The sequence below is a fragment of the Hemicordylus capensis genome, chromosome 7 (assembly GCF_027244095.1).
Source record: "Hemicordylus capensis ecotype Gifberg chromosome 7, rHemCap1.1.pri, whole genome shotgun sequence".
Taxonomy (NCBI): domain Eukaryota; kingdom Metazoa; phylum Chordata; class Lepidosauria; order Squamata; family Cordylidae; genus Hemicordylus; species Hemicordylus capensis.
The window spans coordinates 26660508-26714687 of NC_069663.1; the positions used below are offsets into that span (position 1 = coordinate 26660508).

The window sequence follows — 54180 nt, forward strand, 5'->3', positions numbered from 1 at the left end:
TGAGCTTTTCTTGGTGCAGGACTCCAGGGGTGTGTGGGAAAGACTGTGAAGAGAGGACACACAAGCGTGAGGTGTAACGTCACTTCTGGGAGAGTGCACAGCTCTGAACTAGAGACCAGGCAAAAGGCCTCTCCCTGGTTAGGACCACTTTGACCATCCCTCACAACCCCTCAAGAGGCCCAGAGGAGAGCAAGCAGAACCACTATAAGCAATTGCGTGAGTGTCCTTTATTGGGTCAGCAATTCCTCGGCTTTGTCAAGGGCTCCGCTGCCCTTGGGCCAGGCAGTAAGCGCTCTCAGGGAATGAAGGACTCCTCCCTCTCCAACACTGCAGTCCAGTTGGGACGGAGGATTAGGGCCAAAGGACACCAGAATGGAGAGACGGCAGATTCCAGCTGACGGGTGTCACGAGATCTCCAGCGCTACGGGAGAGCGTCTTCTCCCACAGACACACCTCCCGTGCACAAGACCCTGGGGCACGGACTTCGGGAAAGGGTCTGGTCCAGATCACTGGGAGAAGGACGTCCCGACATTTCTAGCTGTCCTTCACCATGGGCACAGGAGCTTTTCACAACCGCAAGTTCCACAGAGGGTGTGTGTGTGTGTGTGTGTCCTCTCATCAGCATGTAAGCCCCACATCCAAAGCCTCCCCTTCCATTACCGGCAAGCCCCACAAGCCAGCAGCATGGCAGCCCTGCTGCTAGAAGACTCCTCCTTCCCCAGGCTGGGGATTGGGCAGACTCAGTCCTCTCTGCTTTCTCCAGGGGCCCCACGATCTGGGATCACGGGATCAGCGTTTCTTGGGCTGGTTGGGACCAATGTATTTCAAGGGAGTGTAGTTAGGCTTGACAATAACCTCGGTGCCCATCAGTGGCTGCAGGGCCTCTGGCACACGGACGCTGCCATCCTGGGGGAGGGACAAAGGCGGAGCTGGGGGAGGGGGCTGGGCAGGTCCGGGACCCCGAGCTGCTTTCCGTGCACAGCCGACACCAGATCAACATAGCCCTCCAGACTCCATCGGGGCCCAACAGGCCTTCAGACTCCTTTAGGACTTGGCTCCAGCAGCCGGTTCCTCCCTGGGACTCATGACTGAGTGGCATGAATGACCCAGAGAGGCTCACTGCCTGCCGCTGCTTGAGGCCGCTTACACGGTGCTACCTCCCGCCCCCCCCGGGGGGGCCTGGTTCTGAGCCCCTCCCCCAGATGCAACACCCTCCCCGCCTGGCGAGGGGCACTGTGCAAAATTAGCACAGATATGCCAGCTTCCCCAGTGGTTTCAAAGAGCAGAATGTGTGTGTGTGTGTGGGGGGGGGGGTGTTGTTTCTTAACCACATGTGTAAGGAGCCCTCTTTGAAAACCGTTTAAACAAACCTTGCGCTGGTTGGATTCTATAATGGCGATGAGCATCCGGGGAATGGCGCAGGCGGTGCCATTGACCTGTCCAGAAACAGAGCAGGCTGGGTGAGGCTGTAGGCCCCCAGCAAGCATCAGGTGAAGTGGCAAAGCGTTATGGAGCGGGGGGGCTTTCCTGCTCTCCCGCCCCAACCCCTATTTCCAGGCTGAAGACCCCGCACCTACCGTGTGTGCGTAAGAGAGCTGCCCTTCCTGGTTGTAGTACATGATGTTCAGCCTCCGGCTCTGGTAGTCTGTGCAGTTGGAAGCACTGGAGATCTGGAGGGAGGAAGGCAGACCGCTGTTAGGTGGAGAAGTCAACCTAGGGCCCTGGACCAAGTCTCAAGTACACTGGATATAAAAAGCCACCCCCTAGCTCAGGGATCCTCAGGTCCCAAGCAGCTTTACAGGTTAAAACCTTGAACGGTGCCTGGAAACAGACAGGCAGCCAATGTCAATCCAAGCAGGCATAATATGCAAGACTGACCCGCTCACCTCTCCGTACTTGTCCCGGCCAGGCATCCAGGCCTCGATGTCAAATTTCCTGTAGGCAGGCAGGCCCAGTTCCTGCGTCGGCATGTCCAGGACCCTGATCGGAAAGAGAGGCTAGGAAGAGGGCTGGCTTGCTCCTGCCGCCATCTTGGCCACTTGGGCCAAGACGGTCCATCTTCGAGGGCCTCTCTGCTTCAGGACTGACACTCCGAGGCAAAGCGGCAGCTTGCTTCTCTGGGGGCCAGCCAGCAGGCTGAACCCCACCACTTACTGAGATCACATGGGGGGGCTCCGGTTATGGCGGCCGCCTTTTAAGAGCCAGCTCCGAGATAGCACCAGAGCTCAAAAGGGAACCTGGAGGCCCCTGAAGGGAACCTAACTCCTGGGGGAAGCAGCAGACCCTCCCCACCCCAAGCACACACAGGCCAACCCTGCAGCCAGCCAGCAAGCAGCCAGCCCAGAGCCCACCACAAGGCCTGGTGGGCCTTCTCACTTGTAGTGCAGCCCCAGCTCAGAGAAGATCTCTTTCTGCAGAGCCACGAATTCCTCCAGCAGGGCTTTGCTCTCCGCCCCAGTCTCATTGGCAGCAACCCCAAACATTTCTACCTGGAAGGGAAAGAGAAAATCAGCTCATCCACCACTGAGGCAGGGGAGGGGACGGCAGCGGAGGAGTGGACCATCGGCTTGGCTGACATGCAGAAGGTCCCAGGTTCAATCCCTGACAGCATCTCCAGGTAGGGCTGGGAAAGACCCTGCATGAAACTCGGGAGAGCGGCTGCCAGTCAGTGTAGGCAATATTGAGCTCGATGGACCAAAGGTCTGACTCAGTAGGAGGCAGCTTCCTGTGAGCAGGTGTGGGTGGAAAGAGGAGAAAGATGGGATGGATCCATCCATCCAAAGCCCCAACTCACATGCTTATGTGCAGCAGGGCCACCTCACTTGCTTGCCCCATGTGCTAAAGAAAAAAACAAAACCCACTTCAAGTTCTGCAGCAAGAGAAACTCAAGTCCAACTCCCATATAAAGTCTGCACAGCTTATTCTGCAATCGCTAGTCATGCGAAAGTAGGGAGCGGAGAAAGGCCTGATAGAACACAAAGGTATGAATGTGATGACTGAAAGGCTACCCCAGTGGGACCTAGACAGACCTCCCAAGGGGGGAGTTGCTCTACATGCTGGGTGCAGCCACAGAGAGGACCCTCCTTCTCCTCCATCCCAAATAAACCAAAGTCAGCAATCATGGAGGAGAACCTCTCCAGCAGATCTGAACAGATTCGCCAAGAGACAGGCGGTTCCCCAAGTCCTCACCTTGGTGAACTGATGTACCCTGTACAGCCCCCACGGCTCCTTCCTGGTGTCTGTCTCTGCTCTGTAGCAAGTGCTGCAACAGACCGTCCTGGCCAAGGCAAAAGAAGATACCAAAGGGTCACTCAGCAGAAGGTCAGGAGGAAGGCCGGGGAGCAGCGGGGGGAGAACAGGAGCAGATGCATCTGGGCTACGTATATGCCACGACTCCACATCAGCACAGAAAGCCCGAGAAACGTGGCCACAGAACTCAGCTTCCTGAAGATCTGGGCTTGTGGGGGTGGGGCCGGAGAATGAAGCTTCTAGTCCTTGTGACTGCAAAGATATTCATGGAAGTGTGTGAGCAATGCCTGCCAAAGTAGCAAATCAAATTTTTATGCACATGTCTGGAACCATGAGGGCCAGCAGCTTGCTGAATGTGAGTTTCCAGCAGCCAGAGTCAGGGCTGCAAAGCCCTATGAATGCCAGCATGTTGGGCACAACAGCAAAACACGTTAAGCAACACTATGCAAATCTAGATCAATTTATAAAATGTATGTGCATGGCACAAAATCCAAATTTTTATGGTACAGAATTTCAATTGTCTGAGAGCAATTTTTGTTTAGTGCTTGAGTGTTTGTTAGTTATCTATGTAACTGGGGGTGGACTAAAAGACCCCTAAGATCATTTCCAACTTTAAAATTCTATGATCCTCTTATCGGGCAGCAGCGATCTAGGAAGATGCTGAAAGGCATCATCTCATACTGCGCAGGAGGCGGCAATGGTCAACCCCTCCTGTATTCTACCAAAAGAAAACCACAGGGCTCTGTGGTCGCCAGGAGTCGACACCGACTCGACGGCACACTTTACCTTTAGATCCCACCTTCCTTCTATTATAAAAATTAAGGTGGAGTCCATGGGCTCCCAGGTAGAGCTCTTAGAAATCTAGCATTCCGTGGCTGAGGTTATGTTATGCCTGTGATTTCAAGAGTGAGTGAGTGACTACATATTTTGCAGAATGGGTAGAAAATCTTTACCTGACTGGAGTGTCTTCTAAATTTACTGCATGATCCATGAAATACCCTGGAGAGCAGAGAAAGCATTTAAGTGAGAAAGGGGTACCAAGCCTCCCTAGTTCATCTCCCAAATTCCAATACAACAAAATCTACTGCAACCCAACTTCTGAAATCACGCAAAATCGGGAAAGCATTTCTAAAAGACAGAACTATGCAAACTTCTCATCCCGTTTACCTCAAGCTCCCAGTGCTCAGCTGAAACCAATGACTTCATAAGTTTTATCCATGCCTTTCCCATAACACTGATGGAGTTTGAACTTGTTTATCATTTTTGAAGCCTGGGGAGTTTCTCTCTCTCTCAGCACACAAATTTAAGAGGATGTTTTGATGCAGAGATCTAGACACCTCTCTAGAGGCTCTCTCCTGTGGACAGGTTAGGACTCTGTCGCTTTTACCTGCAATTCCAACTTCAGATGTGCCCGCCAGGCTCAAGTCTTCAAAGTGGGAAGGGTCTATGTTGTACACCTGAGAGGCACTAGCATCAGGAAGCATGCCACAGCCTTCCTGGGAAGTGAAAGGACACCAGCATGACATGTGCACATGCACACACAATCCAGGGCATTAAGCCGGGGCCCTCATTAGGAACTTCAGGGGTCCCCAACATAATCTGTGGCATCTCTGTCACATTCCACACAAGGGACCAGCCCGCCTCCTGGGGAATAGGAAGAGGGAGTTGTGCTGCCTGAAGGAACTGGATGGGTGGGGGGAAAGGAAGGGCACAAGACCAGTGGTTAATTCCTGAAGAGAGAGGTCCTGGGACTCGAATCCACCTGCTGTGCAAGCCAGGTGAGAGACGGCACTTCAGTTCTGCCTGGCTCAGACAGCTGCACAGGCGTGGCAGGGAACACGTGAGTGGATACGCCCTGCCCCACACTTGCTGGAAATGTCTGGTCACCACTGGCAGAAATGTTCCCGTCAGGAAGGATGTTTGGGAAGGTTTGGGGAACACACTAAGTAGGAACAAGAGAAGGCCATACTTACAAACACAGCTCCTCTAAGCAGGTCTGGAACACTCATTGGAATGAACCCCTAGGGAATGGAAAGGAGGTGGTGAGGAGCAAACCCCCGCTTCCACAACCACCCAGCGGCCCTCTCAAATCTAGAGAAACAGGACCAGAGCATCCGGCCCTATAGGTCCTAACCACTGCGCCCTAACCCCTCCCTGCTCCCCAAGGTGCCCCCAAATCCTCAGTACCTTTTTCATCAGCTTGTTGAGCGTGAACTGCACCAGGGCATGTTGGAGCATCGCTCCTGCCCCACGGAGGTAGTACGACCGATAGCCTGAGATGTGGGACAAACGCCTGGGAAAGGAAGGGGGGGGATGGGGGGGTGTCTGTATTTTAAGGAGTCTCTCAAGTGTCATTAGGCTTTATATTTAAAAACAAAAACACTGCTATCCACCCTGAGCTCTTGGGAAGGGGGAGAATATAAAACTGAAATGATGACCGTGGCCTATCTGGCAATGTATTTTCAAAAACAATAAAAATAGAGAAAGCCTTCAAGGCAGCTTGAAATGTACTAAAATGGTCACAAAAAGCATATCACTTTAAGCACACACAGGCTGAAAAGGTTCACCCCAGGTGAGAGACAGGCTGCCAAACCAACATGTTGCAGGTTGTGTTTGTGTGTTTTTTGAAAACCCCAGTGCTGCTGTTTGGTTTTGACAGATGGCACCTAGTAAAGCAGCACTTTAATTTGTTTGCATGGTATCTCTTTATTGCTGGTCTGCTGCCATGCTGGATTTTTGCTAGTTTTCGATTAGTTGTTGTTTGTTTTGTAACGAATTGGATTGTTCTCAGGTGGTCATTACAAGGTTGTTAAATACCAGCAAAATGAATTGTTCTAAACTGGCGAGGAGGATGGTGATGATGATGATAACAATATTATTCAAAGAGCTATTACGTTACGCGTTGACAGTAGAGGGTTTTCCAGTGATATTTTTGAGGTCTTGCTTTTATATCTCACATCTAATTGTGCTCTGCTTGTTTTGCACGAGACGAAAACTGGAATACAAGCAACAGATGAAGAAAAACACACGCATAGACCAAGATGCAGCACTGGGCGACATGCTTCCAAGATGCTAGATGCCCAGTTCAGACCTGATCTGAAGTTCCCCTGCCATTTGCTTCATCAAGTTCTCAGCTAGCAAAAACAGGGGTCCAAATTCAGCAGTTTTTCCAGGGGGGCTGCAAGTTCCTTAGCCCACTGTTTTTGCCCACAGCCCTCACCCAAGATACAGCCAGCATATCAAGCAGACTCCTAGCACTCCTTCTGCCACTGCCTGCAAAGGCACAGCATCAACCGAGAAGGAAAAGGAAACATCGCACCCGCTCTTGCTGCCACCACACAGCTGTAAGCCACCTCCTTGGAAACTTCACAAGAATGTCTCTAATTTTTCAACCACCCCAAAGTTGGTCCTGTTTTTAATCCTCCCTTGAACCTTCAAATTTTGTCAAAGTTGCTTCTAGAATTTGTTTTTATCAAAGTGATATGCTTTTTGTGACCATTTTAATACATGCAAGCTGCCTAGAGAGCTCTCTTTATTATGGCCAAGTGCTCTTACTCGGCCAGGAAGAACTGAACCACACCAACACCTTTCAGGAAACCTGAACCTGCAGCCATGTGGAGTGTCAGTTCCATGACACACACATTCAGACAGTGCTTAGGGCATCATCAACCTTCTTCCATGATAGGTGAGACCCCACCCACCCTTTGCCCAAGGCCTGGGGGAAACTTTGCAAAACAGAAGAAGAGCAGCCTTCTGTTGGAAAATGCCCTGGGCGAACAATCAAAGGCCAGCCATCAAATATTTATTCCTGCTCTGGAAAGGAGAGGGGCTCCCAATCAGCTAATGGGTAGTCACCATTTATTGGTGAATGAGCTCAGGAAGTATCTACTTCTTTGGCAACTCTGAAGGCAGTGCCCTTTGTCCTGCCTGAATGATGCTTAGAGCCCTGTCCCTTATCCAGATCATGTTCTGGAACCTACAGCTTTTCCACACTCACCCCTCCACTTGCCTTCACACAAGCACTCAGTGGAAGAAATTTCTTCCAGCGTTTTCTCAGGGGGCATAAGGAACTGCCATGATAAGACAGGATGTTTTAGAGGAGAGGAGAGCTGGTCTTGTGGTAGCCAGCATGACTTGTCCCCATAGCTAAGCAGGGTCTGCCCTGGTTGCATCTGAATGGGAGACTTGATGTGTGAGCACTGTGAGATATTTCCCTCAAGGGATGGAGCCGCACTAGGAAGAGCAGAAGGTTCCCAGTTCCCTCCCTGGCTTCTCCAAGATAGGGCTGAGAGAGATTCCTGCCTGCAACCTTGGAGAAGCTGCTGCCAGTCTGTGAAGACAATCCTGAGCTAGCTAGACCAATGGTATGACTCCGTATATGGCAGTTTCCTATGTTTCCTATGATGTTGGATGGGGTGGCTCTTACAAGGCCAGGAACCAGGCGCCATATACGCTTGCAAGTTATGTGGCAACTCTGAAACCCTTCGCCAAGGCAGCCCCTTTTATCTGCACCAGAACTATTTCATCATATTCTGTTAGTTGAAAAGTTTATTTCCTGCCTTTCTTGTCTTTGTGGAGATGCCCAAGGAAGTTTACAATCGCAGTTTTAAGACAGTAAAACCAAGCAAAAAACAGCTATATTATGCAAGGCTACAAAGCAGGAGAGGCTCTTTGGGGTCACTCAGCCACAATACACTTTGGCTGAAGATGATGAGAGTTGTCATTCAACAACATAAGGAGAGCCAAGGTTGCCTGCACAAGCAAGGGAAGAGGTATAACTCCCATTTTTTTCAGTATGCTGAAGTTATTCAATAACATTAAGTGCCTGTATTTCTTGACATCTTTCTGCCAAGAGATGGCGCTACTGCTTTACTTTATTTAGCAAAAAAGGAAATTTGACACTGCTTCCTGAAAGGGTTCCTTTTAAGCAGAATGTCTTGTACAGGGAGTGGGCGGAAGAGAAGGATTGCTTTGGCTTTGATCCCCTATCATGAAAACCCCAGCCTCTTGTACTTACCTTTGTCTAATAATATCCAGATTTTCCCCGATTTCCAGATGCCCTTTCACCTTGAAGTCAAAAGCTATTTGTGGGGAGGAAGAAAGCAGCTGAAACCACACCCAGCTATTATCAGTGGAGAATCCTTTGTCAAGGAAGGAGAGGGCAAGCCTATTCCCACCCCAAGGGAGTTTGGAGAACCCTCTTCCTATTTCTCACCTGGTTTTTCGCCAACCATCTCTACCAGCCGTGCTTGGCTCTCATCTCCGACTGGCTGGGGAGGAAACGGTTAGAGGTGAAGGCAAAGAACCACCTGAGAACCTCGTATTTCTTTCCATTCTTGCCACAGAACTAACCTCTGTCTATCCACTCTCCAAGACAAAGGAGTTGTGGTTGCCCAAGAAGTCAAAGAGGGTATTTGGAGGCTGAGGGGCCTTTGGGGTAGAGAAAGGGAGGAGGCTAAGAAGGAAGGGGCTGAATTTCCCACAAATGGTTCGAATCAACCAGCCAGAGCTTCAGCTGTAAGTTATGAATAACGCACCAGACCTCAAAACCGGCAACTTCTTACAAAAGACACTGAACACTCTCTAGTGCTCTCACCGAGTATTAAGATTTCTTTACTGGAAAGGGCTGCATCTCTCCAATGAGCAGGGAGGAAATTTATTTATACTTCAAACTCACCCCATCAGCTCAGAGAAAGAAACAAATCTCCCCCACCCCGCATTTGTATACTGCCCCAAGCTTCTGTCTCTGGGTGGTTTACAACAACATCAAACAGATTAAAAATAAAAATCTTAACACAATTTAAAACCACAGTCGTTAAAAAGCCTGGGTGAAAAAAAGTCTTCAAGGACTTTTAAAAAGTAGCCACCAGATGAGCCAGTGGCAACTACAGACAAACCCCTCCAGACGATCTCAATGGGTGGTGGGGTTTGTGGCGAAGATGACATTCTCTTAAATACCCTGAGCCTAAGCAGTTTAGGGCTTTATAGGTTATAACCAGCACCTTGTATTTTGCCCAGAAACTTATCAGCAGCCAGTGTAGCTCTTTCAATACAGGAGTAATATGGTCTCTCCGAGATGACTCAGAGACCAACTGCAGTTTCCAGACTACATACAAAGGCAGCCCCACATAGAGTGCATTGCAGTAGTCAAGTCTGGAGATTACCAGCATATGTGCCACTGTTCTAAGGTTGCTTATCTCAAGAAACTGAGGCAGCTGGCATCTCAGCTGAAGCTGATGGAAAGCACCTCTGGCCACCATCTCAACCTGGGACATCAGGGAGAGTTTGGATCCAGAAGCACCCCCAGACTGCAGAACTGTTCCTTCTGGGGAAGTGTGACCCCATCCAGAACTGACAGATCAAAATCCTCTCCCAAGTTCTGACCTGATATTGCACCAAAAATGTACAGGGGAAAAAATACAACCACCCTGGGGGCCTGCAGCCCAACAGGTTCAGCTGCTCCTTTCAAATCAATGTGTGAAGATCGGTTTAGAATTGTTTGTCTGTGCTGTGCTTTTTACCACGTCGGGATGAGTCCTGTTGGGAAGCTTGAGGGCACGTAAGTAGTATTTCTCATCTAACTCTAACTCCTTGTCACGCAAAAAGTTGAGCTGAAGGCGGAGCTCCCTCCCACGCTTCCGTAAAACGTTGTAAATGGGGAACTGGGAAGAAAGAAGACAGAGGAGACCATCAGAAAGCATGCATGAAAGAGCAACTGCGAGAAAGGCGAGGCAACACTGGGGAAGCAGAAAACAGGGCACTCTCTCAGAGAAACTGTCCTCCTGGTTCTTAAGAGACTTTGGTTTTAATTCTGGAGAATTTTGTACATGAATAGGGAAAGTATGCAATAAAAACATGCCTCATGCCTATTAGTTGAAAATAGGGTTGGGAAGGGTCCTGCCACAGCTACAGACAACTGTCAAAAATAATTCTTGTCTCTTCGCCATACTAGAAAATTCAAGTTTTAACAGATGTCAAATTGTTACTGTAACAAGAAAAGAACATTGTATTCTTACCGATTGTAAAGTATTATTATCTTGGCTTTTCTGGAAAGGAAAGAGGAAACAGTGGGTTAAGAGTCATTCCCCAAAAGAAACAGATGAATTTAGAGAGTATCCATGGTTAAATAAATGCCATGAAAGGTCTGGAAATATGCAGGGCTGCAACATAACTATGAACAAAAAGCAGAATTTGTGATAGGCTCTCTCAAGGCATCCAAGACATTCCACTTTTATTTTTAAAAGAGTTTCCAATCCTTCTGGTTCATAGTAAAACAAAACTAGATATTCTAGAGAACTGGATACACATTTCTATATGTTTTCCATTTTATTTACACACATTTGCTGCAATGATTGTGAAGTTTCAGATGCTGTTATCCCACATGGGAGGCTGTCACAAACTCACCACAAGATTCCGCACCTCTTCAGCCACGTCATCTTTCTCGGCTTCAAGTTTTTCAATCTCTGTTTGCACCTCAGCCAACCTCTTATAAGTATCAACCTAGCGAGCATTAGGGCAAAAAAGAAGAAAAGTACACATAATATATCTGAATAGTGGTTTAACATTATTTACAAAGAGAGTGTGTATGCACATGTGGACTCCTCCATCAAGCTGGGAAAGAGAGAACCAACAAAAGATAAATCTCTGGAGTGTTCCTAAGATGCAAGTCTGGAAGTCCTTCTCTTTACACCAGATATTTACGAACCATCAAAATTCTGCCTTGCAGCCCAGTGGTACTCTTGTGCCTTTTAACCACTGCAGGATGGAGATAGCAGATAATGCTATGTGTAGCTTTTCTCAGCACAAAGATAAGCATGACAAATGCAGTGAGAAACCTTCACCTGTTGAATTCTACCATAGAAAATACACAGCAACTCTGCTTTCAAGAAATGTGTGTGTACATACACATGTGTTAACTCTAGTTGGGCTGATTAACTGTATGATCAGCCCCTCCTATGTTTCAAGAAGCAATTTAAATCATATTTGCATTCCAAGGTCTTTTCTTCTAGGCTCATCTATTTAGATCGCCAGCTTGAGGTGGTAAGCAAAGACGGCACCATATCTTTCGGGCACTACAGCAACCGTCTTTAGTGTCAATGTGCCTTTGAGCAGTCCAGGTGATGATAATATCCACAATAACCATAACCACAACCACCTGCCCTTCTCAAAGCTGCGCGCAGGGCGCACGCCTCCTGGCCCGAGCTCAAGCCACCCGGGGGAAGGACTCGCAGCAGCCCCGCCCTCCCCACCCAGGATGCCCCGCCCCTCCTTACGATCTCGCGCAGGTCCCGCGGCCCCAGGGGCCCTTTGCGCGTCTCCAGCTCCCGCTCCACCTCCTCCAGCTGCGCGCTCAGCGCCTCCATGTCCAGCCGCGGCCGCGCCGTCCACCCGTCCCGTGCGTGCTCGTACAAGCGGCTTGTACCAGCGGCAGCGCGACTGCTCTCCGCCCTCACTAGCGCCGGCTGAAGCTGCCGGCGCAAGACCCGCCAACTCAGCCCCTGACCGGCGCGGCAGAGCCTCGCGGGCGCCGCCATGTTGGCCGATCACGTGACACGAGGGCCGCTAGCCAATCGCCAACGCCCTCCTCCCCTCAACGTTCCGCGGGCGGACTAGCCGGTAGCCCCGCCTCTGCTCGGTTGCCATGGGGATGGAAGGCGTGGAGTGATGGATGGTCCCCTCTCTGGGGCATCTCCAGGATGATCTGCCTTCCACTTGGCCTTTAAGGTCTCTCAGTGGTGCATTCATTGCTGTCTTCATCGAGTCCATCCACCTTGGTGCTGCTCGCCCTCTTCTCTTTCCTTCAACCTCCCCCAGCATTATAGACTTATCAAGGGAGCTGGATCTTTGCATAATGTGTCCAAAGTAGGATAGTTTGAGCTGGTCATCTGTGAACATTCTGGATTGATTTCTTCTATGATCCATTTATTTGTTTTCCTGGCTGTCCATGGTATCCTCAAGAGTCTTCTCCAGCACCAAAGTTCAAAAGCGTCAATGATTTTTCTATTTTGCTTCTTCAAAGTCCAGCTTTCGCATCCCTAGAGTGTTGCGGGAAAAACAAGCGTGCTATTAGAGTAAAGGTAGCAGGATCAAGGTTTCAAATGTACATATCTTCTCTGAATGTTTTAAGCACTGCAATCCACCCCCCAGCATGTAGGCTTGCCCGTCAATGCCCAGTCTAAAACCTCCTTGCTGCCCCCACCAGTATCTTTCAGTATCAGGAGGTGTTTTAGTGTAAGCATAGTGGTACCAGGCAGTGAAATCTAACGCTACTGATAGAACAATGAGGTATTAAGGGAACAATTAGAAATATAATTTAAGAAGGGTGGCTCAAGAGCATATAGTAAGAAAACAAACAGTCCCAAGGGTCTGAAGAGGTTACTTAATTGGGCTGGGTTTAGCCCTAATCTCCCTGGGACACAATCCCTTTCTCCACCCCAGTAATACTCATTGAATGAAATAAAATGTCATTCTTTTTCATTTCTTCTTCCTCTAAAACAGTGGTTCCCAACCTGTAGTCCAGGGGTCCCTCTAATTTTTGCCATCTCTGTGCAGAATGAGTTTTGTCTTATTTGTCATCTCCCATCACCTCCAGCTACAATTTATTGTGGCTGGGGGGTGATGGGAATTGTAGTTTATCAACATCTGGAAGACACCAGATTGGGACCCACTGTTCTAGAACTCTCCAGCCAACTCTCCCTATGTGAAGCTGCTTGAACCCTCTATTTATCTTCCACTTCCTGGCATGTGGAGATAGGCCCAATCAATCCCAGACTTTTTAAAATGATTGGGTGAAGACTTAACCTGCAGAGTTTCCCCTGCTTTAATTTGATTGGATGGAACCTTTACCTGTGGGACCATCTTATTGGACAGTTTAGGATGCCACCCAAACCCCTATGCTTTGGCAAGGAAACTGCCTGTAAACCGACAAAAATAGATAAAGATGGACAAAAACAGCCAGCCAAATCAACAGACCCTTTATTGGTTGCCATGGTTTACTGGTTACCGAATGTTTGTGCACACAGAGGTCATCTTTTATTGTAGCCAAACACCAAATTTATTACATAATCCAAGCTAATACCAATGGATTCTTCACAATACCTAAATACTGTCTACTCCAATGTGAGCATATCCATTAGAAGCTGCTTATTACATTCTCTAAGCCCCACATTTTAATCCCAAGTGTGTGGGAGCTAGCTGTGGTTTTTCATTGCTACAGAGAATACATACTCTGCACATGCCTTGCAGCATTGTGCATCATTGCACAAGTTCTGGCATTAAAAAAGAACCATTGGGGCAGTCTTGGAAATGTAGTCATGTATGTAGAGAAGTTTCTAGTACTCCTAGCAAGCAAAAGATTTCTTGGACCTGGAACTGGATCACAGCCCTGTTGGATTTTGCCCAAGGAGGCGGTTTAGGACCCAGATTTCAAATTCTTAAGTTTAGGAACAATGCTACAGAGAAAACAAAATACCTTTTAATGTTGGTATTTATCTGCAATGAGAGATTCAGCTAAAAGTCTCTGTTTTTCCTCTAGGGTCCCTTTTTGTAACCTTACTGCAAATATGACATTTCCAAAATCGAGTCCATAAATAGATGTGAAAGCGGAAAGTGGTAGCAATTTTGTAGTTTTCTTTCAAAACCAGCCATTTTATTAATGTGTTTTCATACATTTTCCCTAGCATCATCCACTCTCCCATGGGTGTTCCCAGATCTGTCTCTGTGTACTCATGCTTCCTGATTTAGAGGGATTTTTTTCCCCACTTTCAAACTTTCCTTAAAATGTTATGTTCATTATCTGAGTTGTTTGTTGAAATGATAGGAAACATTCAAGAATGTAATATGTTGGGGGATTGTTGTAATCATAAATTAAGTTTATTAATACAGAAGCCACAAAAGATCTCCGATTTCTGCAGTTTTGGCAGTCTTCTGAGAAGAGTCCCAGAGAAGAGAGCTGTAAAATAATCCAGAAATGCTTTTATAGCATGTTTGTTATTAACAGAGGCCCAATTTAAATAATCCACAAGCCATGGTTTGCTAGCTCGTGAATACAAACCTTGCGGTTTTAGCTAAACCATAGTTTTGCATTATGTACAGACTTGGGGCCTGTGGCATTTGGGTCTGATTCTGCTGCTCTCTGTGTTAATTTTATTTCCAGACATCTTTCACCTTTAAGGTTACCTAGGCTATCTAGCCAGTCAAACCAGTTATGAAAGTAGAATGCCAGCAGAGGAGGGGCTGCTTCCCTGTGTATTGTACAGAGTGTTGAATATATGACTGCCTGCCTGAGAGACAGAAGTCCTGAGTGTGCGCTCGGAGCAAAGAGTTCCTGGCTCTCAGGGAACAAGTTTGTTCCCTCAAAGCCAAGTTGGCTGACTTGGAGAAGCTCAGGGAGGCAGAGAGGTGTGTGGATGAGACCCTCGGGGATGTGATAGAGGCGTCCCACTCCCAGGCTGATGGCGCTTCTGCTGTCATGGGAAGGAGGACATCAGTGTGAGGAAAAGGGAAACACTCCCTTAGCTGGGACCCTTTCCTTGGGTGATGTGCCCATATCCTCTTGCACAGAGGATACTCCTCCAGGGGGTGGGGGCCTCCTAGTAGTGGGTGATCTGATCATTAGGGGCATAGAGAGATGGGTCTGTGACACGTGTGTAGACCGCATGGTGACTTGCCTACCTGGTGCAAAGGTTGCGGATGTCACGCTGCGTCTAGGTAGGCAGTGCTGGAGAGAAGACAGCTGACGTGGTGCACATTGGCACCAGTGATGTTGGGAAATGCAGTTGGGAGGTCCTGGAAGCCAAATTTAGGCGGCTAGGTAGCATACCGAAGTCCAGGACCCCCAGGGTAGTGTTCTCTGAAGTGCTACCTGTTTAACACACAGGGCCAGCGAGACAGGTGGAGCTGAGGGGTCTCAATGCCTGGATGAGACTGTGGTGCCAGGAGGAGGGGTTTAGATTTGTTAGGCACTGAGTGCCATTTTGGGGCAAGCAAAGGCTGTGCAAAAGGGACAGGCTCCACTTAAATCAAGATGGAACTAGACTGCTGATGCTTAACATAAAAAAGGTTGCAGAGCAGCTTTTAAAATGACGCCTGGGGGATTGCTGACAGGAACTGGGTGGTATCTAGTTTGGCAAGTAAAATCCCCTAAGGCATGAGGGTGCACACATTTTGGATAACCATTAAGGGATAGCCAGGAGTTGAGCAGAAGAAAACTCATGACAGCTGGCCAAAAAGGTAAATTGATGGTAAGGGAGACAGCACACGCCAACACCAGGTAAGAGACTCGGTGTACAGGTGGCTATATACCAGTGCCAGAAGCCTCTGAGTGAAGATGGGTGAGCTGGAGAGCTTGGTTACTAATTAAAACATAGATTTAGTGGGCATAACGGAAACCTGGTGGAATGGTGAGAACCAGTAGGACACTGTTATTCCTGGATATAAACACTACCGAAGGGACAGGGAGGGGAGGATTTGGGGAGGAGTCACACTGTATATTAAAGAAGAGAGATATTCCAACAAACTAGAAAACCTAGGAGGACCGGAGTCCTCCACAGAATCATTATGGGTAATAATAAAGGTAAAGTGTGCTGTCAAGTCGGTGTCAGCTCCTGGCGACCACAAGACCAGCTCAGTTTATTTCTGAGCATGGGCAGAGTGCAGTTGCTTCATCTTTGTGCAAACAGGGAACCCAGTTCTATTTACCTGGATTAGATTAAAGGGATCTGGGGAAGGTTTTTAAGTCTCAGCATTTCATTATTTAGGCACTGAAGTAAACACAGATTGTGACTTTACTATCAATTTTTTAGCTTATGCTGCCAGCAACTCTGTTTCCCGAATGACTTATTCTAAGCCTCTTTAACCCCATACAATTTACTGTTAACCATCATTATAATTTCTATTGCACGTTTTAGAGTCTATGAAATGTTTTAAAATCCCCTCCTTGTTATAAAATAGAGAATTAACTGTGTCTCTTCTTCCTTCCTTTTTTCCTCCCTGCCCTTCACAGAGTAAACATCCACGGCCTCCGTCGGCAAACACATCACACATGATACAGTTTCCTTCACCACCCACCCACCCACCCCCATTTGCTAGACAGAGTCTGTCTGTGCGCATCACCAGATGAAGTGCAAAGCGCCAGCAAGCTCCTCCAAGGATGCACCACAAGCCTGCTCCATGGTCCCCAGAGGGAGTTGTTCAGATAATCCCATCTCTCTGCAAGGTAATTTTGCCCCCATGCCTCTTCTCCATCACCCCTCCCACTCCCTCTGAGATCACCCACTCCTGACAAGGCGAAGGAGACGGTGCCTTTAAACTCCAGAGCGCCAAAGGGACTGCCAGATGCACAGCCAGATGGCAAAACTGGGAGGCACTCTTCCACCTTCAGCTTAGCAGGTAAGAAGAACTCTTTCACGCTACTCAGCAGTGATGCACTTTGGGTCCGTGTTTCTTTTGCCACACACATGGGTTGTGTGGGTGTGTTTATTTCCCCTCTTCTCCTTCTCTAGCTTCTGATTCAAGGCAGGCTTGGAAGCAGATCTGTGAAGATCCAGGAATCTTCCCAGATAAGATTGTCAACTTTCTTATGGGCCCCTGTGACCGTGCCTTTAACAGCAAATTGATCTGCAGGCATTAGCAGGTGGTCCTGCTTATCTCTAGGTTCTGACCAATGTCACCTGTTGATTTCTGCAGATCAAGTTGCTCCTAAAAGCACAAGAACTAGCTAGTTTTTCCCCTCCTGGCTGGTCATCAAACTTAGTTCATCATGGTCGAGCAAACTATTTGCTGAAAGCGTATGTGAGGTTACCTTAAAATAGACTGCAGTCCGCTTTTCATTTTCCAAGGGGCATACAGCACTGAAGATTGATGCCTATACTGCATTGCCTTGGTTGCTGGGGTGGGGGGACTGAGCAGAAGTCTCTTTCGGATCATCTGTAAATCAAGAGTCTCTTCCCAACCGGAGTGCAGGAATCATGACCCTATAACAGGGGTTCTCAAAATTGGGTCCCCAGATGTGATTGGACGTAAACTCTCATCATCATCCCCAGACTAAATGGCCTTGGATGGTAGGAGCTGAAGTCAGGCAATATCTGGGAACTCAAGTTTGAGAACCCCTCCCCCACTAAGACCCTCACCCTAAACAGGGCTGGACTGGGGGCACTGAGAGGGCGGTGGAATGTATGTGGGGAGGGCGCCGGGTTTTGAGCAGAATGGGTACTTAAGGATGGGAGTATTTTATTTTATTTATTGTTAGATTTATATACTGCTTTTAATTAAAAACAATCCCAAGGCAGTTTGCAAAAGTTAAAACACATGTAATAAAAATGAGTTTAAAGTATTTAGCTAAAAAGATAAAAACAATCTGATATTAAAATATACAAACACAGAAAATTATACATAGATAAAAACAGAGTATTCACTGATGCCGAGTGTGGCAGGGCGCACCGGGAATATGTGCTGTGATCACTGTGGGCCAGGCAGTCTGAGCCTGACTCTAAACCTCTTTCCCTTGCTGCCCTTCATGCCTGGAATTTCCTCCCCAAATAACTCTGTGATGCCACCTATCTCGCTGGCTGCCTTCAGCCCCCTCCTCAATCCCCACCTTTTCTGTGACACCCCTCTTCCCCACCCATATTCCTCCTAAATTTGTGGACATGAAGTAAGCACATATCTCCCCCCCCCACACATTTACCCTGCCTCCGTTTCTCTCCCTTTCCTCTGTTTTCCCCTCTCTCTCTCTCTCTTTTGTAGATTGTAAGTCCCTTGGGGCAGGGGCCTATCCTCACATTCTTTGTACGGTCTTGTGTATATGGATGGTGTCGTAGCAGTAGTAATTGTAATGGGACTTACTCTCCCATAATTTTGGCTGAAAAGGAGCATGTGGAAAATGCTGTGAGGGTTGTATTGCCAAATGACAAGGAAATAAAACCACCCCTGGCCTGCTCTTGTCCCTCTAACACCAGCTTGTTCTGCAGAAACCAGCAGCTGAAGATTTTCACAGCATAGAGAGAAATCTTATTACTTGCTGAAATCCACAGAGCAAGCTGCTATTAAAGGCACGGAAGCAGGTGAAAAAGTTGGCAACACTATGTGCAGGGCACCATCATGAGGTAAAATGTTCTGTCCCTAAAGCTTAATCCTACGTGCTGACTTGGGAGCAAACTCGATTTGAATCCTATTAGATTTAAAGGAGGTTGCTTCGCATTCAGTGTGTGCAGCATTTACTTCAGAGTAAATCTGATTAGGAGTGGTCTGCAATAGGGAAGGATTGTCATTTTCCATAGCTTTGGTTTTGCAGCTGATTAGCTTAAAGTAAAATAAAGAGTGTGTGTGTGTCTTTGCTCTGATTCGAGTTTCTACCTGGCTTTCTCCTCTTTTTAATCAAATTAAAAGGTTTTCATTTAGTTTATACATGAGCAGCAGACAGAACCTGTCTGCGTCACACAAGCCAGTGAGCTGTGGCGGCTACAGGTTTCCAAACTGTGGAAACGGTGAGCCAGCCCAGTACACGGTCAAGCACAGATTACTACGGCTCAGCACAGGTGCAGAATCCATCCAGGATAAGCCTGGAAAGCGTCAGGTGCAGAATGCCATGCTCAAAATGCTTCCAAAGGATATTTCAGTGTTTGCATTGAGGACAACTTGTCTGCAGGAGGGAACAAGGTCAGGAAGCAACTAACTAATTAAATTTAGAGATGTATATTGGTGCTCTTGCAAAGACCATGATGAGATTACACAACAAGGAGAAAAAGAAAGCACAGAGGCAAACCTTAGAGGATTGTGCTGTTGTGGCAGCACCAGAAAAATATTGGGGCGGGGGAGCAGAAGAGGCGAGGCGTATTTCCAGGGGTGGGAGTGGATGGGCTTTTTCCTACAGGTGAGGCAATATTTTTCACATCTTAAACATAAATGGTCTAGTAATGGGGTCTGGTGGGCTACGTGTCTAGGACGGCACTTGGGCCCTCTCTGGTGTCACTTATGGAGTGCTGCAGGATGTGTCATGACCATAGCCCCATCCAGACATTATGTTGTACGAGAATATGGGTATCTGTACACTCCTACATGTTTTTTTGTGTGAATGACTGTACTTGGCTTCATTTAAAAAGTGAACTTGGGTACAGGCCCCTCAAATGCATGATACAGGACTGCTGTGCCTGCATTCAACATAACATGTGATAAGATAAGATAAGAACAGCCCTGCTGGATCAGGCCCAAGGAAGCCCATCCAGTCCAGCACACTGTCTCACACAGTAGCCCACCAGATGCCCCTGAGAAGCCCACAGGCAACAGGTGAGGGCATGCCCTCTCTCCTGCCGTTGCTCCCCCTATAACTGGAATTGAGAGGCATCTTGCCTCTGGCTGGAGGTGGCCTAAATTCTCCACCAGACTAGTAGCCACTGATAGACCTGTCCTCCATGAAGTCGCCACTGTACCTGTGTACAGAGCTATACTTGTGCGACACTTGTGCAAGTGTTGAACACAACATGTGAATGAGGCTCATGTGACCTGCAAAATGAACGCCAAGCAATGCAAAAAGGTAGGGCATCTGACTCCGACCATGTCTCACTCACGGACAATATTCTGTCTCACGGACCTCCTCCTCCTCCTCCTCCTCCTCCCAGGTGGCTTGACTGTGCTCTGTCTGTCCACACTGGACGGGTTAGCACCATCGTGAGGGGAGAAATAATCAAGTAACGCAACTCAGAGAAGACGCTGGGCTGCAATGATGGTGATGATGATGGTGGTGCAGTGGTGAGGGGAGGTCATTCTGTGTATGCTCAGGAGTTCTCCTAATTGCACAGTAAGAACTTTATCAGTTTCATGAAGGAAAGGGTGTGGCCAAAGAGGGGAAAGGGTGGTACTGAAGGGGTGTGGTCTTTGGAAGAGGGGCGGGGCTTCAAGGCGAGGGTGAACAGTACATGTAGGAAAATATTCTTTTTCCTGCCTAGGCCTCTGTTTGCAAGACGCATGCAAACAAGGAAGGCAAGCGTGCCTTCATAACCACCCAGGGTGCCTTCATAACCTACATCAGAAAGGCCCCGCTGGATCAGACCAAAGGGTCTATCATCAGCTCACCCAGGAGTGGGCAAAGTTGGCCCGCCTCCAGCTGCTGCTGAACTACCACTCCCATCAATCCCAGCCACCATTGTGGCTGGGAATGATGGGAGTTGCAGTTCAACAACAGCTGGAGGGCCACGTTGGCCCCCCCCAGACCCAGTCCGTATCCTTGCTTTCCAGAGTGGCTACATACACACAAACAGGGCAAGAAAGTAACACCTGTCCCCGCTGTCTCTGCCCACTGCAACTGGTATTCAGTGGTATTCTTGGACGGAAGTAAATTTTGGGGTTTTCCTATGTTCCCCCTGCCCAAGGAACAGATGGTTGGAGATATTGCTCCCCGGTGAACAAAAGGCAGATGTCAGGGTGGGACTCCTGGATGAGTGATTCAGGAGGAGGCTTCTTTCCTTCTGCAACCTCCAGCCTGCTCCCGGCCGCTTAAGTGCAGTGCTGAGAAGTTAACTATCGATTTTCGGTTTTTTACTTCCTCCCCCACAGCTTTTAGCCAAGTAAACATCGTCCTCTGGAAACAAGATACTGACAAATTTATGGACAGAGCCAGCAGCATGGAATGCCGGCTCCCACCGCTTGTTTCCTCTTGAACGTGTGAGAAGAAAGAGAGTCTGGTGCAGTGGTTATATCCACAAGTCTTAAAGCAACTGCCCTGGTTCTCACTGAGGCAGGGAATGTGTGTCTGGGCTGTACTACTTCAGACCGCGGGGCGGGGGGGTGGGGGGCTTTTCCATGCAGAAAGCAACACCCCTGAACATAGAAAAGTAATGTGTCAAGGAGACAACTAGGCTAGAACCATATTCCCTGGTATGCTAGCTTTCTACATGCAGGTTTTTTTGGGAGGGGCATCCAGTTACGTAGGGCCCATTCTCACGAGCGAAAAGTGGGTTGCAGAAGCATCCTACCCAGCTTGGGGAGTTGTGTACGCTCCTTATTTCTGGCCATGTGTTTGCAAAAAACCTAGGTAGCAGGAGGGCAAAGTGATTGCATGGAAGCCCAGCCCTGGGCTGGATGGATTTTCTTCAACCCTGAATAAAATGCTGGGTGCAAGCCTGGGTAGGACGGTGCCGTCCGACTCAGTGCTTGGCTCCTACACAATTACTTGTCCCTGCTCGCCTCCCCCCCATCCCCTGCAGCCACCTTGGTTTTTGCAAACACACAACTGGAAATCGCAAGTGCACACAGCTCCCGAAGCTGAGTAGGATACTTGTCCAAGTTACCCACTTTTCGCTCAAGAGGACCATCCCGCTACTTTACCACTTCAGTGAGAACTAAGCCGTTGAGATCACCATTGGATATATACGTTCAACCGAGTGGGTGGATAGATGGAGCATCGGAAGTAATCATAACAAGAGTGCATTGGGTCACATGTGGAGTGAATTCCACCCCCCATCACTGAGTCACACTTTGGATGGAGTCAGGAAAGAGCCTCCAGCTCCCAGAGCGTGGCTTCCAGGAAAGCCTGAGCCCTGGCCTAGACAAACAGATACAGAGAGATCAATTTACCTTAGATTTGATCAAGCATAAGGGACAGGAGGCGAGCTGGGAGGCCGCCTCATCCCCTTTCACCTCCAGCACCACTCTGCTGTCCATCATCCCAATGCAACCCCGCCCCCCTTTCTGTGGCACCCAGTTCCCGTGAGAATCTTCAGGAGCAGCAGCTGATGGGAAGGACCTATTTTTAGGGCACTTAATGTTCTCCGCATCCCGGAGCTCCAGAGGCAAGGGGAGAGAGGCTGGAGGGAAACAACAGATCTCCTACAGAGGAACCCAGTTCTTGGGAACAGGCTGCAGCGGGGAGGGGCTCAGCCACAGTGTGAGCAGGGGAAGGAGGGAGTGTTGAATAAATAAAGGTAAAGTGTGCCGCCGAGTCGGTGTTGACTCCTAGCGATCACAGAGCCCTGTGGTTGTCTTGAGTAGAACACAAGAGATGTTGACCATGGCCTCCTCCCGCGCAGTCTGAGATGATGCCTTTCAGCATCTTCCTATATCGCTGCTGCCTGATATAGGTGTTTCCCATAGTCTGGGAAATATACCAGCGGGAATTCGAACCGGCAGTCTCTGGCTTGCTAGTCAAGTCATTTCCCCTCTGCACCATTAGTGGCTGTTTAATAAATACATACTGCATATTTATTTGTCGCACTAATGTCCCCAGATGCTGTTGGACTACAGCTCCCATCATCCTCAGCCACAAAGGTCTTTGGGGGCGATGGAAGTTGTGGTTCAACAACACTATCTGGGGGCCCAAGGCTGAGAACCCCTGGAAGATCCTGTTCTTACATGGAGCCCCTAGTGGCCTCCCATCCCATCCCATGTCTCTTGAAAACAGGAACCAGAACCACATGATTGATTATTACATGTTTATGGCCAGAAGTTCCTACATTTTGGCTGGAGTTTGTAGCCAGTCATTTTCCCCAGTCACCCCTGAGGCTGGACGTCCTAGTTTCCTGCTCCACAGAGGCAGAGGACATGTGTCTGCCTTGTTCTTGCTGCTGCGTAGCTAGCTTCACAGGGGAAGAGTGGGGTGTGTGTGCATTTAGCAACCCCCCTCCAACCCATGGCACTGAGAACGGGCATGTCATGTTACCAGTGTGTGTCCCTGTTTTCGTCTGTGCAATGTTAGAGGGGATGTGAGAAGGGATTGCTGAGCTGACAGATGGCTTAATGGTTTCTCCTTCAGAAGACAGTTGCCCAGCTCAGGTCCGATGTGGACAAAGGAAGACGGAGACCCCCAGTGCCCCCCCAGGCTGCCAGCTATGGAACCCTGAGAAGGCAGATGTCTCCCTCTGGCCTCATGCCTGTCGCCTGTGCCACGGCCGAAGCATGCAGGAATCCCTTGAATTCCTCCTGATATTTCTGTTCCTCCAAAAGAAAGCCGAGGTGAGTGTGCGCCATGATGCCATCATTTATCTAACAGTCAATAATAAATTAATAATAATAATAATAATAATAATAATAACAATAATATAAGATGTAATATCTTCCATAATATCTATGTAATATCTTCCATAATTTGTTGTACACCGCCCAGAGCCTTTGGATGGGGCAGTTTATAAATGTAATGAATGAATGAATGAATAAATAAATAAATAATAAAAATAATATCAACTGCTCTTTATAGCAAGGAATGTGATAGATGTGGGGTGTTACTCCAATAGTGGAAGTTCAAATATTTTTAAAAACAAAAGAGGATTTATTGTTTCACCAAAAAAGAAAAGACAACAAAAGTCAACCCTTTCCAAGAAATACTGAGTCCTTCCCTTTCTCCCAGCTTCTTCCTTGACAGTTAACTTCCACCTGACTGATCCACAGCACACTTGAACTCCTCCCGTCGATCCAAATACCTGCCAGCCATAGCCCTGCTGAAGTCACCGACTCCCCGCTCAGAGCGAGCAGCACACAAACGGTTCTTAACCAGTCAGTTCTTCACAGTGAGCAGCATTCAGTGACGGGCAGATATCTCCAGTAATATCTGCGCTGCTTCAGAATTGCACTCTCTGCAGAATTAAGGAGGAATAAGACACAGCACTCTGCTGTGCCTTATTCCTCCTTAATTCTAGTTGAACTAGCAAAAAATATATATATACCGTATTTTACGGCCTATAAGACGCTACGGACTATAAGACGCACCTTAATTTTAATCCAGTTTTTCAGAGTTTTAACATATTAAACTGTTAAAACATATAAGACGCTCCTGAATTTTGGCGGATATTTTTCGAGGAAAAAAGTGAGTCTTATAGTCCATAAAATACGGTATATATATATATATATATATTCCAGGATGGAAGCATGGGCAGTTGGCTGAAACCTTTGCTTAATCTCCTTCTTCCCTTCACTTCTGTGTGCCAAACAAAATACAGCCCCCCCCCCAAAAAAGCAAAGTTGATCTGGTTGTCTGCAGGATGGCATCAAAATTCTTGTGCTGTGCCACCTTCCTGATGTCCATATCTGTTCATAAGCATTGGTAGCAGAATGCCACGAACGGCACAAGGAAGCGTCCCCTGCTTAACTGCGGGACATGTGGGAGCGTAGTTGGACTAGCATCCAAACAGAAAGGCGGGAACCATGGGTGCGGAGGCATGCTGGGAACAGTCCCAGTGGGGAGAGACAGTGGGGGGCACAACGCAGGGGTCCTAGTCCTCCTAGTTACCAGACCTGTGTAAAAGAAAGCGGTGCAGTTATGGGGAACGGTCAAGGGAGGGTGACACAGTGAGGAGGCTGCATCGATTTTCTGGCTGAGGAGCACGTTTTTATTGAATGTGATTGTTTTTATCTTGTTGTTGACCCCCCTGGAGTATATTAATAATTAATAATTAATAATTGTATTAGTATTATGGTATATTAATAATTGATAATTGATTGTTAATGTTAATATCTAATCATTAATAATGAATACTAATTACTAATTAATTAATAATAGCAATTTCCTCGGGGCAGGCTGGTGTTCAAAGCACAGGAGGAAGGGCCAGCAAAAAGGCTGGCGACTCTACACTGCAGTTAACTTTCAATTCTCTGTAGAGCTCCTCTGGATGGTGCTTTGAAGTGGCCCTGGCCATTTAGACCGCCGGATTTCCAAACTCTAGGCATTTGGTATATTTCAAGGTGCTGTGCTCCCCCCCCCCTTTTAACCTCTTCCCCCAAAACCGCCCTTGTTACAGACTAGTTCCACTGGAAACTCGGCCAAAGAGACGTTTGAGGCATGGCAACAGTACCAGCAGGCCTGCCGTCGCAAGATGTTGGAGGACCCACAACCCACAAGTGAGAGAGTCGGAGATCCCTTCCCTGGACACAGGGGTAGAACAGGAGCTTGGGGCCTCTCGTAGGAACATCGGCCATAGACTGAGCCAGACCCTTGGTCCCTCTAGCTCCGGGTATTGTCCATACTGGCTGGCAGCCGCTCTGCAGGGGTCTCAGGCAGGAGCCTTTCCCAGCCCTACTTGGAGATGCTGCCAGGGCCTTCTGCATGCAAAGCAGATGCCCTTCCACTGAGCTGTGGCCTCTTGCCTTTGTGACTTTCAGGAAGACTACTGCTGACAATCGTTTGATCAGCTCCCCCAGATGGCATACAAAGCCCTGAGTCACATGGTCAATAGACACCATCCATCATCCATCATCCATATTTTTGAGGAACTGATTTGACTTGTTCCATTTACACCGAATGTTGGAGCATGGTCCACCCCCACCCCCGCACCCATTTCCTCCTGTCATGCGGGATTAACCCCTCCATTTCTTCTGCCCCATTTCCAGCACTGGTGTGTAACCGCACCTTTGACATGTACGCCTGCTGGGACGATGCTCTTCCCAATACCTCGGCTCAAGTCCCCTGTCCCTGGTATCTCCCTTGGCACCAGCAAGGTGAGTGCGAGCCAAAGACACTCAAGGCAGATCCGTCTGTGAAAATAAGGAAATCGAGGCCTGGCCGGGGAGCGGGGCCTGGAGGGGAGACCACAGAGCAGCCTCACCTGTGCCATCCCAGGCTCCTTGGGGAAGAGGGTGCATTGCAGATGGGATGAGTGGATATGCCTTTGCCTTGCCAATAAAAGCACCAGTAGCAATGAGCTGAAGGTGGTTCTTGCGACTCGTGAGTAAGTTTTGCTCCATCTCTCCTCTGCAGTGCAAGGTGGCTTCGTGTTCCAGAAATGTGGCCCAGAAGGACAGTGGGTGGTGGATGAGTCAGGTCATCCTTGGCGTGATCACTCCCAGTGTGAGGGCCTCAGAGAGGAGCTTCCTTTCCAGGTAAACCTACAGGATCAAAGGCCAGGGATCTGAAAGCATGTTGGGGGCCTTAAGAGCCCTCCTCACTGCAGGCTTTTGACTTCTTAATCCATACCAATGTGCCATGTGTATACATGTGTTAAACATTTAATTTACCATATTTACCCAAATAGGAGGTGACTCTGAATTTAAGAGGGTGCCTTGAAAGATAGAGGCTATACCTGTATTTACCCAAAAGAAAGAGAAATCTGAATTCATGGTGGAAAACCCACCCCTATATTTAACAGGAAAGAACTGGGGGAAATTTTTGTCTTGGATTCAGGTAAATACAGTACCAGAAAGCATTGGCTCTGGGGCTGCAAGTTTGTTTGTTTCTAAAACAACAACACAAAACTTTATTTTATAAGTTTATAAAAACACAAACAGGAAAATAACTTTACCCTTGATTCCCTCTCCTGTTGCTTCGAAGACTGACATTTCTGGGTTGCTGAGGAGAGCTGGTTTTGTGGTAGCAAGCATGACTTGTCCCCTTAGCTAAGTAGGGTCCACCCTGGTTGCATTTGAATGGGAGACTTTATGTGAGTAGAAGGTTCCAAGTTCCCTCCCTGGCAGCATCTCCACGATTGGGCTGAGAGAGATTCCTGCCTGCAACCTGGGAGAAGCTGCTGCCAGTCTGTGTGGACAATACTGAGCTACATGGACCAATGGTCTGACTCAATATATGGCAGCTTCCTATGTCAAATAAATTAACTGGGGTGAAGGTGCACCCTTTGAAGAGCTGGCTGCACATCCCCTCCGAGAGAGCTCCCAAGCAGAACCCAAAGGGCTGGAAGGCTGACATCGGAAGAGGAAGAGGCTGTATGTGGTGATACCCTGGTCCAAGCATTAGGTGCTGCAGCACAGACGGCTCTTTTTCTTTCCTAACCTTTTGCTGATCTAGGGCCCAACAAGAAAGACACATTTTTGCCCTTAGGGACAGTCTCCATCATAGGCTTACATGTGATTTTCCAATATAGAAATGGCAGTTGCCTGATACCCTGTGTTTCTCTTTTCTTCCAGAATCACTTGTGGATCCTGGGGCAGTTTCGCCTGATGTACACAGTGGGGTACTCCCTTTCGCTGGTGGCTCTTCTGGCAGCCCTGGCATTGTTGGCAGCTTTCAGGTACTGAGAAGGACAAAAAGAGCTAAGTCCAAGCAAAAAACTAGCCTTTTGTTTTTGGAAAGAAAAGGTGTGTGTGTGTATTACTTAAAACAGAGTCCACCAACAGAGACTCCCCAAACAGCTATCCCTCCCGCCAAGTTCTTCCTTATACCATGGCTAAGCAAAGCAATAGCTCCCCCTGCTGACGGTTACATAATTAACAATACAGTGCATGTCAACGCAGTTTGGTACTGTTCAGCAAACACTAGTGGAAGGAGGAGCCTTGGCTTAAATTTAACTGGTTGCCTTGGGTCGTGGCTGGCTTTACAGACGGAGGCACAGCTGACTCTCCCCTTTACTGTTCTTCCACTCTTCAGGAAACTTCGATGCATCCGCAATTATATCCACATGAACCTTTTCTTGTCCTTTATGTTGCGGGCGGTCTCCATCCTGGCCCGGGACACTCTCCTCTCGTTACACTTCCCCAAGCACCTCCGGGCGGAAGGAGATTTCTCCCACTTTCCTATGAGACAGGTAAGAACTTAAGAACAGCTCTGTTGGATCAGGCCCAAGGCCTATCTAGTCTAGCATCCTGTTTCCCACAGTGGCCCACCAGATGCCTCTGCAACGCCCACAGGCAAGAGGTGAGGGCATGCCCTCTCTCCTGCTGTTGCTCCCCTGCAACTGATATTTTGTGGCATCTTGCCTCTGAGGCTGGAGGTGGCCTTTAGCCACCAGACTAGTAGCCATTGACAGACCTGTCCTCCATGAAACTGTCTAAGCCCCTTTTAAAACCATCCAAGTTGGTGGCCATCACCATATCCTGTGGCATAGAATTCCACAGATTAATTATGTGCTGCGTGAAAAAGTACTTCCTTTTGTTGGTCCTAAATTTCCCAGCTTTCAGTTTCATGGAATGACCCCTGGCTCTAGTGTTGGGAGAGAGGGAGGAAAAGTTCTCTCTGTCCACTCTCTCCACTCCATGCAGGCTCAAAGGAAAAAGCCAGCTCAAGTCCACTTCCCAAGATGCACCAGTTCAGAATAAACCTGCCTGGCCCTTCGGGTTGACCGTGGAAACCGGTTCTCTGGCAGAAACTCGGTTAGCAGACAGTTCCCAGAGGCAGGGCCTTTTCAGGCGCAGCACCTCAATTGTGAAGCTCCCTCCCACACACCCCGGAGATCAGACAGCTCTCTCGCACTCTCTCTCTCTCTCTTGATTTTGAAACATCGAAATTCCCGGCCATCAGTTTCATGGAATGAGCCCTGGCTCTAGTGTTGGGAGAGAGGGAGAAAAATGTCACCCTCCACTCTCTCTACTCTATGCATAATTTTCTAAATCTCTATCATGTCCTGTCCCCTCCCCCCCCCCACTTAGTTGTCTCTTTCCCAAACTTAAAAGCCCCGGGTGCTGTAGCCTTGCCTCATAAGGAAGGTGCTTTGGGCTCCTGTTCATCTTCGTTGCCCTCTTCTGCAGGAGGCACCCCATTGCAATCTGAGGGAGGGTGGAAGGGGTCCTGCTGGAATCAGAGAGGCAGTGTGGTCAAGTGGATAGCATTGATCTGGAGTTCAATCCCTCTCCTCCTCCTCCTCCCCTTCTCTCTCCTGAATGTCCAGGCTCTTGCTGGCTGTCGCTTGGCCCAGGTCCTAACCCAGTACTGTGTCTGTGCAAATTACTATTGGCTTCTCGTAGAGGGGCTCTATCTCCATAACCTGCTGGGGCTGATGGCCTTCTCGGAAGAGAGCTACTTCCCAGGCTATCTGCTCATTGGATGGGGTGAGTCAGCGAGAATAAAACCCAAGGGAAATGACCAGGGGGGAGCAGGGGAAGAACCTATGTCCTTCTTGGGCTATCCTCTTGGCAAGCTCAGGGGCATTGTCTCAGGCCCTGCTCATGGCCCCGTCACTGACAGAGATCTGGTTGGCGGGGACTAGAAACAGGGCCCTTTTGGTTGTGGCCCCTCAGCTTTGAAACGCACTCCCTGAAGAGCTTCACCATGCTCCCTCCCTCAGTGTTTTTGGAAAACATTTTAAAATACACCTTTTTAAGGAGGCTTTTTAATGCTTCATTTTTTGTTATATCTGGTAGGTTCTTTAGCTTTTTATAATTTTCAGTTTCTAGCTTTTAATTTGAACCCATTAATGGGTGTGGTTTTAACTTGACTTTTAACTTGTTTGTTCAATTTGATTAATTTTATTACTTTTTTGTGTCTTGTATCTATTTTTTCATTGTAAGCCACCCCGAGCAGTTCTGCACTGGAGGGGCGGGGTATACGTATCTTTAAATAAATAACTAAACAAATAAAAATGCTGGAGACCCACCAAAGTCTGAGCTTGAGTCCATTCTAGATAGGCCATTGTGGCTGGAAATCCTTGGAGATGTAATCCCACAATATCTGGGGACCCAAGCTGTGTTGCCTGTAACAGGGATTCCCAGTTGTTGTTGACTACAACTCCCATAACCCCCAGCTGCAATGGCCTGGACACTGAACCCAAATTTGAGATCTTCTGCATTACATGTAGCTGTGTCTTTTTATGTATATGCTTGAGACAACCTCCATCATTCCCAGCCAAAATGATGACTGTTGTTCAGCAACAGCTGGAAAGCTAAGATTGCCTTCCCTTGAGCGAAAGCAATCAACTGCAAGTAGAACAAAGCTACCAATTAAATGCTCAGGATGGAATTATCCTCCCCGATATTTTGGCACTTGAGGAGACAGATCCAAAGGGCTGCCCCTCTACAATGCTCAACATGGTCCAGAAGGATAATTCTCGATGAAAGAAGTGGCAATGTGCCACCCTTCTAATGGGGCTTCAGATACGTGGCTAGAGATAGCTGTCTTACTCTGCCCCATGGTGGAGCCGGCCCTACCTGGAACTGAAAAGAAACAGGCGGAAGCAAGCTGTACAGAGCCCAAATGAAAGGCAAACAGGAGGTGCTGTATTATGATTAAGTGCCACCAATCTTAGCGACCTAGTCGACCTTAGTCAACTCTTAGCGACCACAGAGATAGATTCTCTCCAGGATGATCTGTCTTCCACTTGGCCTTCACGGTCTCTCAGTGGTGCATTCATGGCTGTCGCAATCGAGTCCATCCGCCTTGCTGCTGCCCGTCCTCTTCTTCTCTTTCCTTAAACTTTCCCCAGCATTATAGACTTCTCTAGGGAGCTGGGTGTTCGCATAATGTGTCCAAAGTAGGATAGTATGGCCTGGTCATTTGTGCCTCGAGTGAATATTCTGGATTGATTTGTCCAATCTGTTTGTTTTCCTGGCTGTCCATGGTATCCTCAAAAGTCTCCTCCAGCACCAAAGTTCAAAAGTGTCAATGCTTTTTCTATTTGCTTCTTCAATTGCAGAAGGCAATTGTCCTCCTTATACTTCAGGCGAGGCCCTTTGTTTCTCTCTCTCTGTGCAGGGGCACCGATCCTGTTTGTCACCCCCTGGGTGATGGTGAGATATTTCTATGAGAACAATGAGTAAGTCTACTTGTTTATACCCACCATGGCATCCAATGTGGGCAGAAGGCCAGGCTCCTGGTCTTTATGCCAGGGCTGTCCAATCCAGAGGCTTCCTACTGGCTGCCAACCACAGGTGTGAATGCTGCACACTCCTGGGCTTTAAGACCGCTTAGCAATAGCAGCCTGATCACCGAACACACAGTCCCAGTGCAAAGAGCTCAGTCCTAGCTGGAGGCCATGGGGTTCATGGTGCAGGCCTTGTATTCCTTAACATGGTAATCAGTGATCTGTTAACAAGAGCTGTCTGAGTGTGGGCCGGGGTGTGTGTGTGAACAAACAAGAATCCTGCTAACTAGATCATGGTTGTTGGAAGGCTAGTTTGGTCTCCTATTCAGACCGCCCCGCCCCCAATAACTTTTAATTGCCTTTTTTCAGATGCTGGGAGAGAAATAACAACATGGGCTACTGGTGGATTATCCGTTGCCCCATCCTCCTAGCAATCTTTGTAAGTTGCAAAGGAATGGCGCACTGCCTTATACTGAGTCAGACCTTTCTTTCTGCCTTTCTTGTTCGATTTATATACTGCCTTTCATTCAAATAATCTCAAGGCACGGTTCACAATACATTTTTAAAAAGACAAAACTGTTAGACACTTAAAACGATACAAATGTTAAATCAAAATATACGAAAAAATATAAATCTGTTTTAGAAGTTTTTTTAAAACCACATACACACAATTGCTCGCTCTTGCACAGTCGTGATTTCTGGGACTGGCAACAACTCTCCAGTCCAAGGCTGGGCTGGGGGCTTTCCCAGCCTCACCGGTTGAGATCCTCGGCGATGTCAGGCGGGGCGGCCTTTTCATGTGGCCAAGTGAGGCTGTTGCCTCAGATGGCCAGCCAGGTGGCAAAATGCCGCCCCCACCGCCTTGGCCAGCATCGGAGCAGCTCTTTGGGACCCATCTGATCCCAGCAAGCCTTGCCAGGAGCAGCACTGCTCCTCGCACTCAGTGCAAAGCTTGCAAGAAGCCCCTGGAGAGGAGAGGCGGCGGCTGGCGACCTCCTTCCTCCCTGCCCTGGTGCCATTTGCAAAGCTTGCAAGGGTTTGTTTTGGAAGGGGGCTGCCCCCACCAGGGGCCTCACCTCAGGAGCCACAATACCTTGGGTGGTGCCTGATGCCAGGGACTGAACCTGGGACTTCCTGCCTGCAGCTGGCATGCGCCTGCCCAAAGTGAGCCGCTCCCTCGCTTTTGCACCAGGGGAATTTTTGCAGGCCTCTCAGCAACTTCTTATAAAGTGATGCTCTTGCTCCAGAGCTGCTTTGCTCCAGGTTGTCCTCCTGCTTAGGCCTGTGGCCTGGGTTGGGACGTCTCGCTAGGAGGAGGGATTGCGAGGCTTGGCCTCCACCCTGGGCGGTGCCACCTCCTTTCCCTTTCAGCAAGGATGCTGTCAATGGGGGAGAAGTACAGCCAGACAATCCCAGCCACTTCTTGAAAAGCTCTTTTGTCAAGACTCTCTTCTGACATTTGGGCCAAGGCGGAGCAGAAATGCCTGGGAAGCTTGCTTTGCATCAGTAGCCTTCTTCCCTATTCCCCCAGGTCAACTTTGTGATCTTCATTCGTGTCATCAAGATTCTGGTCTCCAAACTCCAAGCACAGCAGATGCGTTACACGGATTACAAATTCAGGTAGGGAACAGACTGCTGGAGCAAGCAAAGGCATGGCGGAGTTCTCACTATTGCATGTAACTGTTCACTGTGCTGCCAGAGACAGAAAATAAAGAGCATCGAGTCAAACTTTTGAAAGGTTGCCTGAATTGGGAGGGGGGGCGCTCAGGGGCAAAAGAGGGTCCTTTCCAACCGCCTTGCATCACATCATGGCTTTCCTCAGGTCTTCTGCATTGTACGGATGGGGGTGCAATTAGTGAAAATGCCGGGTGCACCTCCCTGCTTCTTTTGATAGACAGCTGCCACTTTTTCCTGGAATGCCCCAGAACAATATTACCCCATGATGCACACACCTACATTCACAACAAGAGAGAGAGAGAGAGAGAGAGAGAGAGAGAGAGAGAGAGAGAGAGAGAGAGAGAGAGAGGTTTCAGTCATTAAGCAGTTAACAAAAAGTTAGTACAACCTAGAACATAATACAGGTAGATGGACTTGAATCACAACAGCAGTGAATGCATCACTGAGAGACCTCAAATGCCAAATGGAAGACAGATCATCCTGGAGAGAATCTATCTATGGGGTCACTAAGAGTCAGCACCAACTTGATAGCACTTAATGAATGAATGAATGAATGAATCAATCAATCAATCAATCAATCAATCAGAACATCACGAATATCACCATAAAACCCACAGTAAAGAAAGATGTCCATTCACAACTTCCTTTCTTTCCTCATCCTTAGGTTGGCCAAGTCCACCCTGACCCTCATCCCCTTACTGGGCATTCACGGAGTGGTGTTTGCACTGGTCACTGAGGAGCAGGCCCAAGGCACGTTGCGCTACATCAAATACATCTTCGAGCTGTTCCTTAATTCCTTCCAGGTAGGGGGCAGGTGTTGGATGGTTTATCTGCTTACCTGAGGGCAGGGAGGCAAAGCTTCTAAGGCTGGGATAAATGGCCTTGCTCACTTCCTGAGAGACAGCGGAGTCCAAGAAAGAGGCATTTTGCCAAATGGAGTTGGCCATTAGCTGTGCAGGCCACCAATAGGAAGAGGGGAATGAAAGGTGGCTAACTGGTACCAGCAGTATAGAAGCTGTGCTCAGTTTCTAAAAAGAGCATGTCCTTGGTGCTCAAAGCCCATCCCACCTAATGTGGTGGGATTGCCTCTGGCTGCAAGAAAATATACTTTGCATAGAGTCAGAAATCCTTTCACCTTTATGATTATGTTGCAGGGTTGAGCCCTAGCATTGAATACAGAGTCAGGGGTTCAAAACCTTGTCACGAAACAAACCTTGTATTCCGGGAGAAGCAGCAGCAGCAAGGTCAGCTTTGGGTGGGGGGAGGCATGGAGAGGCAATCATCCCGAGTAGCTTGCCCCCTGACTTGCCCCCCTTAAAATAATAATCATAAATAATAATAATAATAATAATTGTCACTGCTTCTAATCCTTTCAGGGCCTGCTGGTGAGTGTCCTCTACTGTTTTGTCAATAAAGAGGTAGGTAATCTGAAAAACCTCCCCAACTTTTTGATTGCACCCAGCTCAAAGTTGTTTGCTGTCTTTGACGCCGGGGTGGGTCGAGGGTGCTGCTTCACGAGTGGTGAGCTATGCCCCAGAACCTGCTGCGTTCTCATAAGAGGGGCAGGAGGATGCTCTCCAGTTGCACATCTAGTCAGGCTAAGCAAGAGAGTCTGGATCCACACACAGCTTCCGGCAGGGATGGTGCTGGGGGTTGTGCTGTCCTAGGTAGCTGCTTAGCTTGGGTGATGGCCCTCTGGGGCTAGAGGCAGAGAGAAAACTCCCGGTCCACTCTGCCTGGGATGGGCTGCCCTTGCACCATCTGTCCCTCTCCTTGGACAGCTCACCCCTTCCTCTCTCTTTCTCTAGGTCCAGTCTGAGATCCGCAGGAAGTGGCAGAGCTGCCAGCTGGGTGCCAGCCTGCTTGAGAAGCAAGGTCACAGCGGCAGCCACAGGACTTCTTGGCGCACCCGAAGCAGCCAGTGCAAGAAGGGTCACGCGCCCCCCGCACTGCCCAGCCCCCCAGGAGGGAAAGTGCCCTTCAACGGCTTCCAGGACACAGCAGGTGCCCAGTTTCACCGGACTCCCAAATCTTATCAGTATGTCCCTGTCCGGAGGAAGTCTGTGGACAGGACAGAGGAGTCCCCTGTTGCCAGAAAGGCACTTCCAAGCACCGATTGCCCTCAAAACAGTTGCTGACCCCCCGACTTCTCATCCATCATCCATGAGAACATTAGAGAGCTTTGTCAGCATTCCAGAAGAGAAGGGGCTTTCCAAAGGGGTTGGAAGGAAGCCCAGACAGCAGTGGGTCCCTGGCAGAAGCAGGGAATCCTCACTTAAGCAAATTGTGGGTTGTCCTGTAGCTGCCTCCAGCGACTCTCTGGGAGCTTCAGCTAGTATAGAAGGCAGTGCCTCACATTTTGATGGCATTTGACTCACCAGGCGCAGGTCACATATCCCAAGGCTGCAAAAGCACCACTTGCCTAGTCCCCTATGTCATCTAAGAATCGCCCCAGGTGACTAGGCAGAGAAACATCATAAACTTGGAAAAGTTGGTTGTGCTGTGGAGTCGGTGTCAACTCCTGGCATAGGGACATAGGAAGCTGCCATATACTGAGTCAGACCATTGGTCTATCTAGCTCATTATTGTCTTCACAGAGTGGCAGCGGCTTCTCCAAGGTTGCAGGCAGGAATCTCTCTCAGCCCTATCTTGGAGAAGCCAGGGAGGGAACTTAGAACCTTCTACTCTTCCTAGAGTGGCTGCATCCCCTAAGAGGGGAAGATCTTACAGTGCTCACACATCAAGTCTCCCATTCATATGCAACCAGGGTAGACCCTGCTTAGCTAAGGGGACAAGCCACACTTGCTACCACAAGGCCAGCTCTACTCTCTCCACAGAGTCATGTGGCTTTCTTAGTAGAAATGTGGGTTTCTTGGTAGAATACAGGAATGGTTTGCCATTGCCTTCTCATGCGCAGCATGAGATGATGCCTTTCAACACCTTCCTATATTGCTGCTACCAGATATAGGAGTTTCCCATATTCTGGGAAACATACCAGAAATGGTTTCCCAACACACATGGGAATATGTGTTTCCCATATTCTGGGAAACACAAATTGGAAGAGTAATTATATTTTTTTCCCTTTTTTAAATTTCTGGCTAGTAACACTTTTTGTGGCCCAGTAGCTTTGGTGGAGTGATAAGCAAGGGACAAGCATTTTCCAGCCTCTAACTTTTGGTTTTCTGTTTTGTTCCAAACACCCTTCAAGGTGCTGGCTTTGACCTATAACCCATTGACAGACTTGGCCCCACATAACTACACCCCACCACCCCATATTGTCTGAGGCAGGGGTGGGCAAACATGGCCCTCCCGTGCTGTTGAACTACAATTCCCATCACTCCCAGCCACAATAAATAGTGGCAGGGGATGATGGGAGTTGTATTCCAACAACAGTGGGAGGGCTAAGTTTGCCCACCTCTAGTCTAAGGCAGGAGTTCTCAACCTTGGGCTCCTCAAATGTTTGACTACAACTCCCATCATCCAGGCCCTTGTGGCAGAGTGATGGGAGTTGTAGTTCATCAACATCTGGAGCACCACAGGTTGGGAACTCCCTGTACTAAGCGGTCTCTCTGCCCTTGGAGATTCGCCAAAACCTGGGCTCATTATATTCTTGGGGGAATGTTGCAATACTGTTCTGTTTGAGTTAGCTTTTGGAGGCTGGGTTTAACTGGCCGGGTTGGAGGTTAACAGCCGCAAAGGGGTATTTGAAAATTGGATTTGAAAATGTGAATGCACTTTCCCTTGAGAAAAGTGAGCAATGTGCAATCAAATAAAGAGAGAGAAAAGAATGTGTCTTTTGGTTGTTGCTTTCTGTGATGACTAAGCTTCCAAGCCGGCGCACCCAGTGTGAGAGCGCAGAGCCCAAAGGAACCCCTCCTAGCTGGGACGGGACAGGAGGATTGCAGGCCCCCCAGACCACCCACCCACCACGCGGAAGCCTAGTCTATACTCTGTATGGTCCCGCAGAGGCGTGGACTACAGGAATGGAGGAAAGTGGACTACACTTCCCAGACCCCCTTGCAGCAGGGGGCGGAGGGAGGAGGTTGGGACGGAACTGGCCTCAGGGCGCTCACGGAGCATCGACGCATGCGCGGAGGGTAACCAGGAAGCCAGGGGAGCTGCTGCAGGAGCCCGAAGTTGTCCACCTGTCCAGGTGAGGAAGGGGTGAGAGATGGGAGGGGCAGGAAGTACGGAGCGCAAGAAATGGGGTGCGAGGGACGGGTCAGGCCAAGGAAGGAGTTTGAGGTGGGCAGGGGAGGGTCGGGGTTGCCTCCTCCTCCTCCTGTTTTCTGGGCTCCTCTGCCTTTAACGCCAACCTGGCCCACAGAGACCTGAGCAGGGGGAGCTTCCCCTCCCTCCCTCCCTCCCTCCCTCTCCCTTTACCTCCGTGCCACGGAAAGCCTGGCCTGCTGGATTCCTGCCTGTCGGGCAGGCTGCTGTTAAAGGCACAGCAGCAGTGAGGGCTAATAGGGAGAAAGGTGGCAACTCCCCTTCGTGGGGTGGGTGGTTTGTGGGGGGAGGGAAGCTAACCCCCTTCCACCCCAGCCAGGGAAGGGCCGTAGCTCAGAGCATCTGCAGAGCATGCAGGAAGTCCCAGCAGGTTCAATCCCTGGCAGCATCTCCTGCTCGGGCTGGGAATGACCCCGGCCCGAAATCCTGGAGAGCTGCTGCCAGTCCGGGTGGACAGCACTGAGCAAGATGGGCCAAGGACTACTCGGACTCTGGGCAAGGCGGTTTCACAGGCCCGCCTGTCTCGACGGTCTGCTGGCTCAGGCAGGCAGGCTTGGGTCCTTCGATGCCTGGGGAGGGGGAGGGGGCATTGTGTGCTGTTGTGTCCCAGCCTGGCTGCAGTTCTGGCAGGGTGTTGGCCTTCTTGGGAGGAAGTCGGAGTCTGCTGCCCTCTATAATTTGAGAACCTCGAGACGTGTATCGTTTCTCCAGGGTACAGTTTCGATGCAGAGGAAACTGCAGTGGCCGGGAAAGGAAGGGATGTGACTGGAGTTCACAGGATCTGCTTTCAGTTTTGGCCCTGGCGAGGTGATACGCTAGGGATGAGTAACCGGAGGGCCCAGTTGGGCGCCCTGAGGAGTACCAGCTGCCTCCCCCCCGCCGCATCCCCTTTGGGTTGTCATGTCCCATCACCTTCCCCATTTCCCTCATAAGGAAACAGAATCCCACATACCACCACCCCACACACAATCCACCCTACATAGACTCCCTCTCCCTTCCCAGGGCTTGGAACAGTATGCAGAGAATGCCGCCTCCCAACCTTCACTGCGCTAACCACTAGCTACCACCACCCTCTGCCCTTTGCTCTGTGCTTGGGAAATGGCTCACTCAGAACAAGCAGAGTCACCTGAGCCCTGCTGCTTCATGGTGAAAGATGAAGCACAGCCGATGCCCCGAAGTGCAGCACATAAGAACAGCCTTGCTGGATCGGGCCCAAGAAGGCCCATCTAGTCCAGCATCCTGTTTCACAAAGTGGCCCACCAGATGCCTCTGGAAGCCTACAGGCAGGAGTTGAGAGCATGCCCTCTCTCTTACTCCCCTACAACTGGTACTCAGAGGCATTCTGCCTTTGAGGCTGGAAGTGGCCTATAGCCCTCTGATTAGTAGCCGTTGATAGACCTCTCCTCCATGAAGTTATCTAAAACCCTCTTAAAGCCAGCCAGGTTGCTGGCCCCACATCTTGTGGCAGAGAATCCCACAAGTTGCTTATGCATTGCGTGAAAAAGTACCTCCATCTGTTGGTCTTAAATTTCCTGGCAATCAATTTCATGGGATGACCCCTGGTTCTGGTGTTATGTGAGAGGGAGAAGAATGTCCCTCTGTCCACTTTCTCTATGCCATGAATGTTTTTATAGATCTGTATAGCACCTTGGAAAGACTCCACTTGCTCTGGTGAGTCAGCTTGTTTGACAATGCCCAGGAGCGTTCAATTCCGTCGCACATGTAATTTTCACCTTGGTTTGTGCAATCGTGACAACCTGCAGCCTTTCAACTTTCTCTGCTTTCCCCATGTTCTGCGTTGGTGAGTTCCACAGGTTAATTACACAGTTGCAGGCAAAGGTGCTTTTGGCGGCGGCTAGCTTTAATTTCAAGCCTTGTACTTGGCAGGGAGCCAGCAGTGGTGCACCTCCTTGCTTCCAGCCGAGCGACTCTTTCTCCCAGGGTGTACATTTGCAAGCCCTTGACGGTGGCTACACGGCCTTCAGCTGGTCAGTACGGCAGACAAGGTGCCCCTTGTCTGCAGTATGGCAGTTGTGCTGGCCTACCTATCAGGGCTATTACAAGCCCGTAGGTGTGATGCACTTGGAGCACCCACAAAGCATTATCCAAACTATTATTTAATGAGTTTGTGTCGACCCTGTGGAGATCCCTCACCCCAGTTTCTGTCTCTAACTGAAACTGATACTTAAAAAAAAAAAGAGCAGGTGGCCATTTAAAAAAGATCTGTGGTCACACCATTGATCATTGGAACTCACTGCCACAGGAATGTGGTTAGGGACTGAGAGCACAGGCTGGCTTTAGCAACAGTGCAACCCAGGCGAAAAGGCTAGATATTGTCTCCACTTTGGTGACTGATACAACACCGAAGTAGGCCTTGCGAAATCTTTTTATATAAAGACAGAGGAAGTGAGACGTGATGTTTACCAATCTGGTGTTCTCCATGTGAACTTTTGGACTTGCAATACTGCACTATGAACCCCACAGAGAGGGCACTTTCATATTGTTCCGGGTGTGAATGAAAGTGTGATGAAAGCTTTCAGCCAAGGTAGAGGACATGCAGGAGGTCCCAGGTTCTAAAAACAAGGATCAGGTAGCAGGTGTTGGGAAAGACCCTCACCTGAAAATCCAGAGAACTCACTGCCAGTCAGGGTAGCCATCACTGGGCAAGGGGGACCAGTGGTCTGACTCAGTAGACAGCAACTTCATTTATGTATTATTTATTCGATTTCTATACCGCCCTTCCAGAAATGTCTCGGGGCGGTTCATATGGCAGTTCAACTCAGGGCGGTTCAACTTCATATGCTGCCCTCTTGAACGTAACCAAGATTACGGCAGGAATCCCATAGGAACATCGGAAGCTGCCTTCTACCGAGTCAGACCCTTGGTCCACCTAGCTCAGTATTGTCTACACAGACCGGCAGCGGCTTCTTCCAGGTTGCAGGCAGGAGTCTCTCTCAGCCCTCTCTTGGAGATGCTGCCAGGGAGGGAACTTGGGACCTTTTCTACATGGAAGCAGGCAGATGCTCTTTCCAGGCTTGTCTGGGAGTAAACCCCATTGGATGTAATAGTCTCCTCCTCTGAGTGGATATGCATAGGATTGTACTGGAAAATGCAAACCTCAATAAAGGAAGCAATGTATTTTAAGAGTGTTTGGTAGTTCCTGGTTTTTTTGTACCTCAGTGATGGCACTGTCACGATCACAGGAGCCCATTGGTGTTTGGGCGGTCTAACTCACTGACCCCTGCTCCAGTGGAGTGTCCAGGAGTGCTGCCACCACCACACTCTGCTTCCAGAGAGAACTCAAGCTGGGGTCTGAACCAACCTTTGGAGGATCCCTCCTGTCTCCGCAGAGCGGGAGCCAGCCTCAGTTCACCCCTTCAGTTAAGTTTCCCTTTTAAGCGGTCAGCTCTTGGGGAGCCGCGACTCCAGAGTCTCTGAGCAACACACACAAGAGGCAAGATCGTTCTCTCTAGAAGATGACTTTATGAATCTCCAGGAACCAAGGTGGGAAGGGGTGCTGGTAGGCAGTGGGGAAAGAAAGCAAAAGTCATGTCTCACACCTTAAAGCAAAGCACTTACACAGCTGGGTGGAGAATGATTCAGCCAGTAGCTGACACATACCAAAGGCAACCCACCGCGCTTGAAAGAGTTGCTTAGGCCAAGCACCTGGAAGAGGGGTGAACCCCTTCCGCCACTCAGAGGGAGGCCAGGGAGAGCTCAGGGTGACAGCTCCTTAGCCCCTGAGGAGGTCAGGGGTGAGCAGAGGCCAGCTGTGGGACTGACACCTGGCCATAGTTCAGAGTGTTTTCAGTCACCATCTCTACAGGGGAGGTGAGGTGAGAAGTGTCCATTTCTCCTGTGCTAGACAGGATTCGGGGATGGGTGAACGGCAGGGCAGGTCCGTAGGATGCTGTGGATGTGATGCTCTCACTTCAGAACGATGGAGACCAACTCCTTGACACTCGTGCACTCACCAGCCTTGGGCCCCAGATCTGGTTGGACTAAAGCTCCCATCATCCTCAGCCACAATAGCCAAAGGAAGATGGGATCTGTAGTCCAACATAATCTAGGGACGCAAGGTTGAGAACCCCTGGCACACTTAGCCCTCCAGCAGTTGAACTACAACTCCCTTCTTCCCCAGCCACAGGCTGGGGATGATGGGAGTTGCTGGAGGGCCACATTTGCCCATCCCTGGCTCAAGTGAAAAAGAGTCATGCCTGTAGTCTTTGCAGCTAGTAACATGGGCCCATTGTAATTGTTGTAAATAAATTGTTATTATTTTGTTTATATGTTGTTTATTATTTATTAAATATATATACCGCCTGACTCCGAAGGCTCTAGATGGTTCACAAAAATACACACAAGAAAAACAAAATGAAACAAACTGTTAAAATCGGAAACTTACAAATTTAAAACATTCAGATCATTTAATAATCTGTGCACATAATCTGTTCGTGCATGTGCACGAACCAAGGTTTGTGCATAGGTTCAGCACCGAACCAGTTTGTCATTCCGAGGGGGCGCCAGGGCAGGGGGAGCAGTGAGTGGCACCTTTGAAATGGAGTACAGCAGGTCCTGACCTGTCTCTGCCACCTCATGCAGCTCGATGCTGCGATGGCGCTCTCCCCAACAGCCTGCATGCAGCACTGGCGCACACATGGCCTCCGTGCTTGCGCAGACACCATGTGCGTGGTCAGCAAGACCTTTGGGGGGGAGTGCCATCGCAGCAGGAAGCAGTGGTGAGCAGGTAAGGACCTGCTGTACTCCCTTTTAAAGGTGCTGCTCGCGCCCCGATTCGGAGTGCTGAACTGGTTTGGCCCTCACTCAGACCGATTCAGCACCGAATCAGTCTGATTCAGATCCCTAAAATAACCACTTAGTGTTCAAAGCCAGTGAGTGCATGGATCAGAAATATAGACTCTCCTAAGGAATAATGGCATGTCATCCAAAACACGGTGTGGCGGACAGGAGAGGAGGTGTGTGGCTTTTATTTTACTAAAATGCCCTTCTGAATGGTATTGTGTTTGTTGCTCTGTGTTTTTTTGTTGTTTGGAACCAAATGGCCACAGAGCCCTTGAATCTTATGCATAATACATATGGATGATATTTTAAGAGTTGGAGACTGTTTGATAAGCTGGGGCTTCCCTTTAATGGTCTCTTTAGGTTTTTGCCATTGTGCTTTCAAACTTGTTTTGCCGATCATGAGATCACGCACACTCCTTTCCTCCCTTGAAAGCAAGCTGGGAGTCTCTTCAGTCCTACTGAGATAATCCCCAAAGATGCCATACTAAGGGTTACTTGTCTTTCACATAAAAAGTATGCAAGCTTTTGAGTGGCACAGAAGTGTTCTCCACCTGTGGAACTCAAGCTTACAGAATCAAGCAGTCTCTTAAAAGGTACCGCTTTGCGCATTTCTGTTCAATTTCAGGTTCATAACAATGTCCTGTGGTGAGAGGGTGTGTTGGGGTGGCGGGGAAAAAGACCTTTCACTTTTGGTAGTGAGCTGTCAACGCGAGATGGTCCCTGGCAGCCCAGCTGAAAAGCAAGCATGGGATTTTGAAGGGGCAGCAACAGTCGAAGAGTTCTCAAGTGGTTGAAAGAAAGCAGGGTGTGGAACCCTGAGCCCTGGAAGATTTCAAGCACGCAGAAATGTCTTGGGGTGTCAGTGATGTTTCTTGCACTGGTTAATATCCTACATAGTTGTGGGGTTTTTTTTAGTGGCTTTCAGAAAACTTTATTTGTATGCAGCTTTGTGAGAGTTGCGTCCAGGCATGTAAATGCCCTTACAGGATGCTTTTTACAATGATGCTTAAGCGGTGAGACGAAATTTTAGGATACATATACTGCGACTGAGAGGCAAGCTTTCACTGCCCCTTTGGCTGTCAGAAGCCATGGTGGGGTCATGGTGGGGCAGGCTGTGTTTCCTCAGTGTTGAGGCTCTGTACATTCTCAGCGGCTATGTGGAACCTCCATCTTCAGAGGCAGTATACCTCTGAATATTGGTGGGGACACCAAGAAGGGATGGCTGCTAGCAACAGTCTCTGCTTGTGGGCTTTCTGGCGGCATCTAGCAGGTGGATGGGAAAACGCTCCACCTTACAGACCTTTGGTAGGTTACGGCAATGCTCTTGAGTTATGTTATCAACCATTAATGCGGGGACCAGAGCAAACCCCTTTTCTTTACTTTACTTTTCTTTTTAAAAGGCTATTCTCTAAATTATTGCACTACAACCGAATTGTTCCCTCCGCCCGCCCCCGCAGGAGGCCGGTACCGCTGCCCACTTTCTAAGAATCTGGTCTTCGTCCCTCATTTCCAGAGTGAATTGCTAGACGCTCCCTAACTGGGAGTGGGGATTTATTTTTTTTAAAAAGGAAAAAGAAAAAGGCCCTGGGTAGGCTGAGACTCCGCTGTCATCCATATATGGGCATGCCCCAAACTCGGCTTTCTGATTGGCTGCCAGGCCCCATGCATATGTCTGTCAACAAATGGCTGAGCCTTGCTGATGGTGGATGTGTGTGCGTGTGTGTGGAGTTGCAGTCTAGTGGATTAAAGGCCCCTATTGTGTTGCAAAAGGGGGAGGGAAGGGGCTGAGGAATGGGACCACTGGCCCTTTAAGACATCAGGGAGCCCCCTCCCACATGCACACAATATACACTGGAGGGGGGAGAGGGGGGGCTTTGACTGTCCGCAAAATCCAGTCCTGATTCTCCCCCCCTCCCTCTCCTGAACTGATCCCTCCCCCTTTCTCCCTGTGTGTGTGTGTGTGTGTGTGTGTGCAAAAGGCTCCTTTACAACCTGTGGCTTTTTCTTTGGGTCATTTTATTTTGCAGGCCTCAGAGCAGAGATGTGGGCTCCAGAGGAGGCCGCCCCTCACCTCCCCCGCTTCCCTGCTGCTTTGGGATAGCAGGTAAGGACACCAGGAGGGGTTTTTGGGGGGGGGGCGGAGGTGAAGAGGTGAAGGTGCCGTGGGGCGAGAGCCTCTGGGCCTGGCTCCCCCCCCCCCCCGTGCACCCTGCAAAAAGGATGCCTGGCTTGTGGGGGCTGGGGGAGGGCGCCTGCATCCCTGTGGGTGCCTCTGGGTCTTCCCCCATGCGCAGAGGCTGGCTGGCTGGCGGCACTGAGGCACTCACGCCCATCCCGAAGCCAATGTTGTTCTCAGGGGTGGCTCCCACGTGCCGCAGCCCAGATGCCACAGAAATGGGCGCAGAGCGCGACATTTGCCTCCTCTCTTCTGGGCGCATTTGGGGGCCGGTGGGTGACGGCTTCTCAGTGGGTTCTGAGTGGGCGTGGAGGAGCAGAAAATGCGGACCGTGCTTGCTGCCTTTGGGGCCATCCCCCCCATCGGCCACCGGACCCGCTTCTAGCCCGACTTGGTGGCTGGTGGTGGTTTTAATGTGGATTTTTTCCAGAATGGAGGCATCTGTTAACACGGGGTGTTTCTGTGATTCTGTTCCTACAGCAGAGGATGCGGTCCTCGTTTGGAGGGAGGGAAGCAAGGATCATAACTGCCCTGTTCGGAAGTTACGCTGTGTGAGTGTACAGATATCTGCACACTCGTACCCGATTTTGTGTGAATGACTGTACCTGGGTTCATTTAAAAAGTGGATCTGGGTACAGGCCCCTCAGATGCACGATACAGACAGGCGTGCATGGCTGTGCCTGTGTTCAGTGTAACTTGTGAATAGTTGCACCCATATACAGATCTGTACCTGTGTATGCTCATCGTACAAGTGTTGGAACACAACATGTGTATAGGGCTAAAGTCCTCCTTTCTCCTGGATTATTTAGTAAGAATTTTACATTACTGCAGGGATGCTCAAGCTTGGGACCCCAAATGTAGCTGGACTTCAACTCCCCTCATGGATTAATCCCATTAATGGAACAGCCATATGTTTGAGTTAAAGCCAGCTTTAGACCCACCAAGCAAGCAACGACTTTATCAGTCATGAGTGGGGGTACACACTGGAAATATTTATGTTGCACTGATGCAACTCATCTGCAGACAGATATTTCATGTTTGCTCCAACCTTCCAAGTGTAAAATTTCCATCGTTAGCACTGTGCATTGTTTAGTTCTCCTCTGTTAGGCCTAGTTTTCGCCAAGGTGGGAAACCTGGGTCTGGGCTATACCACTTCAGTCTCTAGATGGGAGCTTCCCCATTTAAAGAAACAACAACCACATGTAGAAAACTAGCACATCGGGGAGAAAGTTCAACCAGAGGCCTCCTCCCTGTCTTGTTAGCTTTCCATGTGTGCGACGGGGAACATTCTGTCCCCCTTGCAGTTGGAAGTGGTACCGCCCAGGCACAGGTTAACCACCTCCATGAGGACTAGACCTTGCTTGTCGGTGCACAGCTGGTGTTGCTCTGTGCTCCCCGGGTGTCTGGTCTGCCAGATGTCTAAGCACCTGGTGTTTTGGCCCAGAAATCCTCTGCCATCCTGTCCTACATGTCTGCCATTCTGTTTGTCCACCTTCTCCTCTGGAACTGTGTTTTCAGTGTGTCTGGGAGCGGTGCTCTCAGAAAGCTGAAGGGGCGGGAAAGGTAATAGGTTATGTTTGGGGAACCTTCTAACTTTCACCTGGCAAAGCCCACTCTCCTCCTTTTCCAGGGTGTGTGCATAGAGGAATATTATTGGTTTCCATGCTTTAGGGAAGTCATCGTTGCTGCTGACATCAGTTGCCCCTGTCCTATTCCCCATCCTCCTCTCAGACCTATCTGCATGCCTAGCAACCAACACCATAGGTAGCAGCTTTCTCAAACAGAGAACAATTAGCATTCCGGAAGCTTTCCTATCCCTTGATGATGGTTTTCACTCGGCTCTTTTTCTGGCCCTGTGTACAGGCTCATGCACCCTGAGGGACCTACAAAGTGGAATAGGAATGGACATACCTCATTCTAATGCAGTATGTTCCTCTACGAACTGTTTGCTCCCCTTCATTTAACTTTGTGAATAGAAGAGAAATACAGAAGAGAGAGAGAACCAGAAAAAGCAGAGTATGTACAACCTTTGCACAACACCTTTGTACCGTTCTTGCTCTATAAATGGATTTATTGCTCCTGAGTCTCTGGGAGAGGCCCTGACTGCACGCCCTCAGTATGGTAACTCTGGGAGCCCAGATATCTTTTAATCCTGTTTCACGGCCATGGTTGTTCTAGTGCCAGGAGACCCAGGCTCAGCCTGAACAAGGAGGGTGGCCCGGGTGAGCTTGTTCTGTGATCTCCCCTCAGAGCTCAAATAGAGGTATTGCCACCCTGTGGAAAGAACTCTAATTTAGGTCCGTGTGCTGTTTGTACTGTTAACATCTCCAGGGCTAGGGGAATTTTTTAGATTTGTAGGGGACGTTTTCCACCTTTTCTGTTCCCTATATATTGAATTCCCATCCCTTTCCCTCTAATCTTGAGAATCTCGGCGGGGGTGTCTGTGTTTTGTAATAAATTCAAGTCTCTGCTCCTTGTCGTTATAGCAAAATAAAAATAAAAAATTCTGGTGCATAAGGGGTGACATAGAACATAGGAAGCTGCCATATACTGAGTTAGACCATTGGTCTTTCTAGCCTAGTGTTGTCTTCACAGACTGGCAGTGGCTTCTCCAAGGTTGCAGGCAGGAATCTCTCTCAGTTCTATCTTGAAGAAGCCAGGGAGTCTTGTTCACAATCTACAAAGAAACACAAGCTAGTTTCTTTTTAGATTGTGAGCCCTTTGGGGACGGAGCCATCATGATTTTGTTATTTCTCTATGCAGAAGGTTACCGGTTCGAATCCCTGCTGCTATGTTTCCCAGACTATGGGAATGTCCTAAATAAATATATGGTATATATTTATATATGGTAGACTATGGGAAACACCCATATCGGGCAGCAGTGATATAGGTGCTGAAAGGCATCATCTCATACTGCGTGGGAGGAGGCAATGGTCAACCAACCCCTCCCGTATTTTACCAAAGAAAACCACAGGGCTCTGTGGGTGCCAGGAGTCGAAATCGACTTGACGGCACACTTTTACTTTAACCTGCTTTGGGGGGCCTATGTTTAGAGGCCGTATATAAAGTAGTAGCATTAGTATGTTGTCCCCTATCCACATGCAAACCAGGGCAGACCCTGCTTAGCAAAGGGGACAATTCATGCTTGCCACCCCAAGACCAGCTCTCCTTCCCTACGAGGAGTCTAAAGTGTGATTGTGCCTCTCTCTTCTCCCCGCTCCCAGGTATCTCCAACGTCATGGGAAGAGCCTTGCTGCAGCCCATCATGAGCTAGGGGGGGCGCAGCCTTCCCCCTGCCTCTTTGCCATGAGACAGTGATGGATCAAAACACCTTCTCCCACATCCAGCTATGGTGCCCACGTCCCTTTGGCACCTACTCCCAAAACAAGCAGTGCGGTGGAGGCCAGGTGAAAAAGACCTTCGGCGACTTTGCCTGCAAAGCCAAGGAAGAGGAGGACGGTGTCGGTGAGGCCTGTTCGGAGAACACCCCGCCCGCCCCACCTCCGCCCCCTCCCCCTGCGGTCTCCCCCGGCCAGGTGGAGGAGGGCCGGGTGCTCCTGGACACATGGTACGTCATCAAGCCGGGCAACACCAAGGAGAAGATTGCCTTTTTCGTCGCCCACCAGTGCAGCAGCGGTGGCCGGGCCAGCGCCATGAAGGTCAAAGGGAACTGGGGGAGCGACAGCTCCAAGGCCAAGCGCCGGCGGAGGTCCCATGACCCCAGCAAGAGCAAAGCCTGCCCCGTCAAGGCCAAGGACGGCAGCAAGGAAGCGGAAGACGTGTGCCTTTGTCCAGAGTCCGGTGCCGACCGGGGTGGCGAGACCGACCTGCTCTCGGTGGCCGAGATGGTGGCCTTGGTGGAGCAACGGACGGCTCTGGCCCTTCAAAACTACCCCAGGCCAAGTCTGGCCGCTGCCCCGGCCCCGCCGTCTCCCATGGTCTTTGTGTCGACAGAGCAAGAGCAAGGGGACTGTGGGGAGAAAAGGGCCGCCTCGCTGGGGGGAGGCTCGGACTGCAGCCGGGTGGCCGAAGCGGTGGCCCACTTTGAATCGCAGCAGCGGGAGCGGAGCGTCCTGCGGCAGAACGGCTTGTGCCGGGAGTCGCCGGAGTGCGTGGCCAACTCTCAGCACAGCCCCGGCGAGGTCCGCATCGCCTTCCGCATCTCCAGCAGCCGAGACCCGCGCTCTCCCACCGAGAGCGGCTCCAGCGCCCGCCCCAACTGCATGTTCATGAGCTGCGGGGGCTCGCCCACAGGCAGCGCGGCCCGTGCCAAAGACAAGATCACGTGTGACCTCTACCAGCTCATCAGCCCGTCCCGAGACACCCTCCCCAACAACGTGGACTTCCTGCTGGCCAGCGCCTCCCCCAAAGGGGCAGACGGGCAGGGAACCGAGCCTGCGGACGTGGAGATGACGTGCGGGGAGAGCCCGGGGGGCTCCGGCAAACTGGACGCCATCCCAGAAGGTGGCAGGACTGCTGGGGAGAAGATGAGCAGCCCGGCAGCTGCCATGCCCCGGGACTGCGTCTCTGGCTTCCACGTGGACGTGGTGGTCACGGGCGTGGTGGACCAGTGCGTCTTCTTTGGCAAGGACAGCACAAAGAACATGAAGGAGGAAACGGTCTGTCTGACCGTCGGCTCTCCCACCCAAGAGGTGCTCTGCGCGTCTTGCGACGATCCCCCGCCTGGGCAGCTCTTCTTCCTCCACACCCAAGCGCCCCGCCCGGAGGACAGCCGAGAAGCGGACACGTCCTTCCTGGAGCCCCCCAACGGCAGCGACGGGGGGCCGGAGAGGCCCGACGGGTCCGGGCTGGAGCCCCTGGCCTCGGACACCTCCCTGTGCCGCCTCTACCGCCACGTCTCCCACGACTTCCTCGAGATCCGCTTCAAAATCCAGCGCCTGCTGGAGCCTCGCCAGTATATGCTGCTGCTCCCTGACCATATCATGGTGAAGATCTTCAGCTACCTGCCCACGCAGTCGCTGGCCGCCTTAAAATGCTCCTGCCACTACTTCAAGTACATCATTGAGACGTTTGGCGTGCAGGCCACGGACTCCCGGTGGAACAGGGACCCCCTCTACCGCGACGACCCTTGCAAGCAGTGCAAGAAGCACTACGAGAAGGGGGACGTCTCCCTGTGCCGGTGGCACCCCAAGCCCTATCATCACGACCTGCCTTACGGACGCTCCTATTGGATGTGCTGCCGGCGGGCCGACAAGGACACGCCCGGCTGCCGGGTGGGACTGCACGACAACCACTGGGTGCAGCCGTGTGACATGCTGAGAGAGCGGGGGGCCCGGAGAGAGGATGGGAGGTGAGGGGCCTGCTGGCGGGGGGGGGGGGGGGGGCTTTAGCCAAGAGGCGCCCCCTTTCTCTCTCTCTCTCTCTCTCTCTCTCTTCTCCTTGTGTGCCAGAGCGTGTGGTGTGAGCGTGTTTTACAAGGATTCCGTTGCGTTGAGTTCTCTCTCTCTCTCTTTCTTTTTTTAAAGGGTTACCTGATTGTGTTTGCCAGTTTGAGGTTGGTTTCTTTCTTTTTTCCCCTCTCTCCCCAGTTTAAGAAGAAGAAGAAATCCCATGTATGAAAAGATGTGTGTGTGTGTGTGTGTGTGTGTGTGTGTGTGTGTACACACACACACACACACACACACACCCATATAAAGAACCACAGGGTCCGTACAATAAAAAGTCCCCGATGAGGGGGAGTTAGATGAGCATCTGGTCTCTGCCAGCTGTTGCAGCTCGTCACCAGGGCCAGAGAAATGGGGCAGGACGCCCTGCGTGGTGGAGCCAGAAATTAGGCTGCTCTGCTTGCAGATGATGTGGAGCTTTGCTGGGCGTGGTGTGCCCGAGGAGAGCAGGCCTTTGCAAAGTCCGGCTGGGCCCAAGCGAGAGCGTTCCCGGCATCGCCCGATTCCTTTGGGGGATCTTTGTTTCTGGGTCCCTCCCCCTTCGCTGATGTCACACTGCTGGGGGTACAGCGCCAAGGAGGAGCTGGCAATCTGTGAGACGGCCGGTTTTGCAGAAATGGGCATGGGAGCCTAGCGTGCCGAGGCCACCCAAGGTGCAGGCGCGCTGCCCTTTGAAACCTGCCTCAGGCCTCCTTTGCCTTCACAGCTCCCACCAAAGGAACCCTGGGAACGGCACTTAGGTGGCGGGAGGGATCTCTGTGGAACACAGACCCCCAGCACCCTGCAGAACTGCATTCCCAGGGTTCCTTGGGGGAGCCGTGGCAGTGGCGTCAGTTTCCAACTGGTCTGCGTGTGTTGTCTAAACAAAGCCCTTCAGCCTCATCTGCCTTTGGAGTCGGAGGTGGTGCTTCGTCCTCCCCCCGCCCCCACCCCACTCCAAACCTGGGAGGGCAGCATTTTCCCTGCCCCACCTCTTGAGGTCCTGGCAGAAACATGCACCTGTTCTGCATTGCACCAGTAAAAAAGATTTGACTGGCTAGCCAGTGGGGCTTTTAAAAATCCTTGCTCCCTGGAGGCGTGTTGGGGGCAGCCCCGTACCCCACTTTGACTGCAGACCTCTTAGCCTTGTCTTCGTTTGGCTTGGACCCTCTCCCCTCCCCTCCAAACTGCGACGCTGCCCAAGCCTCCTGGGGCTGCCTGTCCACCCCTCTTGGCCTCCTATCCTGCTCTGTGATCGAGGCGTTCCCTTTCCCTGTTCTTCCAGACCCATGACGGCATCCCCTTATCCCAGACCTGCGTACAGCCGGGGTTCTCGGCCTTGGGTCCCTCGCGGTGGTTGGACACAGTTGTGGCTGAGGATTGTGGGAGTTGCAGTCCAATCACATCTGGGGGCCCAAGGCTGGGAACCCCTGGCAGGCAGCTCAGATTTCTCTGGCTCCAGAGGCAGAAGCCATGGCTTTTATTCCCATTATTTGCTGTGGGCCTGCTCTCCTCCCAGATGTTATAGTTGCCTGGTTCTGAGCAGAGGCTTGTTTGGGGCGGCAACCTGTCTCACTGCCTGCCGCATTTATGGTGGCTGTGAATGGTGGGAGTTGTAGTCTTATCAGTCGCTAGAAAGCCTCTGCTAGGCCAGCCCTGGAATGGGGGTTTCTGCACTACGGACCTAAGTTTGACTGTCACAGCCTCCCCCCCTGCCCCCACCGGAGGGGACAGAGTTGGTGCATTTTGGGGGTGGGGAGGTGGGGATAGACTCTCTTCCAGACTTCCCAGCGTGCTCTTTGAAGCACAACTTCCAGGATCGAGTGTGTGTGAGGGAGCAGAGAAGAGTCCTGCTTGCCAAACCGGTTTAAAAGGCTGGTGCGCCTCTGTAGGGCAGAGGTGCCATCCAGTCCCAGGCGTCTGCTCACCGGCTGCAAAAACGGTGCTGCTGGGAACTTCTAACTGGAATGCCTGCCCCGGGGAGGGCCTCTTAACGGCACCCTCTGGCTTCTGCTAACCACCAATAGGGCAGGGGTGGCCCATGGGAGGCTCTCCAGCTGTTGCGCGACTACAGCTCCCATCCTCCCCTGTGGCGGGAGGTGATGGGAGTTGTAGTCCAACAATGCCTGCAAAGCCTCCGCTTGGCCACCTCTGCCATAGGGTCTTAACATTTTTGTGTGTGACAACCCCCACCCCCCCAACCCAATCAGCACCACATCCTAGTATGCTGCTGGCTCCGTCCTTCCGTTCCCCTTCAAGGGTCGCTTGTAACCGGTCTCCGAGACTGGCTGGCCTGAGCGATTGTCACCTAGTGGTTAGAGGGAGGAGCAGGGTGCAAGAGGGACCCGAGGCTTGTGCTGCTGTGATTCTTACACCTGCCTAGAAACTGCTGCGTGCCCAACTGCCCCGTGAGCTCGCTTGGGATGGGGGGGTTGTGTTTTCCCCTCCCAGGCCCCATTTCTACAGGGCAGGGGTCTGTCTCTCCAGAACATCCCCCCCGCCGCCTTGCTCCACTGCGCTGATGCTTGCTAGAGCATCGTCTTAGGGCTATGAACTCTCGACTGGACTTAAGGGCTCAATGCACGGGGGACCGGAGGTGGGGGGGACACACACACACACACCTCGTTCTCCACCAAGATGCCAGCAGGCGGTTTGCTGGCTTCCCCCAGCCAAAGAAATAGCTGCTGCCTCCCAACTCTTCACTTTGTAACACCTCCTCATCCAGCAGAGGCTTGTCCTAATGAGCGGGGAGGTGGGGGACCCAAGGAGGCAGCCCAGGCTGTTTCTCTCTACCACCTTGCCCAAGACACGCGCTGCCTACAGGCTGGCCATTGGTCAGGTAGAGCTGTGCAGTGAACCGTGCATCTCTACCTGGCGAATGGCCAGCCTGCAGGCAGCTTGGCTCATGGACAGGGAAGAGAGGAGAAACAGCCCAATATGCCTCCTTTGCCCCCCACCCCACCACTCATTAGGATGAGCTGGTGGTGTTCTCATCTTGTCTCCAGGGTGGCTTTACCTTCCTAGGCTGCCATCTTGATTTGTTGGGGGCGGGGGCTTGGCTTGGGGTAATGGGGGGCGGAGGGTCTGTGTGTGAGAGGTTGTGGGGGGTAGTGCCCCCATCTCTGGCGAAGGGCATCCTCCTCCCCTAACCCAGCAAGGCCTACTGGAGGTTTTACAGCCATATTCAAGGAGATCTTTGCTGGGTTGACCTCTCTCTGTCTTCCTTCCCCCAACCCCTGCCCATGTTGTTTCTGTGGATGGTCTCGAGAGAGAGAGCGCATCCCCCCCCAAGATCTGTGGGCCCAGGGTTTCTCAACTAGGGTTGGACTACAACTCCCATCATCCCCAGCCACAATGGCCTTGGGAGCTGTAGTCGAACACTGTCCGGGGCCCCTACATTAGGAAATCCTGCATTTAGCTCAATGGACCAGCTTGTGGGCAGGCCATTTTAGGGGGGAGACGGGCTGGCAGTTGTTTCTGAGCTGCCTGCTCCATACGAAGCAAAAGGCCTCTGGTTTTCTTCCCACCCACTAATCTTCCTCTGAAAGTCCCAGCTGGCCCTGCTCCTTTCCCCGCTCTGCAAATTCCGGTCGGTCGGCTTCCTTTCCAGATTCCTCAGAGCTCCCATTCCACGGCTATCTTCACAGGGGAGGGAATTGCAGAAGGGTCCGCTTGTCACACCCTCAAGCACGGCCTGGCAGGAGAAGCTGCAGCCAAAATTCTCGGCTTCTGTGCAGCGAGTTAAGCTCGGGCGGGCAGGGGTTTCTCGCAAGGCCTGTTTCCCAAGGGGGTGCGGTTTCCCCCTCGCTCCATCCTTCTCACCTGGATGGGAAGCCTTTGTGATTCTCTTTCCAGGCGCTGTCTTCAAGTATATCCTCCTGGCTACCTCCCCCCAGCCCCGGCTACTAATCCGCTCTCCCCCCCAATCGGGCCATCATCTCCCCCCAACCCAAAGGTCACAGGGCTGGCATCTCTGCCCCCTGCCGGGCGTCTCCTCTTTGCCCCCCCCCACTTCCCTGACAGTTGTCAAGATGGGAGGCCGCCCTCCGCATTCCTGGCTCACACTGATATTTATATATGCCTGTTTGTCTCTGTACATGTGTGACATTTTCAAATGACTGTTGAGTGAAGGAAAAAGAATTAAAACAGCAAGAGGAAAAAAGACTTGATTTCTGAGCACAGTGTTGCACTCATTTATACTTGCCAGCAAAGTGGTGGTGGTGGATTCCATTTACGTCTATACTGCTTTTACAAATGTGATCTAAGTGGCCCACTACACGGAGATTTTTTTTTTAATGCATTCAAAGCAGTTTTCAAACACGGGCCCCAGATGATGTTGGACTACAACTCCCATCGTCCACAGCCACATGGGCCTCTAGCCCTGGTGGCTGTGGATGATGGGTGTTGTAGTCCAGCAACTTGTGGGGGGCCATGCTTGAGAACGCCTGCTTTATAAGTCTCACAAGCCAACGTCGCAGAAGCTGGTGTGGAGAGCTGAAAACCACAGGCAGATTTGCCTAGCTGCACAATCCATATTAGATCCAGAATTTTGGTCCTCCAAAATGCAGAGAGAATGCAAAGCTCTGCAGATACGTCAGTTCTGCAGCAGTCTGTCCTCCCGGTGAGCTCAGAGTTGGCGCCTGAGATGGTCTCCGGCCGGTTCCTGCTGCATCCCATTGTGAGTTTTTACAGAACCACCAAGCATAAATGCAGTTATCTCTTTAGCCGTGGCAGAAGCCCAGCAGATGCAGCAGAGAGCTTGGCATGTGGAACAGGGCATACCTTGAGTAGTTGCTGCCTCCTGGGAATAATCTAAAAATACATTATGTCAGGCGTCATCCCAACAGGATTTATGTTAGGATGGAAACCAGAGGGAGAGCATCAATAGAGAGAGAATATGTTTGTTTATGAGAGAAGCCCTAGTCCTGGGCTCCCCAGCCTTGGCTCCCCAATGCTGTTGACTACAACTCCCATCATCCTGTTGGCCATTGTGGCTGAGGATGATGGGAGTTGTAGCCCAACACCATCTGGGGCCCCAAGGTTGGGACCCTCCAAGTTAGGCTGCCTGGTTTCCAAAGTGCATGATGGAACTGAGAAAGAAATTTGGGGGCCAGGAACTGGGTGGAGAGGGCATTTGTAGGGTGTGTATAATTTGACAAGCATATGTGCAATGCCACTGTGTCTGGGACTGGGTGTGAGTGCAAGCCAGGCACCCAGA

At 50.4% G+C, this 54180-nt stretch overlaps 3 protein-coding genes across 7 annotated transcripts; 2 read left to right on the forward strand and 1 right to left on the reverse strand.

The window, feature by feature from the left end:
- Positions 1 to 212: 212 nt before the first annotated feature.
- Positions 213 to 11870, reverse strand: SARS2 (seryl-tRNA synthetase 2, mitochondrial). The gene is made up of 16 exons (XM_053266687.1): positions 11523 to 11870; positions 10654 to 10749; positions 10266 to 10295; positions 9771 to 9911; positions 8465 to 8519; positions 8267 to 8330; positions 5437 to 5542; positions 5223 to 5270; positions 4637 to 4745; positions 4203 to 4248; positions 3190 to 3277; positions 2377 to 2489; positions 1887 to 1980; positions 1578 to 1670; positions 1371 to 1436; positions 213 to 906 (listed from the first exon to the last, which is right to left on the reverse strand). Exons 1-16 carry the CDS (start codon positions 11781 to 11783, stop codon positions 790 to 792), a joined length of 1527 nt encoding a protein of 508 aa, XP_053122662.1. The 5' UTR covers positions 11784 to 11870; the 3' UTR covers positions 213 to 789.
- Positions 11871 to 16390: 4520 nt separating this feature from the next.
- On the forward strand, positions 16391 to 36134 carry GIPR (gastric inhibitory polypeptide receptor). 2 transcript variants are annotated; one of them, XM_053266767.1, is made up of 14 exons: positions 16391 to 16638; positions 22994 to 23193; positions 24972 to 25071; positions 25561 to 25668; positions 25928 to 26049; positions 27088 to 27191; positions 27548 to 27704; positions 28785 to 28944; positions 30584 to 30644; positions 31062 to 31131; positions 32224 to 32312; positions 33034 to 33172; positions 33746 to 33787; positions 34178 to 36134. In XM_053266767.1, the coding sequence occupies exons 2-14, from the start codon at positions 23137 to 23139 to the stop codon at positions 34505 to 34507; spliced, it is 1539 nt and encodes a 512-aa protein (XP_053122742.1). In that variant the 5' UTR covers positions 16391 to 16638; positions 22994 to 23136; the 3' UTR covers positions 34508 to 36134. The 2 variants fall into 2 exon arrangements, with proteins under 2 accessions (XP_053122742.1, XP_053122741.1); XM_053266766.1 differs by lacking the exon at positions 16391 to 16638 and having other exon boundaries at positions 22899 to 23193.
- Positions 36135 to 36393: 259 nt separating this feature from the next.
- FBXO46 (F-box protein 46) lies at positions 36394 to 48900 on the forward strand. Of its 4 annotated transcripts, XM_053268539.1 has the most exons (5): positions 36394 to 36522; positions 43430 to 43506; positions 44059 to 44129; positions 45442 to 45594; positions 46803 to 48900. In XM_053268539.1, exon 5 carries the CDS (start codon positions 46896 to 46898, stop codon positions 48891 to 48893), a length of 1998 nt encoding a protein of 665 aa, XP_053124514.1. In that variant the 5' UTR covers positions 36394 to 36522; positions 43430 to 43506; positions 44059 to 44129; positions 45442 to 45594; positions 46803 to 46895; the 3' UTR covers positions 48894 to 48900. The 4 variants fall into 4 exon arrangements, with proteins under 4 accessions (XP_053124514.1, XP_053124513.1, XP_053124515.1 ...); XM_053268538.1 differs by lacking the exon at positions 44059 to 44129; XM_053268540.1 differs by lacking the exons at positions 44059 to 44129; positions 45442 to 45594.
- Positions 48901 to 54180: the final 5280 nt, after the last annotated feature.

Coding starts and splice junctions, on each gene's coding strand:
- GIPR (XM_053266766.1), top strand. CDS start 22,978: ATGGTTTCTCCTTCAGAAGACAGTTGCCCAGCTCAGGTCCGATGTGGA. Junction 26,050..27,087: donor GAGAGGAGCTTCCTTTCCAG/GTAAACCTACAG, acceptor CTTTTCTTCCAG/AATCACTTGTGGATCCTGGG. Junction 27,705..28,784: donor CCCACTTTCCTATGAGACAG/GTAAGAACTTAA, acceptor CTGAATGTCCAG/GCTCTTGCTGGCTGTCGCTT.
- SARS2 (XM_053266687.1), bottom strand. CDS start 11,783: ATGGCGGCGCCCGCGAGGCTCTGCCGCGCCGGTCAGGGGCTGAGTTGG. Junction 5,543..8,266: donor CTGGATATTATTAGACAAAG/GTAAGTACAAGA, acceptor TTCCTTTCCCAG/GCGTTTGTCCCACATCTCAG. Junction 5,271..5,436: donor TCAACAAGCTGATGAAAAAG/GTACTGAGGATT, acceptor TCCATTCCCTAG/GGGTTCATTCCAATGAGTGT.
- FBXO46 (XM_053268539.1), top strand. CDS start 46,896: ATGGATCAAAACACCTTCTCCCACATCCAGCTATGGTGCCCACGTCCC.